Source organism: Lagenorhynchus albirostris, chromosome 2, assembly GCF_949774975.1.
Source record: "Lagenorhynchus albirostris chromosome 2, mLagAlb1.1, whole genome shotgun sequence".
Taxonomy (NCBI): Eukaryota; Metazoa; Chordata; class Mammalia; order Artiodactyla; family Delphinidae; genus Lagenorhynchus; species Lagenorhynchus albirostris.
Genome location: NC_083096.1, coordinates 165,807,059 through 165,868,172, shown reverse-complemented (window position 1 = coordinate 165,868,172; position 61,114 = coordinate 165,807,059). Strand labels below are relative to the sequence as shown.

General features: G+C 49.7%; 3 protein-coding genes across 6 annotated transcripts; 2 read left to right on the top strand and 1 right to left on the bottom strand.

The window, feature by feature from the left end:
* The first annotated feature begins 948 nt into the window (after nucleotides 1-948).
* Nucleotides 949-33,053, top strand: CEP85 (centrosomal protein 85). 3 transcript variants are annotated; one of them, XM_060140979.1, is made up of 14 exons: nucleotides 949-1,068; nucleotides 7,366-7,439; nucleotides 11,030-11,182; nucleotides 17,060-17,751; nucleotides 18,577-18,710; nucleotides 19,122-19,239; nucleotides 20,317-20,502; nucleotides 24,048-24,200; nucleotides 24,424-24,578; nucleotides 25,717-25,831; nucleotides 26,762-26,812; nucleotides 29,460-29,567; nucleotides 30,720-30,945; nucleotides 31,336-33,053. In XM_060140979.1, the coding sequence occupies exons 2-14, from the start codon at nucleotides 7,385-7,387 to the stop codon at nucleotides 31,494-31,496; spliced, it is 2,307 nt and encodes a 768-aa protein (XP_059996962.1). In that variant the 5' UTR covers nucleotides 949-1,068; nucleotides 7,366-7,384; the 3' UTR covers nucleotides 31,497-33,053. The 3 variants fall into 3 exon arrangements, with proteins under 3 accessions (XP_059996962.1, XP_059996963.1, XP_059996964.1); XM_060140980.1 differs by lacking the exon at nucleotides 11,030-11,182; XM_060140981.1 differs by lacking the exons at nucleotides 949-1,068; nucleotides 7,366-7,439; nucleotides 11,030-11,182 and adding an exon at nucleotides 16,527-16,747.
* Nucleotides 33,054-34,189: 1,136 nt separating this feature from the next.
* Nucleotides 34,190-35,732, top strand: SH3BGRL3 (SH3 domain binding glutamate rich protein like 3). The gene is made up of 3 exons (XM_060140984.1): nucleotides 34,190-34,432; nucleotides 35,011-35,178; nucleotides 35,292-35,732. The coding sequence occupies exons 1-3, from the start codon at nucleotides 34,265-34,267 to the stop codon at nucleotides 35,355-35,357; spliced, it is 402 nt and encodes a 133-aa protein (XP_059996967.1). The 5' UTR covers nucleotides 34,190-34,264; the 3' UTR covers nucleotides 35,358-35,732.
* Nucleotides 35,733-36,390: 658 nt separating this feature from the next.
* On the bottom strand, nucleotides 36,391-58,462 carry UBXN11 (UBX domain protein 11). 2 transcript variants are annotated; one of them, XM_060140982.1, is made up of 15 exons: nucleotides 58,340-58,462; nucleotides 54,303-54,408; nucleotides 53,529-53,557; nucleotides 52,857-52,955; nucleotides 50,315-50,415; nucleotides 49,813-49,867; nucleotides 49,270-49,346; nucleotides 47,250-47,358; nucleotides 39,838-40,052; nucleotides 39,476-39,553; nucleotides 38,399-38,516; nucleotides 38,171-38,274; nucleotides 36,857-36,906; nucleotides 36,642-36,782; nucleotides 36,391-36,561 (listed from the first exon to the last, which is right to left on the bottom strand). In XM_060140982.1, exons 2-15 carry the CDS (start codon nucleotides 54,371-54,373, stop codon nucleotides 36,405-36,407), a joined length of 1,404 nt encoding a protein of 467 aa, XP_059996965.1. In that variant the 5' UTR covers nucleotides 54,374-54,408; nucleotides 58,340-58,462; the 3' UTR covers nucleotides 36,391-36,404. The 2 variants fall into 2 exon arrangements, with proteins under 2 accessions (XP_059996965.1, XP_059996966.1); XM_060140983.1 differs by lacking the exons at nucleotides 53,529-53,557; nucleotides 54,303-54,408; nucleotides 58,340-58,462 and adding an exon at nucleotides 52,377-52,476 and having other exon boundaries at nucleotides 52,857-52,946.
* Nucleotides 58,463-61,114: the final 2,652 nt, after the last annotated feature.

Genomic DNA, 61,114 nt, shown 5'->3' with positions numbered 1-61,114 from the left:
AATTAACTCTTTATGTCTGGTTCTTCAAAGTTAAGAAATCACACAACTTTCGTTTTTCTTTTGTTGAGTTATAATTGGCATACAGCACTGTATAAGCTTAAAGTGTACAGCATAATGACGACTTATACATCATGAAATGATTATCACATTAAGTTTAGTGAACATCCATCATCTCATACAGATGCAAAAGTAAAGAAATAAAAAAGAATATATTTTCCTTGTGATAACTCAGAATTTACTCTTTCATATATAAAATACAGCACCGTTAATTATATTTATCATGTTGTATCACACAACTTTTTAATGCCTCTCTCCCTCCCAAGTCGAGTTTCCAGATACCTGGAATTTTACTATACTTTGGCTGATGGCTTTGTTCCTCCTTTTAAACAATTTCAGTCTGATTTTTCAAGTATGTATTAATGCAAATAAACTTAGTTCCTTTTCCTAGGGAGCGAGTTTGAGCAGGGAGGCAAGATTGATCCCTTACCCTTCAACCTGTGTCCTGATCACAGATTGACCACTGACTCTAATCCAGACCAAGCCCTGACCCTGATAAGACAGTGACTCTGGCCACACCCTAACTCCTGGTCACAACGTCACCCCCTGCTTCAAGTGGGAGTACTATAGATGGTGAGGAATGGGAGGAGGGTGGGCAGGTTAGGAGGGATCCCGGAATGAGTTGCGCTGGCTGCCAGCTTCTCGATCTGCACAGGCCAAGCAGGCCACTTCAGGCCGGGGTGAACAGGGCTCCGCCCAGAGGCGAGACCCGCCAAGGGGTAGAGGCAACGGCAGAGAGCGGCGGCGGGCTCATGCGCAGAGAGATCCGTCGGTTCTCTGCGCCGAGGGCGGCGTGCAGGGGCGGGACACCCGCGCGGCCCGACTTCTGATTGGTCGTAGGAGGGAAGAAAGGGGCGGGACCAGGGCTGTGCGCGCTCTGAGGCGCGCGGCCTGGCGGGTGTGTAACGGCCGTTAGGGGAGCTGAGGCGCTGAACCGTCGTCCGCAGCCGACGTGGTCGCAGTGGTTGGTGTCCCTGAGTGAGGGATTTCGCTGCCCGCTTTCAAGCTCACGTAAGTCCTCCTCCCTCGGGGGCCCCCGTCGGACTGACAGACCCTGTCCCCTGCCTAGAGAGCCTTGGCGGAGCCTCAGACACTCTCGACCGTCCTCCGTGGTGGGGAGGGCCGCGGGAGAGCGAAGAGCATGCGCAGAGCGACTGAGCCGTTCGCCTTGGGTCTCTGACGCCCCGGCTTTCTGCAATAATGCCCCCCGCTCGCCTCCTTGGGTCTCAGTGGCCTCCCGTCCTCATCGCCTCGCTCTCTCCCCGTCACTCACTTCGCAGCAGTTGCGGGACCTTTGCGATGGACGGGCCCAGTGCCGGTCGCCAGGGCACGGCGGGAGGGAAGTTCTTGCCCTTCAGGAGCTCGCAGCCCCGGGAGAGGAGTAGACATCCCGCGGATGGTTGCTCGGCCAGCACTCAGTAGTGCAGGGTGGAGAAGTATGGGAACGCGGAACCCAACGCGCCGACGGAGTCTGAGGGGGCGGGGAGCCCTCCCCGAGGAAGTGAAGTTTGAGCCGAGATTTGGAGAAAGATAGAGGAGGAAGGTCGGGGGACAGAGAGCCCGTGTGAAGGCGCTAGGCTGGAGTTTCTCAGCCGGCGCGATTTTGCCCCCCACGGGATATTTGACAGTGTCTGGAGACATTTTCGGTTCTCACAACTCGGGGATTACTCCTGGCATCTGTTGGGTAGAAGTCAGGGGTGCTGCTATACAGCCTGCAGTGTACAGGACAACCGCACATCAAAGACTTACCCGACTTCCAATGTCGTTAGTACCGAGCATGAGGCACCCTGCTATAGACAGGGAGGAGCTGGTTCTCTGGATGAACAGAAAGTGTGTTAGAGCTTATGTATGCAATAGAAGCTGTTCAGAACTTACTTCATCACATTAAACCGGGAGGATCGGAGCCCTGTTTGTCTTTTACACCAGTCTTCTTCCACGATATGGCACAGAGCCAGGCAAGCAGGCACTCAGTAAATTTTGGTTGATGAATTGAGTACTGTGTGCTAGGAAGGGAGGAGTAGTGATACAAGGACGATTAAGAGAACCATGTTTCATTACTTGCCCTTAGGCCTTGTCTGTTTTATTATGTGGTGGTGTTCAGGACCTGTTCTTTGTAAAGGCAGTATCTTGGCAAGGATTTGGCTTCTCTTTCTTTAGGTTTGGTTTAATGAATGATCGAGGTGATGAAAATAGTGTGATGGTGTGAGGTTCTTAGTGTGTCTGTGTCAGCTGTCTGTGTTTCCCTTCAAATCCTCTCCTGTCTTGATGTGGTTCTGTCAACAGCTGCCAAGTGTGTTCCACACCATTAAGATTATAATTCTTCAAGGGGAGAACTAATAACAGCCAAAATCTAATTCTCGGGTAGCAGCTTGGGAAATAGAGCCTGGGTGGTGACCAGGGACAGAGTGAAGAAATTACATGCGCTGCCCCTGCTCCTAACTGCTTTAGGGCTTGCAGCTCTGGCTATGTCTGAGGCATAGAAACTCCAACTTGTGGTGCCTTGGTAACTTCCTTTATTTCTTTTTGTCAGACAGAATACTGACTAGACTTCTGTAGCATTAGAGCACAGTCCTGGCTTTGAAACCTCTTCCTAACTGTACAATCTTCACCTTTCTAATCCTTTATTTTCTCATCCATAAAATGAGGTAATAGTAGTAACTACCTCATAGGTTTGATACGAGCATTCAACATAACACATGATACTTTAGAGCCTTTAGCACAATGCTTGATGGGTAGTAAGGACAGGCATACCTCAGAGATATTGTGGATAGGATTCCAGACCACTGTAATAAAGTGAGACACAAATTTTTTTGGTTTCCCAGTGCATATGTAAGTTATGTTTACACTATATTGTAGTTTGTTAAGTATACAATAGCATTATGTCTTTTAAAAATCTACGTACCTTAATTAAAAAATACTTTATTAAAAAAATACTTTATTGCTAAAAATTGCTAACCATCATCTGAGCCTTCAGTGATTCGTAATCTTTTTGCTAGTTTGCTAGTGGAGGATTCTGCCTCGATGCTGACGGCTGCTGACTGAATGGGGTGGTGGCCTCTGAAGGCTGGGGTGGCTGTGGCAATGTCTTCAAACAAGACAGCAGTGAAGTGTGCTGCATTGATTGACTTTTCTTTTTTTTTTTTTTTTTTTTTGCGGCACGCAGGCCTCTCACCGCCGTGGCCTCCCCTGTTGCGGAGCACAGGCTCCGGCCGCGCAGGCCCAGCGGCCATGGCTCACGGGCCCAGCCGCTCCGCGGCATGTGGGATCTTCCTGGACCAGGGCATGAACCCATGTCCCCTGCATCGGCAGGCGGACTGCCAACCACTGCGCCACCAGGGAAGCCCTGATTGACTTTTCTTTTCACAGACGATTTTTCTATAACATGCAATGCTGTTTGATACTATTTTCCCCACAGTGGAACTTCTTTCAAAATTGGAGTCAGTCTTCTCAAACCCTGCTGCTGCTTTATCAACAGAGTTACTTAATATTCTAAATCCTCTGTTGTCATTTTGACAGTCTTGACAGCATCTTCACTGGAAGTAATACCATCTCAAGAAACCACTTCCCTTGCTCATCCATAAGAAGCAACTCCTCATCTGTTAAAACTTGTATCATGAGATTGCAGCATTCAGTCACATCTTCAGGCTCCACTTCTAATTTTAGTCCTCTTGCTATTTCCACCACATCTGCAGTTACAGTAGTAACCTCAAAGATCACAGATAACCATGACAGATGTAATAATGTTGAAAAAGCTTGGAATACTGCGAGAATTACCAAAACGTGACACAGAGACGAAGCGACCAAATGCTGTAGGAAAAAATGGCACCCATAGACTTGCTTAACACAGGGTTGCTGCACATCTTCAGTTTGTAAAAAATGCAATCTGTGAAGCTCAGTAAAGTGAAGTTCAATAAAAAGATGTATGCTTGGACTTAATACATGTTAAATTTGTTGAATGCATAGTTCTGTAGTTTAAACAGCTTTGAAAATGGAAACTATCAATGTTGGGTGCTTTTCTTCTGTCTGCCTCCATTCATTCTTACCTTTCTTGGCTGTATAATTGGTTATTTGTGTTACTGCTATTTATTTATTTTTAATTAATTTATTTATGTGGCTGCATCGGGTATTAGTTGGGGCATGCAGGATCTTCGTTGTGGCCTGTGGGGTATTTTGTTGTGACTTGGGCTCTCTAGTTGTGGCACGTGGGCTTAGTTGCCCCGCGGCATGTGGAATCTTAGTTCCCCCACCCAGGGATCAAACCTGCATCCCCTGCATTGCAAGGCGGATTGTTAACCACTGGACCTCCAGGGAAGTCCCTGTGTTACTTCTTATACATTCATTTCTCTCACTTTTATCTCCAGAAGTCTCTCTCCTTCAAATGGTCCTAAAAATTTCCACCAGTAGGCCATCTACTTCTGAACTTAAGGAGGAAGAAGTTTAAAATTATTTATTCTGTACTGTTTTACTCCTTGGAGTTCTTTTTTTTTAAATTAAGGTATAATTCACATACCATAAAATTCAATTTTATGTATGTCCAATTCAGAGGTTTTAGTATATTCACAAGCCATCATCACTATCTAATCTCAGAACATTTTGATCACCCTAGTAAGAAACCCCATACCATTAGCAATTGCTCCCCATTTCCCCCTCTCCCTGCCCTCCTCTTAGTCCCTGAGAACCACTAATCTGCTGTCACTATGAATATGCCAATTCTGGACATTTCATATAAATGGAATTATACAACATGTAGCCTTTGGTGTTTGTCCTCCTTCACTTACTATAATGTTTTCAGTAGCAGGTATCAGTGCTTCATTCCTTTTTGTTGCCTAAGTACTTCGTTCCTTTTTGTTGCCTAATAATATTCCATTGTGTGGATGTACCACATTTTATTTATCCATCAGCTAATGGACATTTGAGTTCTTTCTATTTTTTGGCTATTATAAATAATGCTACTATGAAGATTCATGTACAAGATTTTGTGTTGACATATGTTTTTATTTCTCTTGAATATATACCCAGGAGTGGAACTAGAGTCATAGGATAACTCCATCTTTAACTGAGAGTTCTTTTGTCATCCCATTTTCAACCCCTCTGAACTTGGAAAGGTCTCAGAATCCAATGGGCCTACCATTTTGTTATATTTTAAAGAAAGGGGGACTTCCCTGGTAGTCCAGTGGTTAAGACTCCGCGCTCCCAATGCAGGGGGCATAGGTTCGATCCCTGGTGGGGGAACTAAGATCCCACATGCTGCACGGTGTAGCCAGACCAAAATAAAATAAAAGATCCTTAATTTAATCACATCTGGAGGAAAAAACCCTTTAGAAAAAACAGAAAGGGATTAAAAAAAGCATTTTGATATTGACGATTCGGTATGACTAGCAGGTAGGGCATCCTTCTGCGTCACGAGTAAAACACTGAATAATACTAGCCATAAATGGAATTTTTTTTTTTTTTTTTTTTGCGGTACGCGGGCCTCTCACTGTTGTGGCCTCTCCTGTTGCGGAGCAGAGGCTCCGGACGCGCAGGCTCAGCGGCCATAGCTCAGGGGCCTAGCCCCTCCGCGGCATGTGGGATCTTTCCGGACCGGGGCACGAACCCGTGTCCCCTGCATCGGCAGGCGGACTCTCAACCACTGCGCCACCAGGGAAGCCCCTGGAATCTTTTTTTAACTGAACAAAGTTTCTCTTACCCAGTATGTAGAGACCTGGGATTTCAGGGGATGGTACAATTTCTGTTGTAGATACAGTGAATTAGTGAGGGTTTGTGTTGTTGTTACTAAGAGGAGACTATAGAGGTCAGTAAAGCACATCAGAGAAATAGTACCATATAGCTTTTTTTTCCGCCCCCCCCCCCCAAAGTTAAATTTCACCTCTCAGAATTGTGTTCTGTTGACAGGGTTTATCCCAAACTCTTCTGGGGCTCTTATAAACTCAGAGTTTCTAAATTCGTACTTTATCTTCTGAGGACTGTACTGTGTCACTTTTTATTAACATAAACTGTTAATATGCCAAGTATAACAAAAACATTAATTAAGCACTTAATATGTGTCAGGCACCATTGTAAGTTAATTATAAATGAATTAGAATGAATTAGGTCCTGGCTTTATCCTCATTTTTATATGAAGGAACTGAGGCACAAAGATATTAAGAAATTTGCCCAAGGTTACACAGCTAATACGTTGCTCGTGTCGGGCTTCAAACACGAACTGTCTGATCAAGAGTCGATACTCTGGGGACTTCCCTGGTGGCACAGTGGTTAAGAATCCTCCTGCCAACGCAGGGGACACGGGCTCAAGCCCTGGTCCGGGAAGATCCCACATGCCGCGGAGGAACTAAGCCCTTGTGCCACAACTACTGAGCCTGCGCTCTACAGCCCGCGAGCCACAACTTCTGAGACCGCATGCCACAGCTACTGCAGCCTGCATGCCTACAGCCTGTGCTCCACAACAAAGAGAAGCCACCACAATGAGAAGACTACACACTGCAACAAAGAGTAGCCCCTGCTCGCCGCAACTAGAGAAAGCCCGCGCACGGCAATGAAGACCCAAAGCAGCCAATAAATAAATAAATAAATTTATAATAAAAAAAAAGTCAATACTCTGAACCACTTCTCTTACTTTGTACTGCCTCTCAGTTACTGTGCATTTACAAGATATTATTAATATTTGCTATTATTAGTTACAGTTAATTAAAGCTTTTGTTTACATAGATAGTAATCAGACTTATGCTGAATTCTCAGAACCTACCATTAGAATAAATATAAATGTTTTAAGGAATGAGGTAATGGGAAGAAAACCTCATATTCCCAGCTGAGTATTGAGGTTCTGCTTATGACCAAAAAATCTATCTTTGTACATCATATGACTAACTTTCAATACTGGAAGGAATCGGGGAATTCATTTTACGTTAATCATAATTGAAGTTATAATACTTCACTGTTGGTTTGGTTATTTAGTTTTTTTCCCACCTCACTCTTCCATCCTGTTCCCATGGGTAAGTAGATCCATGGCAATGTTTGTTAATTAAAAGTAACATTATTTTAAATTTTTGCAACGATTGGATGGGCTCTAGACCTAATAGGATCAGTATTGGGAATCTCTGTTTGGTTCTAGGTTTTTTCTTCTTGCTTCAGGAGAAGTAGAGTGGAATATTGGGAGTTGCTTTGCCTTAAAAAAACATCCTCAGGAGTAAAACATGTGGAAGAATACTTGAATACTCTGTGTGTTTTTGACAGTTTCAGCTGAATTAGAACAAGTTACAGGGAATTAAAAGATAGTGGCAAGATCTGACTGGTTCCTTCATTCTACAGCTGGCTCAAATAACTGTTGATGGCCATGCAGGAGAAATACCCAAGTGAGCGGTTCTCTCATGCCACATCACCAGGTGAGTAGTCAAAGTTTTCTGGGTTAAATTATGACCTTTGCTCTATTATTTTATAACAGAAATTTCCTTAAAAGGAAATACTGAACAAACAAGCATTCACTGAAAGGCTGGCGCTTAAAGAACAAAAATGACATGGGGCTACATTGAATAGAAAAACAGGTCTCTCTGAGAGAACAACTATTTATCTCTGGTCCTGTGTAGCTTCCAACAAGACCACGTGATTGACTGGGAGAGGAGGACACATAAAGGATTGGAACAAAGTGACTTTGGAAGATAGTTCCATTTGAAATCAGAAAAACACAGCATAAATTACTGTGTTCTATGTTGTCTTTGTAGTCCTGTGGGTGGGTCAGTCATCTGTTAGCCCACAAAGATTGGAATTCTTCTTGGATGCCAACAGTCTCACTTGTGTTGTCACTAGAGACTCAGGAATTCATCTCTAGAATGGATTTACAGGGTTTTGAAAGCTCAGTAGATATCCTAAGTTGATATGTTAAAAGTTTGTGTATGTATTTAATATATATATTAAAACATGTAAATATATATATATACTCAATAGACAATATTAAGTAGATATGGTATATTCAAATAGGAAGTAGCATTTTAGAAAAATAACTTTCGAATTTGGGGGGATTTATGAAGAAAGAGTACATTTGATGGAACTAATGGTATGTTTTCTTTAACTTGAAAAATCCCACAGTGCCTTATAGCAGACATTTGGTAGATATGTTCTCCTAGGCATACTGCCTTGCATATAATAGGCACTTGTAAAAGCATTTGTTGAATCAATTCAAGGTTCATTCAGCAAATATTTATTGAACATTGCTATGTGCCACGCACTGTCTTAGGATTGAATTATACAATTTCTTATGACACTTATGTGTATAGTGCACCTTCTTGGAATGTAGAAATTCCTAACAAAGCTCACTGCTTTTCTGATGGCTTTGTTTTCAGTAGTCTCTCATTTCCTACTTTTTTTTTTTGCGGTACGCGGGCCTCTGACTGTTGTGGACTCTCCCATTGCGGAGCACAGGCTCCAGACGCGCAGGCTCAGCGGCCATGGCTCAGGGGCCGAGCCGCTCCACGGCATGTGGGATCTTCCTGGACCGGGCACGAACTCGTGTCCTCTGCATCGGCAGGCGGACTCTCAACCACTGCACCACCAGGGAAGCCCAGCAGTCTCTCATTTGATTGATAATGGTCTTAATATTTGATAAGGATGCTGCTGATAGGACGTGATACCAGCTTTCAGACTTGAATTTGGAAATAATCATAGTCTCTATAACTACACCAAAACATATTTTTATTTTAGCAAATATCACTTTTAGAATTGATGTATGGGGTGGGTGAACAGAGAAGTGGTAGTGGTGAAGAAGATTAGTAGTAGTAACAGGGAGTGATTTCCAGTAGGAGGCCAGGAACATGGTAGTCGAGACCCTCCATTGATTTTCATTATTTCAAAAGACCTGACAAATTGTACACTGACTAGAGAGATAATGCCATATAGACTCACCAGGAGGTCAAATTTCTTTGCTTCTCGCTAGAATTATGTTAATTTAGTATAGTAACACTGGCTAATCTTATGCTGATCAGATGCTCTGATTTTTGGCTGTGTTTTCTATTAAAGATTGTTACAGGGACTTCCGTGGCAGTCCACCTGTTAAGACTCTGGGTTTCCAATGCTGGGGATGCGGGTTCGATCCCTGGTGGGGAAACTGTGATCCCACATGTCACGCAGCACAGCCAAAAAATTTAATAAAAAAAAGAAATTGTTACCAATTACTGTGTGTATATAGATTCTTTCAAATCAGGCAGTCCACTGAGACCCAAAGAATAAAAGGAGTTCTTGGGGAAAGTGAGGTTGTCTTCAGTAGAAAGCAGAAGTAAGGGTAGCAAAAAAAAGGAGCAACTGTAGAAGAAAGTAGGTTCAAAAGATGGGAGAAGGGCTTCCCTGGTGGCGCAGTGGTTGAGAGTCCGCCTGCCGATACAGGGGACGCGGGTTCGTGCCCTGGTCTGGGAAGATCCCACATGCCGCGGAGCGGCTGGGCCCGTGAGCCGTGGCCGCTGAGCCTGCGCATCCGGAGCCTGTGCTCCGCAATGGGAGAGGCCACAACAGTGAGAGGCTCGCGTACCACAAAAAAAAAAAAAAAAAAAAAGACGAGAGAAGCACTAAATTCAAATATCATTTGCTTCCCGCTAAATCATAGAGTCCGTAGAACCACATTTTCTGATTTCAGCTCAAACTCTGATGCTTTAAATGGATAAGTAGCTACCATTACCTGTTTGTTTGTTTACATGGATCATCAGATAAAGTTTAGAAAAATTACAGTGGTTTTTAAAAAATAATTTGAATTTAATTCTTTGCTAGTATATTAGTAAATCAAGTATTTATTGAACACTTCGTATCTACCAGCCCTCAAACAGCAAGCTGATAAAGTCAAATAAATCTCATCAGTCTTGTTTCATCTTACCTGCTCAGAAACTTTAGTAGTTTCTTTGCATTGCCCCCGCCCCACAAACTCTTCAGATTAACTTATAAGACTCATCTTGATCTGGATTTACCTTAACCACAAGGGTACCCTGATGCAGTCAAAGCAGTGGTTTTCAGCAGGGGACTGGATTGCCTGTTACCTTGCAGAGCATTTGGGAACATATGGGATGTTTTCAGGTTTTATAGTGATGGTGGGATGGAGTGAGGGCTGCTGCTGGCATTTAGTTGACGGGCAGGGACTAGGAATGCTTAACCATCCTGTAATATGTAGACTATACATTGAAGAATTGTCAGGCCCAGAATGCCAAAAGCACCTGTAGGAAATCCTGTAGGAAAGAATGTGGGTATTGGAATCAGAACAACCTGGGTTCGAATCTCAGCTCTGTCCTCTGCAAAATAGGGGTTATAATACTTTTCAGTGAGTAGGTAGATGAGATCATGTTTGTAAAGTGCTGTGGCTTCTAGATTGCAAAGAATGGAGCTGCTATTAACTATTACTGTCCCAGTACCCCTGGATTCTTGGTAGTTTTTATTTCTGTCTTTGAACATTCTCACCTCTTATGCTATTTCCATTTAAAATTAACTGAGCTTCCCTGGTGGCACAGTAGTTAAGAATCTGCCTGCCAATGCAGGGGACACGGGTTCGAGCCTTGGTCCAGGAAGATCTCATATGCCGCAGAGCAATTAAGGCTGTGCGCCATAACTACTGAGCCTGCGCTCTAGAGGCCACAAGCCACAACTACTGAGCCTGCCTGCCACAACTACGGAAGCCCGTGCACCTAGAGCCCGTGCTCTGCAACAAGAGAAGCCGCTGCAATGAGAAGCCCATGCACTGCAGTGAAGAGTAGTCCCTGCTCGCCGCAACTAGAGAAAAGCCTGTGCGCAGCAGCGAAGACTCAATGCAGCCATAAATAAATAAATTTATTAAAAAAAAAAAACTCCCTAAAATTAACTAATTCAGAGTAGCTGAAATAGGCACAGGAGAAAGAAAGGTGTGGGGTGCCACTATTCTCTAATAGGTTTAAGCGATTTTTAAAAAAGTCTTGTGGGGTTACCTGAGCAGGTTCACACTAAAGGTGGGAAATGCCACTTGTTTCAGGTTCCAATGTGATTCAGAGGGGTGGTTCCCTGGGGACTGAATGGCAGACCCCAGTTATCTCGGAGGCCTTTCGGAGCCGCTTCAGCCGCTGTTCAAGTATAGCCGACAGTGGGGACACAGCCATTGGCACATCATGCTCAGACATTGCGGAGGGTAAGTTTGGATTAATGATTTGATTACCAAAATGTGTTGTCAATTTCAAATTGTATTCCACGTACATTGTCATTTCCAGAGTATTCATAAGCCAATCCATTCAGTCAAGGAGTCTTCTTGATTCTTCTTATCCTATGCTCCTCACAGCCGGTCCTTTCCTCTCAACTTCTACTGTTTGTCCTGTCTGAAACAACTTTCTAATAGGTTTCTTGGCATCAGGTCTTTCCCTCTCCTACCAGATTAATCTTTCTAAAAGCCTGATTTCATAGTTTCCCTTTCCTGCAAATCCTCAGTTGTTTCTTTTACTTGGAGGATAAAGGTCAGAGTCCCAATTCTGTGATATGGCCCTATCCCATTCAAACATATTTCTCACTGTCACCAGGTATGTTGTCTTAACTATGCTACGTGCAGAACCTTTTTTTGTTGTTGTTACTTGAGCTCTTTCCTTCTTTAATCTGGGCCCCTTTATGCTGTTCTCATCTCCTCTTGCCCCTCCCAGCTATGCTTATCTTATCTTATGATTTAATGACACGTATGAAAAAGCTTTTCCAATTTCTTCCTCCCATTACTGATCTTCCTTTTTGCAATTTTATATCTTTATTTTTTTCTGTCACTTGTTTTTGCACTTAAGTATTAACTGTCAGGCTGTACTTTACAAGAGTATTTTGTTTCTTCATTTAGATGGTGGGTTCCTAGGAGGGCAGAAAACCTAATGATAATAATTAATTACTGTTTATCAAATACTTTATGATGCATACTGTGCTAAATTTTTTTCTACATTTTTTCATTAATACCTTTAAGAACTCTGAAATATTTTATTTCCAATCTACAAATGAGAGAGCTGAATTTCAAAATGATTAAATGAGCTGATGAAAGTCACAAAACTAATTACCTTGGTACTTGGTGCATCTGATAAGATGTCACACCCACTAGGATGGCTATAATCAAAAAGATAATAACAATCGTTGGTGAGAATGTAGAGAAACTGGAACCTTTGTACATTGCTGGTGAGAATGTAAAATGTTGTAGCTGCTTTGGAAAGCAGTTTGGCAGTTCCTTAAAAGGTTAAACATGGAGTTGCCTTATGACTCAGCAAATCTAGGTATATATACGCAAGAGAATTGATGAAAGCATACATCCACACAAAAACTTGTACACAGGGACTTACCTGGTGGCGCAGGGGTTAAGAATTCGCCTGCCAATACAAGGGACACGAGTTCGATCCCTGGTCCGGGAAGATCCCACATGCCGCGGAGCAACTAAGCCCGTGTGCCACAGTAACTGAGCCTGCGTGCCACAACTGCTGAAGCCCGCTTGCCTAGAGCCCATGCTCTGCAACAAGAGAAGCCACCACAATGAGAAGCATGTGCACTGCAACGAAGACCCAACATAGCCAAAAATAAATAAAATAAAATAAATAAATTTATAAAAAAAAAAAACTTGTACACAAATGTTCATAGCAGTGTTATTCTTCATAGCCAAAAATTGGAAACAACCTCATGTCTATCAGTTGACAAACAGATGAGTAAAATGTGGTATATCCATATGATAGAATATTATTCAGCCGTAAAAAGAAATGAAGTACCAATACCCCCCACAAACTGGATTAACTTTAAAAACATCTATGCTAAGTAAAAAAGCCAGGCGCGGAAGACCACATATTGTGTGAAATATCCATAATAGGCCAATCTGTAGGGAGATAGAAAATAGATTTAGTGGTTGCCTAAGGCTAGGGAAGTTAGAGTAAATGCAGCATGACTGCTAAAGGGTAAAAAGGTTTCTTTGGGGGGTGATGAAAATGTTCTAAAATTGATTGTAGTGATGGGTACATAATTCTGTGAATGTCCTAAAAACCATTGAATTGTATGTTTCAAGTGGGTGAAAGTTGTACAGTATGTGAACTGTATCTCAGTAAAGCATTTAAAAAAAAAGAAATGTTTGGAAAAAATAGAAGAATGAAAAGGAGAAAAACAAAACACATCAACTACATCTACTACTAGTACTGACTCCTGGACACCTGGCATTTAATTTTTTTTTTTTTTTTGCCACACCACGTGGCATGCGGGATCTTAGTTCCCCGACCAGGGATGGAACCCACGCCCCCTGCCGTGGAAGTGGGGAGTCTTAACCACTGGACTACCAGGGAAGTCCCTGGGATTTAATTTTAATAGTTTGACAGCTGTGTGTATATGGGCCCAGTGTCAATAAATATTGAGTTAATGGAATCATAGACTTTAAGGTAGACAGAACTTTAAAAATCACTTAATCCAGTTTTTTGCAGGTGAGTAGCAAAAATTCCCTGAGGGGTTAAGTAACTTGCCTGATGTCACACAGCTGGTTATCAGATTCAGATCTCCCACCTGTTGTTCTTTCCATCACTTGTGTAATCAAAAGTGTTAACTGTCAAGGTAGTTGTGACTTGTTAAGGTTTTGTCTACATGTGCAGTCATGGGACCTTTTTCATTCTGACTAAATAATAGGACTTACAAAAATCAAACAATGGTCTAGATTTTTCCCCCCATTGAATTGACTGGCTATATCTCATTCAGTCAAATTGTTACACAGATTGTGTGTGACTCGATGTGTGCTTTTTATTCCTTTGGGGAAATATATATATTAATTGCATAGTACATTCTTTTTTTTTTTTTTTTTTTTTTTTTTTGCGGTACGCGGGCCTCTCACTGCTGCGGAGCACAGGCTCCGGACGCGCAGGTTCAGCGGCCATGGCTCACGGGCCCAGCTGCTCCGCGGCATGTGGGATCCTCCCGGACCGGGACACGAACCCGCGTCCCCTGCATCGGCAGGTGGACTCTCAACCACTGCGCCACCAGGGAAGCCCATTAATTATCTATAGTAGTGTGTATATGTTAAAGCCAAACTCCTAATTTATCCCTTCCCCATCACACCTTTCCCTTTTGGTAACCATAAGTTTGTTTTCTAAGTCTGTGAGTCTGTTTTCTGTTTCGTAAATAAGTTCACTTGTAACATTTTTTTAGATTCCACATATAAGTGATATCACATGATATTTGTCTTTCTCTGTCTGACTTACTTCGCTTAGTATTATAATCTCTAGGTCCAACCATGTTGCTGCAAATGGCATTATTGCATTCTTTTTATGGGTGAGTAATAATCCATTGTGTATATGTACCACATCTTCTTTTGTCAGTGGACATTTAGGGTTTTTTTTTTTCTGGCTTCACTGTGCAGCTTGTGGGATCTTAGTTCCCTGACCAGGAATTGAACCCAGTCCATGGTAGTGAGAGTGCAAAGTCCTAGCCACTGGACCACCAGGGAATTCCCCATTTAGGCTTTTGATTCTACCCTTCTCTAAGGTGTTTTACCTTGAAGATTCTCAAGGGACAGGATAGAGGTGGGTACTGGAGAGCTCAGAAGGCTTTCAGTTTTTTGATAAAGACTGAAATTGTCACTGGCTTAATTCAGACTACCATACTTCATAAACCAGTAAGTGATGTAGGCAGAAGTGATCAAAATTTAGCAATAGCTAAGTCTACCCCTTACCAAGAAAGGGAGGTTGCTAGAAAGAACAAATTGCTTTAGGCGGGGATGGGGGTTGAGGGGCAGGGAGTGTGTTTGAGGAAAGGAGAGATTTAGAAATATATCCTTGAAGTGGCAAAAACCCAGTGATTTGGGGAATTGTAAACTTCTCATAAAAATCACGTATCCCATACACTAAATTTGGAAAGCCTTTGAAAATTGTAGATGATAGTGACCCTTTTGAAAATGTGTTGCTATTTCGTTTCAGAATGCTCTAAAACACAAACCAGACTTAGCAAGTGTGATGTAACTTGACATTTTATAGCACTTTCTGAGGATTACAGTTTCCTTAATATAAATAGATAAACCCAGTAGATAAGTGACAAATGCTGCCAAAGACCTCACTTCATCATCCGTAGGTGGACCACACTCACCAGAAAATTAGAAAAACCATATTCTCTTGGGCAGCTGGTACCTTTCTTCTTGGCTTTGTTTTTGCCATTACTGCTAGGCATTATGGGCTCAAAACAATTTGGTGAGTCTTTAGAGAGAGTGGGGCTGTGGATGGAGAATGGAAGGAGGTGTTGCTGAGTTCAGCATAGTAGCAGCCCTCACAACCACAGTCTTACTGTCCTTTGTTCCATAATTATATTTTGGGAGTGGGGACACTTGCTGAGAGTGGATATTATGGTGCCATTATGGAAGATTTCAAATAGAGACCTTACTAGTCTTAGAAGTCTTCATCACCACCAGTCTACCTTAACCCTGTTGACTAGTTCTGTATTTAAGTTTTGGGACATCAAAAACTGTGTCCTTTGACTCTGAAATGTCCTTTCTTGGTCCTGAGAAACTGATGCATGTCATCAAAAATTACTGGTTGTTTTGTTTCTTGTTTGTTCTTAGTATGGCATTTTATATATCCCACGATCATCTGAGTAGAGGAAATTAGAGACTATGCATATATTATAAGGGATAATTTGGCTTGCCTGTGGTTTTTTTTTTTTTTTTTTTTTTGCGGTACGCGGGCCTCTCCCGTCGCAGAGCACAGGCTCCGAACGCACAGGCTCAGCGGCCATGGCTCACGGGCCCACCCGCTCCGCGGCATGTGGGATCCTCCCGGACTGGGGCACGAATCTGTGTCCCCTGCATCGGCAGGCGGACTCTCAGCCACTGCGCCACCAGGGAAGCTCTTGCCTGTGTTTTTAAAGAGCTGCTTACAAACCCATATGAGAAGATGATAGCTGATCTATACTCATATAATTCTGGAAAAGGTTAGTGTCTGTCCTCATTAGCTGAGTGTGTTCTGTGTTGGTTGATGGAAAATGAAAAGAAACAAATCGGAGGTCTACTCTTCTCCGTGGTAGACATGCTTAGTTTGGAAAAGAATACTAGACATAGTTGAAAAAGGAAGACGTTTATATTCCTTGTCCCCCTCACTCAGTTTTCTGCCTGCTGAAGGTAACGTGTGTGTTTCCTCATATTCCTGTATTGTTCTTCGCTTGCAGCCCACTGTCCTGTGTTAATTCTGTGACCTTGTAGTCCTCTTCAGAGTAGCACTTGAAAGTTGGAAATATGTAGAAATATGAACCTTCTACAGCAGGGCCAATCAGCGAGTTGTCTCCCAAGACTAGGCAGGAGCTAAAGGAAACATAAGTCCAGTCTGAAGGAAAGTGAAAAATCACAGTTGTATACAAACAAGTGGGTAAATAAAAGGCAAAATATAAAAAAGAGGATTTCACTGTTTACCACTTGAGAGTGCTCACTGTGCTAGAATGAAACCTGAGAGTTACTAAGAATAACTTCACATATCCCGGCAGTCAGGTCTGGTGTGTGGGAGAGAGAACAGAATCCTGATTCAGATGCTGTGCTCCCTGCCCTAGATACAAAGCAGCACTATCCAGTTCGCCTTATTTTTTGGATAGTTCAGATTCATTGCTCACCTTCACAGGGGAGCTTTTGGAGATCACAGAGGATTCTGGCAGCCCTTGGAAAAGACATTTTTATTAGATTGGATTATAGCTTAGAGTTACTCAGCTCTTAGAGGAGTAGGATCTAATCCATTTCCCTTAAGTAAGTGATTTTTTTTTAAGTTCCATTTTCAGCTTTGTTGACTGGCAGGATTTTTTATTCAAATACAAAGGACAGAGTATAAGTTAAAAGTGAAGCCAGTGTTGCCTTTTGTTGGTTTGCCTTGTGAATGGCATTTGAGGTCCTAGAACACACATCTCCTGTTTAGGCTGCTGTGTTTTTTGCCTGATACTTGTGATGACAGTGCCCTTTCTGCGTGGTCTTAGGACAAGCAGAGAATGTCTGGCATAGCAGCCAAAGTCAAGAAAGCTTGCTGCCTCTATTTTGACTTACGGAAGACTGTTCTCTCCGCAGATTTTTGCAGCTCGAGTAGCAGTCCTTCTTTCCAGCCCATCAAAAGCCACGTAACCATTCCAACAGCCCATGTGATGCCTTCTACTTTGGGGACCTCTCCTGCCAAGCCAAATTCTCCTGCCGGACCCTCTTCTTCCAAACTTCCTTTGTCAGGGTTGACTGAAAGTGTGGGGATGACAAGAAATGGAGACCTCGGTGCAATGAAACGTTCTCCAGGCCTATCTAGAGATTTCATGTATCTTTGTGGTGCTGCTGGAGAGAATGGAGTTGAGCAGTCCTGGTTTCCAGCAGTGGGCCATGAAAGAGAAGAAGAGGCAAGGAAGTTTGATATTCCCAATATGGAGTCTACTCTCAATCAGTCGGCAGTGATGGAGACACTTTATTCAGATCCCCACTACCGAGCCTCCTTCCACAACCCAAGAACCGACACAAACAAGGAGTTATACAGAGTGTTGCCTGAGACCAAGAAGGCACCAGGCAGTGGGGCGGTATGTGAGCGGAATGGACCACACCCTAGTGGCAGCGGGGTTCTTCCTTTGGGACTCCAGCCTGCTCCTGGGCTCTCCAAGCCTCTACCTTCTCAGGTGTGGCAACTGAATCCTGACCCTTGGCATCCCCGTGAGCGATCTTGTGAGCTCAGCACTTGTCAGCAGCAGCTGGATTTGATCCGTTTACAGATGGAACAAATGCAGGTAGAGACCCTTCTTCCCTTGGATTTTGCAGTTTCTGTGCTGATCATAGAACTGTATAGGTTTTGTCCTATAAGTTTTGACTCCAAAGAAAGCATTTGTAAAAAGGAGGAAAGATGTTTGTAGATAGGAAATGAAGTCTTGTGAATGTCATCAAATCTGTTGGTGGTCTAATTAAACACCAGATAGTTTCTCCAAAGCAGAGGGTTATAAAGGGAAACCCAGAGTTAGGACACCAACACTGACTGTGTGTGTATGTATTTATGTACCAGTCAGTAGGCTAGGTACTTTAACGTACAGAATCTTATTTAATCCTTATAGCACTCTGATGAGGTAAATGTAGAAATTTACCAGTTTCTTAGAATAAGTAATGTGTCCAGGGTCACAGAGCTGGTGAGTGGCAGAGTTCTAGGGTTCAAAAACTATCTTTGAATCCCAGGTTCTTTCCACTATAACACTTTTGGGTTTAAAAAAAAAAAAAAAGTCCTTGTGCTGCTTAAGAATGGGAAGAAAGGAAGCAGGACACATTCTCCTTTCCTGGTTGGTGAGGACATCTTAGCTCCTGTTTAGCTTCTGTTGCCAGATAATGAAAGACAACTGACCTTTTCTTAGAAACTGGAGCCTTTCTGAGCAGGGAGTGTCCAGCTGGCAGAAGTCTCCCTAGCAGGTTCTTTCCAGTCATACATCAGAGCTAAAATTATTTCATAAACAGTGGGCCTTCTCAGACTGAGCCAAAGTAAGCCTTGACTGCAGACCCAGCTGTAGTTCAGGTGTTTTCAGGTGCCTATAGGTCAAGATTAAGCTGCTCTGGGCCTGCTTGTCTTTCAGCTTCAGAATGGAGCCATCTGCCACCATCCTGCTGCTTTTTCTCCTTCATTGCCCACATTAGACCCAGCACAGTGGATCAGCATCTTGAACAGTAATGAAAACCTTCTGAAGGAAAAGGAGCTCCTTATTGACAAGTAAGGGGGCAAGGGGTGTCATAGGGCTAGCCTCTGCTGTCCCAGCCCCCACTAAGGAGGTCTTCCCAAGGGCAGTGCATCTTCCTCTGTTTAGGACCCTGCCTTGCCTCATGGTAGAGCTAGGTCAGTAAGCAGCCTAGTCCAGTATGTGAGTAATGTGATAGGCCAGTTGCATATCTCTGCAGGGGCTGTGGGGAGTGCCTAAAGGAGGCAGCCGACTCTTCGCAGCTGATCTTTCTTCATTTCCCCTGTCAGTTTTCTCATTTGCTCTTCCTCCTTCAGGAAACAACACTGACCAGAATCCAAGGTCTTTGCTTACAAAGTGTGGTTTGTACCTAAGGAAAGTGGGGGCTCATATTGCAAGTCATTTGTGTCAGGACCCTGGACCTCATTCTATTCCGGCTTTTGCAGGCAGAGGAAACATATCTCTCAGCTGGAGCAGAAAGTGCGAGAGAGCGAACTACAAGTCCACAGTGCTCTTTTGGGCCGCCCTGCCCCCTTTGGGGATGTCTGCTTGCTGAGGCTGCAGGTAAACCTTGGCAGCCAGGATGGCATTCTGCTTGTCATAACCCAGTATCTTCCCTGTGCTTGGCACTGTTAGGCATCCAGGAGATAGAAAATGAACCAAGTGATATAAGGTGTCCCTGCCCTCAAAGAGTAAACATCTTAATTATAAAGTATCTCCTGTTCTGCCCTTGTGGGGGCAGAAAAGGCTTGAGGGTAGATCAAGTGGAAGTCCAGGTGCCTTGGTATCAGGACATACTTGGGAGAAAAGGAAGGCAGAGCAAGGTACGTAGTAAGACCCTAGAACTGAGTGATGCTTTGAGAAGTCTTAATATACCAGCCCTGGCCAAATGGAGGGGGAAGCAGAGGTAATGCAGGATTTAGAGCCATTCCCACTTTTATTCTTCCATGTCTAGGAGCAACTGAAGGAAACCATGCTCTCACTTAGGTCAGTAGCCCTAAAAGAAGTTGGCCAAGCTTCTTCTGTAATTTGGGCTTTTGAGTGATGTCTGTTAGACAGATTATAGTACTGTACTGGCTTTGCCACCTAGTGGGCCTGTTAAGATAGTGTTCCATCTTGTAGAATCAGAATGTTAGTGTGAGAAGGGCCGTTAGATAAAATCTAGTTCGGTACTCTAATTTACTGATGAGAAAATTGAGGCCCGAGAAGGAGGAAGAATTTGCCTGAAGTCATACAGAGAATGAGTGGAGGAGAACCAGGCCTTGAGCCCAGGTCTTCTGATACAGTGTCCTGTATTCCTTTGTTATACTACAACTCATCAAGTATTGCTTTAAGCCAGTGGTTCTGAAATTTGAGTATGCATCTGAATCACCTGGAGGGCTTGTTAAAACACAGATTATTGAGACCCATCCCCAGAGTTTCTGATTCACTGGGCCTGGGAGTTGGGCTTAAGAATTTGCATTTCTAACAAATTCCCAGGTGATGCTGAAGCTGTTAGTTCTAGGACCACACTTTGAGAAGCACTGCTTAAAGAAATTCTTAGAGAAAGGTGATATTTGACCACAAAGTATACTAGGTATAAGTAACGTGTATGGGACTGTCAGGGTAATGAACAGTTATATATTGAGAATCTCTCTGCAGGAATTGCAGCGAGAGAACACTTTCTTACGTGCACAGTTTGCACAGAAGACAGAAGCCTTGAGCAAAGAAAAGATGGAGCTTGAAAAGAAACTCTCTGCTTCAGAAGTTGAAGTCCAGCTCATCAGAGAGTCACTCAAAGTGGCATTGCAGAAGCATTCAGAGGAGGGGAAGAAACAGGAAGAAAGGGTGAGCTAAGGAGCTGATAGCTTTCTAATTCACAAAGGAGTTGGCAGTCAGCCCTCTCCTGCCAGACCCTAAGCTGTTTCTGGCCCCTATTCTTGGAACCTGGAGGAGCCAACTGGGTGAAACCCCCTACATTGACTTCTTATGCAGGATTGATCTGTTAGAAATGGAACCCCTCCTTTCTGCTTCATCTGCACAAAACTACCACAGAGAGGGAAAGCCGTATAATCCCTCACTGTCCCAGGTTGTGATGGGCTACCAGCTGGCCTGGGTGGAAAATCAGCCTGGGCAGTCATACGAGATTGTGCTGTGGCAAGATGTACCTGTGGTACATCATTCAGCCTGGTTTCTCCTCACTCTACCTAAAAAGTAGGTGAAGAATCCCATATATGCAGATATTTTGGGAGTTTTAACATTTTTGCCAGTGCTCTTAGAATTGCTTAGGGTGAGATTGGTTATCATAGAAGGAGCTAAATCTTTTGGTTCTGTTCACAGGTTGCACTAATGCAGACATTCTTGGGGGACCAGTTTAATAATGTTTAGTTCTGGACCACTTGCATCAAAGTCAGCTAAAGCAGTGTTTTGTAAACTTTAATGTGCTTAAGAATCATTTGGAGATCATGATAAAAATACAGATACGGATTCAGTAGTTGTGGGAGGGAAGGGGGCCCTGAGATCCTGCATTTCTAATAAGCTCCCAGGTGATGTTGGTGCCATTGGTACAGCATAGACTTAGAGGCTTGTTAAAAAAGAAACTTTTAATCAAAATAATACATGTATCTAAGTTAAATAACCAACATGTTATCAAATATCAACATATTTATAGTAAAAATTAGTGGTTCTGTGCCCAGCCCCACTCCACAGAATTATCTGTCCTCAACTCTTTTCTTTCTTTCTCCTGATATATACCTCTATATTTCTGAATAGTATTCTTTTTTTTTTTTTTTTTTTTTTTGAAGTATGCGGGCCTCTCACTGCCTCTCACTGTGGCCTCTCCCGTTGCGGCACGCAGGCTCAGCGGCCATGGCTCACAGGCCCAGCCGCTCCACGGCATGTGGGATCTTCTTGGACCGGGGCACGAACCCGTGTCCCCTGCATCGGCAGGAGGACTCTCAACCACTGTGCCACCAGGGAAGCCCTGAATAGTATTCTTTTATTGAATTTTTTGCTGTTTTTGTTTCATGAATGCAATATCTTTTCTCTGATGATATTGATTATACCTTTTGGGATATCTGCATCTGCTCATAGTGTTGTTTCTTGTTTCCTTCAGGTCTTTTTATTTTGGTGTCTTTCATGTTAGAGGCTTGGTGATCCTTGAATGAAAGAGTGCTCATATTTAAGAATGTAGTATTCTAGGGACTTCCCTGGCGGTCCAGTGCTTAAGACTCCACGCTTCCACTACAGGGGGTACAGGTTCAATCCCTGGTTGGGGAACTAAGATCTCACATGCCGTGCGCTGCAGCCAGAAAAGAAAAAAACAAAAAAAACCCCACAATGTATCAGTAGTATTTTAAAGCTGCGTGGAAGCTCTGGGTTCATGGTAGTTGCCCGGTGGGCTTCCCTGTGGGATGCTCGCTCGCTCGCTCTCTCTCTCTCTCTCTCTCTCTCTCCCCCTCTCAATTCACAGTTGGTTATCAGCATTTTTAATAAGCTTCCCAGGTGATTCTGATGCATATTAAAATGTGAGAATCTGGAGAATCACATGGAGCTTAAAGATTGTACCTGGGGTAAAGGTTTTGACTGATTTTCAGGGATCCCTCTTAGTACTGTGTTATCTTTGGATTAAATTAGGCCTGTGCCTCTTTGGCATCAGTAGATCTGCCTTACCTTTTCTCTGCTTTCTCTTACTTCCTCCAGCTTCCTTTTTCATGAGCCAAAGAAAAAGCCATAATAGTGAAGAAAAAGTTTCCATTCAACAAATCTTTTTTTTTAAATTTATTTGTTTAATTTATTAATTTTTGGCTGTGTTGGGTCTTCATTGCTGCGTGCGGGCTTTCTCTAGTTGCGGTGAAAGGGGGGCTACTCTTCGTTGCAGTACACAGGCTTCTCATTGCAGTGGCTTCTTTTGTTGCAGAGCATGGGCTCTAGGCGTGTGGGCTTCAGTAGTTGTGGCATGCGGGCTCAGTAGTTGTGGCATATGGGCTTAGTTGCTCCACGGCATGTGAGATCTTCCCAGACCAGGGCTCGAACCCGTGTCCCCTGCATTGGCAGGCGGATTCTTAACTACTGCGCCACGAGGGAAGCCCCATTCAACAAATCTTAATTGATTGCCTGCTCAGTGCCAAGCATTGTGCTGTGTGTTGGGGATATGATAGTAAGCAAAATGGACACAGCCCCTCCTCTCAAGGAGTTTAGAGTCTCATTAGCCCTTCCAGATGATTGCTTAGCTTTATATCCTATGTGGTGCTTAGGGAATAATGCGTTACCTATCTCAACAGAACAGACCGGCTGTATGTCTACTGTATATACAGTTATATTTACTTTTGCAATTCAGTTCTGATGCAGACCACTTAGAGTTAGCATCAGATTCCACAGGTTTAAGGGCATGGTCCCCCAAAAGACTATGCTTATTTGTTACTTCCGATGCCAGCTGCAAGTTTTGGGTTCCCTAGACTGCCTATATACTTCTGACCAACTGGCTATAAATCCAGGGGTTCCCATGACCCCTTCAGGTTCAGTAATTCACCAGAGCAACTCAGAACTCAGGATTACTTAGGATTACAGTTTTATTATAAAAATACAAATCAGGACAAGCCAAATAAAGAGACAAATAGGATGAGGTCTGGGAAGGTCCTCAAAGCAGGGCTTCTATACCTTTTCTCCCTTGGAATCAGAGCATGTCATCCTCCTAGCACATCCATGTGTTCACCAACCAGGAAGCTCCACTGAGCTTCGGTGTCCAGAATTTTTAATTGGGGTTTTATTATGTAGGCATGATTGAACTCAATCTCCTGTCTTTGTCCCCTCTTCACAGGGAGTTGGGCTCAACTCCATCGGTCTTTATAGTGACCAGTCTGCATTCTGGGTCATCTCATTAGCATAAATGCATTTATGGTGGGCTCTGGTCCACTAAGAAAAACAAAGATACTCCTTTTCTATTATTTGGGATATTCTAAGAGTTTAGAAGTTACCTCCCAGGAAGCTGGACAAAGACCAGACAAATTTTTTTTGGCTGCACTGTGCAGCATGTGGAATTTTCCCAACCAGGGATCCAGGGATTGAACCCAAGCCCCCTGCAGTGGAAGTACGGAGTCTTAACCACTGGCCTATCAGGGAAGTCCCAGATTCCTTATTATACCGTAGAGCTACCAATTTTTGAAAACTGCCAAAGGAGCCCCCCTTCCTTGCCCTTGATTAGAAAGTTCTTGTGTGTTAACTCTGCATTTTATGCCCTAATCTCAAATGGCAAAATTTTATCAGCTTCCTGCATTCATTGTAGTGGAAAACATTTATAGCCCTAAGGGCAAAGACATCACTTCAAAAAAAGTTGATGTTCAGGGTTGTAGAGGAGTCAATGAAGACAGATTCTCGACATTTCTTCCCAATAGGTCAAGGGTCGTGATAAACATATCAATAATTTGAAAAAGAAATGTCAGAAGGAATCAGAGCAGAACCGGGAGAAGCAGCAGCGTATTGAGACCTTGGAACGCTACCTGGCTGACCTGCCCACCTTGGAAGACCATCAGAAGCAGAGCCAGCAGGTAGCAGCAATGTCTGGGCATACCTGGGGCAAGAAGGGAGTGGCCAAGCAGGGGGGCTTTCTCAGCCTCTGCTGCATGCAGTTACCTTGTGGCTTTCTGAAAGGAAGATCCTAAAGGAGTCATGTCCACACACTCATATCACAACTGAACTGCAAATTTTTTGAGATACCCAGACAGAGTCTTCCTTGGCCTGTTGACCTAAGCATGGAATCCTGTCTTTCAGCTTAAGGATTCTGAGTTGAAGAGCACAGAGCTGCAGGAGAGAGTGACTGAGCTGGAGAGTTTGCTGGAGGAGACCCAGGCAGCCTGCAGAGAGAAGGAGGTTCAACTGGAAAGCCTGAGACAGAGGGAAGCAGAATTCTCCTCCACTAGACATAGGTAAATACCCCTGTGGGGTTGAGGAAAGGAGTGGAGAGCTATATTCTGGTCCTGGCTACCCCACTCATTACCTGTGTGACTTTGGGCAAATCACTTCACTTCTCTGAGCTTCATTTTCTTTGGATTGTAAGTAATAGGAAAGCTGTTTATGGATAAGGACTATGTCTTTGAGATGGAACGTGGGGGGTATAGTGGTGCAGTGGGGTGGGATTTGTCACTGTATCCTTTGGAAGGCTCCAATCCAGTACCTGGCATAATAATACTAGATAATAATCCTTGAATATGTATGTGTTGAATGAACGGGAGCACTTCATAAACTGGAAAATGAGTATCTCTATATTTGCAAAAGTAGATCCTGGTGCTGAGGACTGGAGGTTATCCACATTTTGAATCTTGCAAGGCAAAGCCTACCAGGAGCATCTGTTTCTTCTCCTCAGCCCTAGGGATTGCTCTCGATTGCCACAGCAGGTTCTGAGAACAAAACAGGATGCCATAATGTACTCTCAGGGTGTCTTGGGAGCCTCCTCCATGTTAATAGAAGTTTCTGAAAATGTAGTGGCTGTGTTTCAGCAGCCTCTTGGACCAAATCCAGCTGCTAATGGGATGGATTGGATTTCTCATCCCATATTCAACCACAGTGACCCTGTTGTTTATTTCAGCAGATGGGCCATGATGAAAGTGATTGTGGGGATCCATGGGAGGAGACCACTGGTTGGAGTCAGAAGCGAGGTTAGGGGACATAGCTGGGTCTGCCCCAGACTGTATGTGCAAAGAAAAAAGATTTTTTTGGTATTTTCTAAAATTTCTGCATTGTATACGTGTGACTTTTATAATTTAAATACATGTGATGAATGTTTACTTTTAAATATCAAAACAAAGAATAAAAAAACCTTGGGCAGGTAGAGAATTGGTAGCACATTGTATAGATGCTGACCTCTAGGGAATGGAACTAGCATAGACTGAGCAAGCAGCTTCTGTGTGGCACTCCCTACGTTATACAGACCTAAGACATTATCCCCACCTATGGCTTGGAAGGGTGTAAATGTCTTGCCCCAAAACATACAGTAAATAGCGGAATCAGGAATCAAAGCCACATCCCTCTAACTTCAGAGTTCTTTAAGAGGCCACTGTTTTTCAGCCTGCAAGATAAGCAGTGTGTGGAGGCGGCCAGTGGAGAAGATACAGCTCAATGGGGAGAAGGTCCCCAAGTGGAAATGGAGTCCTGGCAGAAGGAATGTGATTCCCTTCGAAAGGTGACTGAGGGTGTCTAGGCTGTAACGGGGTAGGCTTAGGAAAGAAAAGATTGGGTATTGGTAGGGAACCATGAATTTATGACCCTGAACCCTCTAGGATCTGCTGCCCAGAGTTTTTCTCTCCTTCTGAGAAGTCATCCCTGCATAATAAATTTGCATTTTAGATATTCATCCTTATGACTAGCAAGCAACATTAGGGAAGGACATGCCTCTGAACATCCAAATTTATATGCTCCAAAATGGTACACTGAAGCTTGGTGCACTTCATTCATGGCTCAGGCCCTATTCAGAACCTCTTGCATTGGGCAAAGTTCTACCCAGTGAGGGGGCTCTAATTCAGCAGAGAAGAAGGAGCTCGGGGCCTAGCAGTGAGACTGGTTGAAGGTCAGCAAAAAAGAAGACCCAGAAATGGTTCAGAGAGTACCTGAGGTCTTAAAGGACAGGAAACTAGGCCTGTTCAGGTTCTCTCCTCGAACAGTCAGTGTGACCAAAGCTATAAGTAATGATAACTGTCATAGCCCTGGATAGGACAAGCTTCATTAAACTGAGTTTTCAGTCATGTCCTTTACCAAAGAACCAGAATATACACTGGCTGTATATGAAGTTGATTCTACTGGCCTACAATCATCAGGGTGAGGGTGTCTCTCTCCACCCGACTTCCCCATGGTGGTCATAGGTCCACACTACATTCCTCTTTGTTTAAATCTCTTTGTGACTAGAGCACAGGAGTGTGAAGCTAGTTAGCCAGGATAGGGAGTCTGGGTTATTTTTCTGTAGGTAGAGCTAACTTGTCTTCACTCTGTTCTCACTATTGACTGGCTGTAGCCAATTGGGCTAAGAGCCAGACCACAGATCCTAGTACAGCCTCTTGCCCTCTGACCTCACTATCAGCATGTGCTTACAGCCTTCCTTGATAACTTTGCCTTTCAGATTGTGGAGAAGCAACAGCAGAAGATTGATCAGTTGCGTTCACAAGTACAGGTGAGCTGGAGTCCTTGGGGCATGGTGGGCAGGACTTAATGATGGAATTTCTAGAATTCAACCAACACTATTCTCTGCCATGCAATTTACTCGGTGTTAGGAGCACAAGAATGAGACCCAGTCAGTTCTTTTAGCCTACATTCTTGTTGGGAAGGGGTTTTAGCACAGTACTGTTAGAGCATCCATGTTATCCTGGGGGAGCATAGAAGAGTCAGTGGAAGTAGGGAGGTCAAGGAAGGGTTTCTGGAGATCATGAGCCTTCTTTTTTTTTTTAATTAATTAATTAATTTTTGGTTGCATTGGGTCTTTGTTGCTGCACACGGGCTTTCTCTACTTGGGGTGAGCGGGGGCTACTCTTCATTGCAGTGTGCAGGCTTCTCATTGCAGTGACTTCTCTTGTTGCGGAGCACAGGCTCTAGGCACGCGGGCTTCAGTAGTTGCAGCACACGGGCTTAGTAATTGTGGTACGTGGGCACAGTCGTTGTGGCTCGTGGGCTCTGGAGCGCAGGCTCAGTAGTTGTGGCGCACGGACTTAGTTGCTCAGCGGCATGTGGGATCTTCCTGGCCCAGGGCTTGAACCCATGTCCCCTGCATTGGCAGGTGGATTCTTAACCACTGCGCCACCAGGGAAGCCCTCATGAGCCTTCTTGAAGGAGGAGGAAGGGTTAGCCAGTCGATGAGGAGGCACAGGATAGGATGGTATTTCCTGATAGAAGGAACAGCATGGGTAGGAACATGAAGGCATGAAACAGCAGGGTTTGCACATGGAGCTGCAAGCAGTTTGATATTGTTGAAGTAAAGTGGTAAATGGAGAACTGGGCTATGGGAGGGCTGGGACTGTTCAACCAAGTTAGCTTTTATTCTTTAGGTAGGTGATGGGAATCTACTATAGTATTTAATTGGGGCGTGATGTGGTCAGGTTTGCAACTCAGGCTTGAGGGTGGAAGAATATTGGCACATGGAGAGTTACAAGGCTGGAGGCCAGTGGACTGTAGCAGAAATCCTAGTGAGAGATGATGAAGGATGATGCATAAGGCAGCATTGCAAGAAGGAGTTGTGAGGGGACAAATTTAAATGAATTTTAGGAGGTAAAATAGAGAGGAATCAGTGACTGATAGAATGTAGGAGGTTGAAGAATAAGGAAAAATCAAAGACAACTCCTGGTTTCTATTTTGGGCCAGAGTAGGAGTGTCCTTAATTGGGTTCTCCAAGAAATCCTAGGTACAGATTCTCTTTGGACTCTAATAGAGGTTTTCACACCAAACAGGAGAGATGCACGTCCACTGAGGAAGAACTGAAAGCTGCAGTCCTACCCTTGCCATTATGTGGGTCTATTTAGTTCACATATTTCAAGTCCTGTAAGGAGATAGTCAAGCCTAGTGAGTGTTTACATCCATTTATTATTATGATGATGATGATTAGCTGCGCTGCTCGGCTTGCGGGGTCTTAGTTCCCTGATCAGGGATTGAACCCAGGCCCTCGGCAGGGAAAGTGAAGAGTCCTAACCACTGGACTGCTGGGGAATTCCCTACATCCATTTAAAATCCCAGGATTTTAGTAGTTTTTAGTGGATCTCAAAGTATGTTTCTTGGAACTCTGAGGTTCCACAGCATTTAAAATAGTATATTTACCCATGATGAGACTTTGGTGGAATTAGGTGGATTCAAAATGGTCACCTTGGGTGTTTCATAGTGGTGAGACGTTTTCCTTGGCTGCTAAATTTTTTATTAATACAAAATGGAAAAGTTCAGAAATATTATTTATACTTTATTTGTTCAAGTCAGTTTCAAAACTGGGGGGAAATTGGAATGAACCAGAATGAGAGGCAGAAGATAACAAATATAAATACCTCCCTCTCTTGACCCTGACTACCCCTACACATAAACGCACGCACGCACGCATTATAACTAGATTAAGTGCCCGAGAGAGTGCTCTCTCTACCCCTTCTCATCTCTGTCAAAAACATTTAATATACAGTATTGTCAAGGGCATTTGGCTGTGAGCTCCTCAAAGACAGGGATTGTTTGGTATTCTTTTTAGTATCCCCAGTGCCTGTCAACAGTAATTGCTCGATAAATAATTGAACTCAACTCAATGGACGTTCCTTGCCCTCAAGAAAGTTATGGTCTAGTGGAGGGAGGAATCATGTGCACAGCCAACAAATGTACTCATGAGCCATGATGGAGGTATGAGTAGCAGGGCAATATTAGGATTAATTGGATCTAATTTGCAGATTAAGGAAGGTTCTGGCAGAGCAGAGGGGCATTCTGGGCAAAGGGGAAAGAGGAGTGAGCAACAGTATTGGAACTGTAACCTTTGGGGATGAAGGCCAGTTAGTCGTTCAGTGTGACTGGAGTAGAGGCTGTGTGGAGGGTAGAAAGAGATAAGGATAGAAAAGTAAGTAAGGGCCAGACTGGCCTAGAATGCCCTGCTGAGGAGCTGGCCTCTATTGCTACATGGTCAAGGGCTAGAGAAGGGTTTTGATGCGAAGTCACAGATCAGGGCTGTTGTAAAATAATCTCTTAGCAGCAGTGTGTGGGCAGGGTGCAGCTTTACTATGTATATAGTCCAGACCAGAGGCGATATGGTCTGAAGTAGACTTGTTACCCCTGACATGTTCTCCCACCCTCCTTGCCATGGGATGCAGAGCCTAGAGCAGGAAGTGGCTCAAGAAGAAGGAACAAGCCAGGCCCTGAAAGAGGAGGCCCAAAGGAGGGAGACAGCCCTGCAGCAGCTGCGCACAGCTGTGAAAGAGGTGAGCAGCAACAGCTAGGCCTCTTGGTACTGTCTTTACAAACCTGGTTTCTCTGTATCCTCCCGATCCCTTCTCCCACAGGAGCCCCCACGTTTGGGAGGTCCCTGCTAAGCTTTTTTGGCAGAGGAGTAAGAAGGGACATTGCATCATCCTTTATATTAGAGGTCCTAAGCCTTTGAGTGGCCATAATTACCCAGGAATGCTTTTTGGATATGGACGATCACTCTCTCTTATTTTGTATTCCCACAGCCACAGGTTTGTGGGGTTGGGGATGAAGGGATCAAGAAGATTGAAGGTTTGGTGATCCTCATGGAGTAAACAGAGTTGTCGGCAGGGGGCGGCCAAGGTCACTGCCCAAGTGCTGAGGAAGGAGTCTCCCAGAACTAGGATTGTCACATGGCCCAGTGTGGGTGAAGGGTGGACTGGAGGAGAAAGTCTATTCAGTGTCTTTAAAACAGAATAGAGGTAGGAAGGGAAGGAGTGTGCATTAAGCTGTTCTGGGAAAGGGAGGGAAAGAGACACAGATGGACGTGAATAGCTGGTCTCTGTAGTGAAGCCTGACTCCACTGAGGTGAAGGATTGAAAAGGCAGGACACGTTTCAGCACTATGTCCTCCAGGTCCCCAGCTGCTTCAGCCCTGCCTCGTCCCTACCCACCCAGTGGCCACTAGCTGTCTTGTTGTCTTTCTTGCCTGCTTTATTCCTCTGACACACTCTGATCTGGCTGGCTGGTGGCCACTTTTGTCAGGGTGGCAGGGAGAGATTGAAACCAGTGTCTCCTCAGATTTCACAGTTCACGTTAAACCTTCTCTGATAGCCTGGCTAACAGAGTTGGCTGAGGGACTGGCTTCAGATAGAGTTCCGAGGGGCGGGAGTATCTTCTCTGGTTCCTGAACAGAAACCTGGAGGCTGCTGACTCAGTCTGCTGGGGTGCAGTTTCCCCTCCAATGCTGCAGCCCTGTGGGCCCAACCTACCTGCAGGAGAAACTAGGCCTGATATTGAGGGGGAAGAGGGGAGTGCAAGGAGGGGGGACATCGCCTTTGACTCATAGCTTCCCCTCCACGCACATATATACATATATCCACACTCATGCACAGATACTCTGCTTTTCCCTGGGCCTGGGTTAATGTGCTCGCCTCTCTGTCTGCTCAGCTTTCAGTACAGAACCAGGACCTCATTGAGAAGAATCTGACGCTCCAAGAACACCTGCGCCAGGCCCAATCAGGGTCCCCATCTTCATCAGACACGGCCCAGCTGGCATTTGAGCTGCATCAGGAGTTGGCCCGTTGCCTTCAAGATCTGCAGGCTGTCTGTAGCATTGTGACCCAGAGGGCCCAGGGACATGACCCCAGTCTCTCCCTGCTCCTGGGCATTCACTGTGAGTCCTCAGGCCAGTCTGGGACCCAGGAGAGAGTGGCTTTCATTCTCCTCTCACCCCTATCTACCTTTCCCATCATTACTGGTAATTTGTGAACTGGGCTCCGTAGACCTGGTCACCACCCTCTGGGAGTTATGTGTTTTGCAAAGTAGACGTTCAGTAAATCTGTTTTGGAAACAGGCATCCTTATGGGGTACCTGGGTGAAGGACAAACACAAACGTGGCCCTTAGGCAGCAAGATTTCAGCCCGTTATTCCTAGGTGCTTTTTAAAAAGTGCCATGTTCCAAGACCACAGGCCTTATGGCACTGCATATCCATACTGCGCTTTCCACAGGAAAGTGTCTCCTGAGTGATTTACTAATAATCTCTCGAAATGCTCTCCTCCCCAGCTACACAGCACGCAGGGACTCAGCTAGATTTTCAGAAGCCGGATGTGATCAGGAGGAAACTAGAAGAGGTTCAACAGCTACGCCGTGACATCGAGGACTTAAGGACCACCATGTCAGACAGATACGCCCAGGACATGGGAGAAAACTGTGTCACACAGTGAGGAATGCTGGGGGTGGGACAGGCTGTATTCCCCAAGGGAGAATCTGGTCTGCTGAGAGCCCGGTCCAGCAGGTCCTGCCCTGACAATCTCTTGCCTCCTGTCTGCTGCTATTCCCAGAGAGAAGGATGGAGGGGAGGTATGAGCTGCACCTGGGGCCAAGGGCTGATTAGAGAATTTTGTTTGCCCTGCCCCACTCTGGCTTTGCCTTGTTGGATTGCATTTGTCCTGTCATCCTCATTTACCCTTTGAGGGTGAGTTAATAATTAACTTTTGCAGGTAGACTGGGAAGTCCTCACAGACTGTTCCCAGTTGCCGGCTGACGTCAAAGGCAAGCAGGCCTCTTACCTCCTTTCTCCATCCTTTGGGATGGCTCCACATTCATTCCCACTCCATACCTTGGTCGTGCTGATGCCCAGAGTTCCTTAGAGGGGCCAGGAAAGGCTGAGTACCAGTAACAATGGCCATTTGAGAATTCTCAGGCCCCATGTGCCAGCCTTCCTGGGACCTGAGCAGGCTCTGGGTTTTCCTAGGCCCAGTCCCACTGCTTCTTCCTCAGGGCTCTTGTTCTCATAGATGCCTCAGGGTGATCTATTCCTTAGCAAAGTACTAACTAGAATTGGGAGCCCAGGGATTATAACCAGGGCTTCTTCATCTGTGCTACCATGCCCGTTTACAGGAGACCCCACTCTAGTTGCCCTGTGCCCTTGGGGCCCTGGTCGTGTGGTTAGCACAGCCCTTTCTCCTTTGTTCTCAGGCTGGCCAGGTAGCCCCCTTGAGTGCAAACTCACTCCTCTATGGTTCTGGGTTTGGGCAGGATTTTCCCCCAGGATACCGCAGGGCAACTTTCAAGCTGCTCACCCCCTTCCCCCCGGGGCTGGGGCCAGTGCCTGGCCTTCTGATTTGTGCCTCTCTTGTGTTTGGGATTGGGGGTCCTTTCCCTTTCCTGCTCTGGGCTCCTTGAGAGTTCAGAGTACCCAGTACAGGTCAGCTTTAAGGTACAACTTTCAGTGTTTTTCGTTGTTTCTCCGGGGCCTTTGGACCCTCTGCTTTCTGGTTTCTCTTGCCTCCTCGTTGAGGGAGCATCTGGTAGTTTTTTGTATCTGGTTGTTGGGCCAGCCCCGGGCCTCCTCTAGATCTGGAGCCAGGCCAAGCCAGGCTGTGTGTGGGGAAGGGGGAGCACTGAGTAGTTCAGGAGTCCAGAGCCAGCCATTGGGAGATTCTTGCTAAGCTTCGGGCTGGCAGGGCAGCATCCTGGACCTCACTCCTGGCCTGAATGAGACTCCTTCATAAGTGTTTTTACTAGTTTGTGTTTTATTTATGGAGTGACTTATCCCTTCCATTCAGAGCAGCCCCACCCAGCCATCCCCTCAGCCTCTGGGCTCCTGCCTCCTAAAGGCAGAGCTGCCTGGTTGGTCTCCACCCTGTATTGGCAGCCCAGCCACCATGCTCACGGGTATTTTTCCTCATAAAGTTTATAAGCAGTTATTTATATGAATCCTTGTTATGTCAACTGGTTTGTATTGCCTATTTTGATTACAAAATAAAAATTTAACAGACTCCTCGGTTTCCCATTGCTTTCCATCACCATCAGCTCGTACTCCACCCCTCACTTTGGCTTGTTGGAGCCAAAGCCTGGGTGTTTAGCCAAGTTCTCCAAACAGCAGCAAGGAGGGAACTTTGGCAGGTCCAGCCTCAAGTCTATTTCTACCACTTCTGCTCCTCTGTCTTTCTGTGGGGACAGATAAGATCTCTTCCCACAGCACTTTCTGTTGGGTGAAGCTGCCCTGAGTCACAGAGCAAGTTTGTCATTGAGTTTCAGTAATCCTCTGAGGAGGAAGTCTTTGCCTGTGGGTTGCTGTAAGGAAGTGGCTTCCCCAGGGCAAGGCAGGACTCTGTGTTTGCCTCCAGGAGCTAGGGTTGTCTTCCTGGGCTGTTCTCAGAGCCCTGGACCTGGGAGGACTAATGAGGGGTGTCATGTCCAACCCCAGACAGATGGCTGGGGGGTCCAATGTTGGGCTGGTTGCTTCCTCTGCACCCTGTGCCATCTTCTGCGAGGAGTTGGGGTGGGGCTGGGGCCACCCCAAGACCAGCAGTGTATCTTTAACAAGGGCCCAGACTTTCAGGAGTCCTGACACCAACCTCTACCTCCACCCAGTCCAGAACTAGAAACCTCTTTCATACCTTGGCCTCCATCTGGCTCTGTGAGGGTGTGGCCCCGTCTCCTGCCACCACCCTCACTTGTCTAAACCTGCCGATCTGAGCGGAGATGAACTCTGGGGAAATCTCTAATCAGAGGCCCTCCGTGCTGTGGTGTGCCGCGGGGTTAGCTACGTGTGGGTGGCCCCTGGGGCAGTGTGTGCGTGTTGGGGTCGGGGGGCATCCCGTGAAGCGAAGCTCCCTAGCGGGGGAACTTTAGGTTTGAAAACAGCCCAAGACTTCAAAGCCCGGAGCGGAGCAGCGCTGTCGTGGCACCGGGGGTGGGTAGTTAGTTGGGTGCAGCAAACCCGCGCGAGGCTGAAGGGGAGGCCTCTGCCAAACCCTCACCCACGCCCTCCCCGGCCCTTCCTGCCGTCAGCTCGCTCCCCAGCCTCACACTGTCAGCCCCAGCTCGGAGGGCTGAAAAGGGCGGCCCTGCGTGGGACAGGGGTCCTCGGTGCGCCCGGTCCCCAAGGGGGGGCGGGAGGGGGCCCGGCGCTGCGTGGGGCGGGGTCGCGCAGGCCCCGCCCCGGCCGCGCGCCTGTCCGTGCCGCCCATTGGTCCCGAGAGCTATGACTCGCGGGCTGAGCAGGAAGGAAACCGCTCCCGAGCGCGGCGGCCTCGTCTCCAGGCCGTGCAGCTGCTGCCACCGCTACCCCGTCTGCCTGTCGGCCCGTCGGCCCATCCGCAGCATGAGCGGCCTGCGCATTTACAGCACGTCGGTCACCGGCTCCCGCGAAGTGAGTGCGCGCCCTGGGGTAGAGCGCTGGTGGTGGTCCTGTTGCTCTGGACCCGGCGCCTGGGACCCGCCCCCAGGGCGGGGGCGGCGAGGTGCTGGACACGGCCTCCTGAGTTGGGTGGGGGCAGGCTCCGCGGCCCCATCCTGAACACCACCTTCGGGCATCCTGGGTCCTCTGCACACCCACTACCAGGCTGAGCCTTGACCATGTCCTTATCTTGCCCTTCCTCTCCTCCACTGTGTGTGTGTGTACCTGGGGGCGGAGGTGGCGCCTTACCCGTCTCCACCCAGGCCTGCCCTGCTTTCTCTTTGCCGAGCTCCTGGCTCTCCCCACCCTTAATTTATCTCATTTATGTTCACTCTGACTCCCCTCCTCATGGTTGGTGGTCCCTCTCTCCTTCCACACCACCACAATCCTGACTCCTCCTCCCAACTCCTAGTGGCCAGAACCCTCCCCTAGGGCGTGGAGCGCGACAGGGGGACAAAAGCTCCTGGCCACACTCCCTTTTTTTCTGCCCAGGGTTCCCCCCATAAACCCTCTAGTCTGCTCACTAACCCCTGCCCGCCCTTTGCCCCCAGATCAAGTCCCAGCAGAGCGAGGTGACCCGCATCCTGGATGGGAAGCGCATCCAGTACCAGCTAGTGGACATCTCCCAAGACAACGCCCTGCGGGATGAGATGCGAGCCCTGGCGGGCAACCCCAAGGCCACCCCACCCCAGATTGTCAACGGGGACCAGTACTGTGGGGTATGGGCCTGGGGGTTGGGGATGGAGGGAGTGTTGTAGGAGGATACCAGCCAGAGTCAGACCTGAGACAAAGCACCAGTACTCAGGTGACCACCTCTTGTCCCCTCCCCCAGGACTATGAGCTCTTCGTGGAGGCTGTGGAGCAAAACACACTGCAGGAGTTCCTGAAACTGGCCTGAGCCGAGTCAGCCCCCTGGACTCCGTCACCACGTTCCCCCCAGCCATCACCCATGAAGGACCTTGTGACAACTCCGTTATTCCTAACCTTCCGACCTTGGAGCCCCTCCCCCCAACCCAAGACCTACCGCCTCCCCTCTCAAACTGTAGCTCCCTCTTTATTCAAAGGTAACATTCCTTACCCACTAGTCTCAGAAATTGTCTTAAGCAACAGCCCAAGTGCTGGTTGTCCTCAGCCTGGCCCTGAGGCTGCCACCCTGCCTGGCACTGGCTGATAGGCACCTTTCTTGGTTCCATTAGCCAGGGCTCTGCCAAAGGCCCCGCAATCCCCATCCGGGAGCACCGCAGAAACAATTAAATGTTCCATTCCATTGGCATCGTGTCTTTGTCTGGTGTGGCGTGGAAATCCTGGGTCCCTGCTCTGAGCAAGTCTGGTAGATGTGATTGTGCTGAGGCTGTGCTCCCGTGTGGCACTTCTGTGTGCGATTGACAGTGCGTGTGTTTGGCTATATGTCCAGCACACACATACCTGTGTGGACGAACGGTTTCTAGAGAGTGTGGGTGGGTCACCCTCCAGTGCACATGCACGTGATGGTGTCCATTACCTTGGTGTATACTGCACGTTTGCATGCCAGTCAGTAACGCGGCTGTGCCTCATGGCCACCTGCCTGTGTCCCAACAGCTCGGCTAGGTGTGGGTGTGTCATGGAAGTGGGTGCCCAGATGCAGTTCTGTCAGCGCTGGGGCAGTGGCTTTGATGCATAGTGTTGAAGTGTCCCCACGTGCTTGTGGCCCTGCGCGTGTCTGTGCGCAGGGATCTGCACACTGGCACAAGAGGCGCTGGGCTGGGGCGGGCCCTCTCTCCCCTGGAGCAGCTTAGCCCTTCTGGGCAGAAAGAGGAACCTAGAGGACAAAGACCCAGCGGCCAGGCCCGCCAGCTGGGGCTCGAGTTACAGAGGGGCGGCGCCGCCCCCTCCTCGGCGGAGCTAGTGCTGCTGGGCTGCCCTGCCAAGAGAGCCTCCCAGAGCAGCCGGCGTTGGGGTGGGCGCTTTATTCGGGGCCGGGGGCGGGCAGCGGAGCCCGGCGCGCCCGAAGCAGCAGCGTGGCGTTGGGCACCAGGCCTGCGGCCTGCAGCGTAAGAGCGTCATTGTGGTAGACTGTGGGCGGGAACGTACTGAAGATCTCGAAGGTGGTGGCCTCCACGGCCCTGGGGACAGGGAAGAACGAATCAGGCCGGGTCGTGGGGCCAGAGCCCCGCTGCGGCCGCCAGCTGAGCCCCGCGCCCACCTGGCCTGTGCAAGCAGGGTGCGCACATCACCGACTGTGTCCTCCGGCCGCATCAGCAGCAGGAAGGCCTGCTCGCCATTCTCAGACTTGATGCGCAGCGTGGAGAGCGCGGGCACGGGTGACTCCGGAGACTCCTGGCTCCTGTGGACCCAGAGGCTGTCAATACCCCCTGGTAGCCCAGTCCCAGGGTCCTCACCTCTCCACTCTGCCCTCACCTCTCACGCTCAGCAGCCAAGGCAGGCGTCTCCACCACAATCTCCTGGATCTGGACACGCAATGGGCAGCAGTTCTCGAAGGCATCGATGGAGTGGACAGAGCCCTAGGCCCTGCCGGTCACACTCTCCCCCCAACCCCTACAGGGGACTTCTCCTGACCAGGGATGGATGAGACCAGTGAGCCAAAGCGGGAGGGGGTATTCTGTGTAAATGGGGGCCCAAGGAGAGGAAATAGAAGGGAAGCTTTGGGAGGTAGCCCCATCGTTCCCTTCCCTCATTCTAGTGGGGGAGACTGAACCCCACACAGTGACCAGGCTGGGTGCCTAACCTAGGAAGGCTTCCCCAGGGAAGGCTTTCCTGGGGAAATGACACCTGAGCTGTGACTGAAGGATGAAGAGGAGTCCTTAGAAATGGGATGGGGGGCAAGGATATTCCAGAGAGCATAGGTCAGGGAAGACTTCTGAGAAGAGGTGATATATTTGAGAAAGTGTCAGCATTCATGTGGCTGAAGCTGGGAACCAGGTTGGACTGGAAAAAAGAAAAGGTTAGAGGTGGGAAGAGGACCAGAAAGGAATGACAGGCCTTACCTAAGAACCACTGGAGGGTTTCAACAGGGAAGAGCCAGGATCCAATTTGCATTTTTAAAAGAGCACAGAGGCTGCTGGGGGAGGATGGCTGGCAGGGCGGGAGTGGAAGTGGGAGGCCAGTGAGGGGCCACTGCAGTTGTCTGGGAGACACTCTGGGGCCTAGGCTAGGATGGTGGGCGGGGGGAAAGGAGAGAAGAGATGGATTCGGGAGCAGTTCTGGGGATAGACAGATCTGACAGGACTTGGCCACTTGTGGTGAAGGCAGAGTCCTGGGAAAGGGGTTTGGTATCTTTCACAGGTAGAGACGAGGGAGGAGTAGCAGGATAGTGAGTGAGGAGAGAGGATGATGAGACCTGTGAAGGCCAGGAAGGTGTATTTCGGTCTGGACCTCAAGAGGGTGGCCTGAACTTGGGCTCACCTCCAACCTAGACTCCCCTGACTTTCCCACTCTTACAGCCACACTCCTGCGTTGGCCAGTTGCTCTCTGGTCCCAGCTCAGAGAGACCAGGAGACAGTCTTGAGAGCTCACCAGCTCCATCGTTTCCAGGAGACAGGGGAACAGCTCTGAGGAACTCATCTCTCCATCCAGGCCATCCTCAGGGGCCCTAAAGCCTGAGCCTCCAGGTAAGCCGCTGCTCCGGTAGGCTGGGCCAGGGTTGATGGTAAAGCCGCCCCCCCCGCCCCCCTACCCCGCCAATAAGGCTGGGGGAGCCAGGGCTGGCCTCACCTTCAGGGTGTCCCGGATGGGGCCTCGAATGTCAATCACCTCGCCTTGTCGGATCACTAATTTGGGCAGCCTGTTCAGAAACTTCTCGGCGGTCATCCTGGAGCCTGCAGAGAGGGCATTGGGAGCCTTGGCCGGGGCAGAGGCTGTGTGTGATGGTGGAGGAGGCTACCTGGAGCTTGTCCTGCACAGTGCCCCCACCACCTGGCTCAGCCTCAGGGCCGAGCTCACCTCGGTGCTCCATCTTGTCCAAGGGCTTTCGAATCCTCTGCCAGCCTACCACTCGGCCCTCGCCTGGGAACGGGTCCAGCCCATTCTCTGGGTAGACCTGATTGCGCAGGTCACTCACCTGTCACGAAGGAAGGGAAACAGCGGCTGGCACAGCTCTTCAGCCCTGAGCTCCATGCCCACCCCTACGTGCCCAAACAGAGGCCCCAGGAATAGGCCCAAGGGATGGTCTGATGCAATCCCCATTTGACAGATGAGGAAACCGAGGCCCTGGGAAAGAGCAGGAGAGCTGCAGTTCATGCTGCTCCCACCCACCCGAGCCCTGCTCTCCCTGCAAGCTCCCCTCATCACTCCAGCTGCAGCCACAGTACTGACATCCTCCTCACAGAATCCCTCTCGGGAGCAGACCAGGAGGGGAGGGATGAGGATGTTAGGAGAGGGCACAGCCCTGCTTGGCATGAACTACCTCAAACACCCCTGGTCGTGACTCACGCTATTTTCCAAGCCATGGTGGCACACACCCCCTCACACGCTCTCACTGTGGAACTAACGCACCACCCTCTGGGACACAGCTTCATGTGCTCCCATCACAGCACCCTCATCTCACTGCCGACTGCCCCCACAGCAGGGGGCCGGCTCCATCTCAAGTCCTTTAGTCCCAACGTTTGCCCCCCAATGGCACTACCTTCCACCCCAACCAGGAGGCTCCAGGAGCCTCTGGGGGGAGCCAGGACAGTTTTGCGTGGACTCCTCACGTTCCCCAGGCTGTCCAGGTGTCCTGAATGCTGGGGAGGAGGGGCAGTGGTGCCACGCAGCTGAGGGCTCTGCTTTCAGGATGCCAGAAGGGGGCGCTGCCTGCTGTTCAGCTACATGCCTTCCCCACTGCTGATGCGGCAAGTATGGCTACGGCAGCCTTCCCGCTCCCTTCCCAGCCCCGTTTCAGGCTCACCCTCCTTCTGGAGGTCATCAGACTGGGGTCTCTGAGGTGGGGCAGTGCCCCTAGGTGATGCCTGAGGAAGCATTCCCACCCCCTCCAAAATCCCCACACTGGGAGTGAGTGGTTTGAGGAGAGCCCATCACCTTAAAGGGGACCCCGTCAGGGTACAGCCGCTGGAGCTCTGACGGGAAGAAGCCATCCAATATGTCTCGGAGGCAGCGCTGCAGGGGGAGAGGTAGGGTGAGGCCTGGCTGGACCTGTGCAGTGCCCTACACCCTGCTTCCTGTCTAGATGGCAGGCTCTGGGCCCCGGGATCGTGGGGCCAATTACTCTCTGGATCAGGCTCTGGAAACAGAGTCCCAGGACATGGTTGGGGGGTGGTGGTTCTGGAGGTTCTGCATGAGCCTGGGTGCTGGGGGTGAGCTGGGCCCATCATCTCCAACTAATGGGCCACCACAGTGGCTTGAGGGTGCACAGGCCTGTCTCCCCTCCCCGTCACTCCTACCTGTGTGGAGGGATCGTGGAAGGGCCGGAAGGGCCCATCGAACATCACGATGCCATTCCGGTAAAGCTTCAGTGGGATGGGCTCAAGGACACAGTGTGGCACTCTGCTGGGCATTGGTGTCAGCTGGGTGTCACTGTCTACCGCCAGCTCACTGAGATCCTTCAGGCTAGCCAGCAGCCTGTCAAAGTCTACCTCGGCGGGTACCAGTGAGTCTCCTGGCAAAGAGGATTGACACCCATGAGCCTCTCTTCATGGCTGCTGTGTGCTCCAGATCCCTGGCTTCCACAGCCCCCTCCTATGCTGGGCAGGGGCCTTAGCATCTCTTTAAGTGACCACCTGGGGAGGAGGAAGGACAGCTAACACTAGATAATAATAATAGCTGTCTTTTAGTGAGCATTTACTTTGTGCTAGGGGTTTAACATCTATTATCCCATTTCTTCATACCAACCCTATGCTGTAGGGACTATAAACATCCCATTTTCCATATTAGGAAACTAAGGGTTAGAGGTTAATGGCTGGCCTAGGGACACACACAGTAAGTGGCAAGAGCGGGATCAGATCCCAGATCAGATGTGCCAGGCACTGTGTTAGCAGCTGAAAGGCACAGTGCAGAGTTCCCAGTGGTCTGGGCTCAAATTCCAGCTCCTCCACTTCTACCTGTGTGACTTTGGTCACGTCATTTAACGCTCCGCACCACAGCATTCTCTTCTAGAAGGTGACGATGATAGGACCAGGATGGCTGTGAGGGTCCAAGATGACCACGTAAGAATTCCAACAAGCATCTGTCTTAGTTATTGTTGCCAGCTCTACCGTGCACAAATGGACCTCAGGCCAACCCAGAGGCCACGCAGCAGGGGTTATTTATCTCCATTTTATACATGAGGAAACAGGCCCACAGAGATGAAAAATGATTTGCCTCAGGCCACTTGGCAAGTTAGAAGAGGGGATTGACCCTGGAGTCTGTTCTTTCCACCCATCTGCACCATCAGGAGACAGAGGTGAGGGTCGGGACACCTGCTGGACAGGACATGGGAGACCTTGGGTTGCACATGTATTTGGCCTCCTCTTCTGACAAATGTGTTGTCCATAGAGCTGTTCATAAGGTTCACGGGGTGCAGGTGGGGTGATGAGGCAGCCAAGACAGATGCCAGAGCAGAAAGGATACAGGGCAGGTGGGGTGCTGCTGGGGGACAGGCCAGGAGCTTGTTCTCAGTCCTGAAGGGATCTTGCCCCGAACTAAGTCATCTACTAGGGTGTAACCCTATAAAACACTGGTGACTTTCTGGGCCTTCTTGGAAGCTGTTTTTCACCAGGACAGCCAGGCTGAGGCAGGATGTGGGTCAGGACTCTGGGGACCCAATTCCTTTCCCCACAGTGGTGCAGTGGCTGTACCGGGGAAGTACAGATGTGGGCGGCCCTGTTTCCTGTTGCCTTTGTGGCTGCTGAAACGGTAGGCCCCAGCTGGCCTTCCCTTCTCCCCATATCTCCTACTGCTGCAGGGGCTGCACCTGCGCCCCCCTCTTCCTGGGGTCCCCTGGAGTCCCTGAGAGTCCCAAGAAAAACTCACAGAACATCCTGGATATCCCTGATATGAGCCAGAACAATATCGAGACACTATTTTCCTTTAACAGCTAACTAAGTACTTTCAGAACACCCAGGTAAACCTGAAAACAACAGCAGAAAAGCTCATCACTGTCAACATCTGCCCCCATCCCTATATTCTTACAGATGGGAAAGTGAGGCCTAGAAAGTCACATGACTCGGCCAAGGCAGGCCACACAGCACGGCCAACAGGACGACTCAGAGGCGTGCGGACTGCTAATCCAGCTGCCTCCTGGGGACTGGGCTTTTTCAGGGAGCTGAGGTGTCGACAGGGGAAGGGGCAGGTGGAAACCCAGGGGAGGATGCCAAGAAGCAATGAAAGAGAAAAGGAAAGTTGGCGGAGAAAATCAGCCCGGAAGGCTCTCAGCCAGGGCTCGGGGGTGGAGAAGTGAAAGCAGGGTGGGCCTGGCAGGTATCAGATGCAGCAGAATGGAGGTGACACAAGGGGCCCGGGAGAAGGAACCGCCGCTCTGGACAAACCAGGGCTAAGAGAATAAGGCAGGAAGAGCCTGGCATCGCCACCTCACAGCCAGGAGTGCTCAGCAGAAGCCTGGCCCCGTGCAGCCACGTCACATGGGATGAGGCAGGTCAGAGGTCAAGTGAGGCATTTCCTCTCTGAGCCGCAGCTTTCTTTTCCAGGGAATGGGTAGATAACAGAAATCTTCATCCTGCCCGCAAGATCCAGGGGTGAACTGACTGTGATGATGACTCAGCATTTACTATGCCAAGCACCAAGAGGCAGGTCTTCTTCTCCCATTTTACAGATGAGGAAACTGGGCCTTGTAAGGTGACATGCCCCGGGTCACGCAGCTTGCAGGGCCCAGGTGACTCTAAGCCTCTGTCCTCAGTGACCACGCAGGCTTGCCTCTCAGTGTTGGTTCTTCAGATACTGCTCACTGGGGTTCCTTTCCAAGGAGGAGTACAGTGCAGGGAGATCATCTCTGAGGCCTCATCCAACTTTTGAGAGCCCATGATTTTATTTAAAAGGGGAGTGAACAGGCATGGAGATCAAGTCCAAGCTCCTTGGCCCAACTCCCAAGACCCTCAGAGCCCTGGCTCCCCAGCCTGCCCTCAACAAGCTCCCCCACTCACACTCTGAAGCCATACAGCCCGGGCTACCACTTCCAAGCTGTGTGACCCCGGGCACATGGGCCAACATCTCTGGGCCTCAGCTTCCTCTTCTATAAAATGAAGACAATAACAGCCCCACTTTACAGGGTTGCTGTGAGGCCCACAGGAAGTGCCTGGCAGACAGAGCTGTTGTTGTCACTAACACCCCACCCTCTTGATCATCACAGGGCTCAGGTGCCCTCTCACCACCTCCGTGGAGAAGCCTTGCCCGGAGCCCATGCCCCTGAGCCTGGGCCTCTGTTCCTCCTGGGTTTCTGGAGCCCTTGGGCCCACTCCTGGCCCTCATCACAGGCTGCTGTCATTTTGTTCGCCTATTGGTCTTTCCAGCTACACCGGTCACTCCTTGAACACAGGCAAGAGCAGCCAGCCCTGGGCCTGGCCCACAGTGGGTGCTCATGACGCACTGGATCCGTCCCTCCCCCCCACCACCCCACCATCCAGCAAGCACGTCCGCAGCGCCCGTGCCCTGCCAGGCTCTGAGCAGCATGGCCACGCCCATGCCCAGAGTCCTGCCCTCCTCAGGCTCATACTTGAATGAAGGAGACAGGGTGACAAAGAGTGACAGTGGCATGTGTTAAGTGCCACTGTGGGGTTGCAGGGCCCAGAGGAGGGCCAGACCCTGCCCCTAGCGCAGCTGAGTGGTGAGCCTGCCCTGGGCTGGCCCCTCGCACCCTCACCGGGAGGACAACCTGCTGCCGTGAAATCCCGGCAGTGTCCGACGTGCCCCAGCTGGCCCGTCCCAGCACCGCAGGCGAAGCCTGTTGAAAGGAAACAGGCCTGCTATTTCCACCCACCTGCACGCCGGGCCCTGCTCTGGGGACTTCACCTACATTCACTCTGCTCTTCAGAGGAGCCGGCGGGGAGAAAACGGGCTCCGAGAGTCTGGTCACCGCCAGGGCCACAGCCAGCCCGTAACTCGGCAGGAGCTGACTTCTCTGGCCCTTGCTTTCATCATCACGCTGCTTTTCCCTACCTCATCCTGTACAGAGGATCGTCCCAGCGGGCTCTGACCATCCAGGCCAAGGGCACCCAGGCAATGCCTGCGAATCGCCTGCATGTGCACGTGCCCTGGCCTTCGGGTCGCGCCCTGTGCTGGCTCTCTGGAGCACAGCAGGGGCAGAGCAGTAAATGGACATGGTCGTCATTCACCGACCGCATGTCCGCCTGAGAGAACACTCCACGTACTCCACACTGTGGTATTCAGTGCTCTCAGCTCAGGGCCTGGGGGTCAATCGTACCATCTCCTCACCTCACAGATGAGGATGTGGACTCGGAGGTGAGGCAGGTTCCCCACACAGGGTACGATCTGACCCAGGCCCCCCTCTTCAGCCAGAGCCTTTAAGGCTTTCACTGCAACGCAGAGCCCCTAACTACGCGCCCGGGGCAGCTGCAGGGCGGCACGGCGCCTGGCGCCGAGCAGGCACTCCACGCACATGTGCTAGAGCAGGTGGGGTTTGAGCTGAGCTCCACAGAAGGGGAGAAAAGGGGGCAAGGCACCTGGGGGACACAGCACAGGACCGAGCTAGTGGGAGGGTGGGTGGCAGGAGTCCAGCCTGCCTGGGGTCTAGGCCAGGCCAGTTCCAGGGGCCCAAGGGCAGCCCAGGGACAGCCCATGGAGGAGTCAGCCTGGCTTCCTGAGCAGGGGAGGGAAGAGGCTCCCACACAGATGCCGGAGCCTGGGCTTGGGGAAAAGGGTTGGGGAGGTGGGCGCTGGGAGTGGGAAGGGGAGATGTAGAGAGAGGGCAGGGACTTGATGAGGGGTGGGGGGGGTGAGGAGCTCAGAGGTGAAGGGTGGGGGGAGCTCAGAGTTGGCTGGAGCTCTCAGCCCTGAGGCTCAACACCTGACCCGAAGGTGGTAGGACCAGAGCCGGAACTGTCCCTTTCATGTCTCCGCATACCCTGAAGCACCTGGCACGGCATCCTGTTTGCTACTCAACATACTGGTGGGAAGGGGTGAATGATCTGGCCTGAGGCCAAGCCCTTGCAAGGCTTCCTCTCCCCTGAGCCCCTTCATGGGCCCAACTGACCCTCCTCCCTAAGAGTCTCAGGCTCTAGAATGTTTGAATCAGCCCCAGTCTGCCTAATACAGATGCCCCAGCTCACCAACCCACCGGCCTGCTGCCCCAGGGCCTGTGGGGAGTGGTACCCAACAGAGGGAGATCCAGAGAAACAAGCCAGAGCATCAGGGTCAGCCAGAGGCTGGCTTCATGGACCCAAGGGCCCTTGGGGCAGGGGCAGGTTGGCACGTGGGGACAAGGCCATAGGGAGAGAAAGGGAAAAAGCCAGGAAAGGGGGGCGGGCAGTCCCAGGAGGAAAAGCTGCTAGAAATGAAAAACATGTTGTTCATCTGTCAGAAGAGCTAAACTGAGCCCCCTCCATGTTGAAGAATCAAAAGGCAAAAGAAGAAAAAGACACAAATCAGGAACTTGTGGCCAGGCTTTAGAACAAGGGGCTTGAGAACAGTCGTACTCTGAGCAAAAACAAACGACACAGAGCAGTTGGGGGCTGCTCTCTTTTTGGGAGGAGAGGGTGGAATCCACAGAACCAGGTCCAGAAACCAGCTGTCTGGTCTCACCCCTTCCCCAAAGGAGCAGGGAGGGCCCCACTGGCCAGAAGGAAGTCTGCCCTCCAACTAGTCAGCAAGGCCACATGAGGCCTGAGCCCAGCTCACCACACAGGGGCAGTGTGTGTGTGTGTGTGTGAGTGCGTGCGTGCGTGCATGTGTCCGTAGTGCTGGCAGGCCTCTGGCCCTGGACCCCAGGAAGGGACATCCTTACAGCTTCTGGCAGTTGCCTAGCAGGGTCTCGCCTCTCACCCAGGAAGAACTTCCCATAGCACTCAGCCCAGGGTTCAGCTCCTGGAATGGCCCAGGTGCCATACAGCTCCCAGCTTTGCCGTGTCCTAAATGGGACATCTTCCCTGACAGCTGTGCTCCCCAGGGTCATCCCAGGTTCCTCCCACCGCCCCCCCAATGTTTGAGCAATCGCCAAGGCCATGGATTCCCCTCCTAAATCTCTCTGCTCTGCCCCTTCTCACCAGCCCCACCAGTATCACCCTTATGCTGGGCATCATCTCATCTTTGGCCTGGATGATTGTAACCATCTCCCAGTGGGCTCCCAGCCTTAAGTCTTGCCCCCTTCACTCAACAGACTGCTTAAGTGCCTCAGTTTCCCCATCTGTAAAATGGAATAACCCCTGGCCTGTGCCAAGGCTACTTGTGAAAATGCTTTAAAAGTGGCAAATATGGTGCAAATGGGAAGTGATGTTTTTGAAACAAGGGTGAGGGGGTTTTCCCCTGAGATTTAGGGGGAGCTAGCCAATGTGCAGCAGGTGGGACTCTCATGTTTCCAGTCTGGGTTTTTACCCAGCAGGAAACTTATGAAATTAAGAAAGTACAGTTGTCTTCCAAACAGTCCCCTGGGAGCCAAGCTCATGTTCCCATGAGACTGCCACTGCCTTCTGACCGTGGAAAACAATGAGAGCTCCCACTTGCGGGGCTGATGACATGCGAGGTGAGTGCTAGGTGTTGCGTCCAACCCACTGACTCGTAGTAACTCCATGGGAAAGAATACATTGATGAGGAACTACTGATCTACTGATGAGGAACTGAAGGCTCAGAGAACGGAACTCGAGTACCCAAGTCACACCTGGGTTAGGCGGTGGTGATGAGGACCCAGGTGTGACCAACAGAGCCTGGAGAACTACCTTCCAGGCAATGACCTCCATTCTTTGAAGGGAATGGACCCAGCTTTCAGAAGTGGCCAATTCTCGGACTTCCCTGGTGGCGCAGTGGTTAAGAATCTGCCTGCCAATGCAGAGGACATGGGTTCGATCCCTGGTCTGGGAAGATCCCACGTGCCGCAGAGCAACTAAGCCCATGTGCCACAACTGAGCCTGTGCTCTAAAATCTGCGAGCCACAACTACTGAGCCCGCGAGCCACTACTGAAGCCCGCCCGCCACAGAGCCCGTGCTCTGCAACAAGAGAAGCCACCACAATCAGAAGCCCACGCACCGCATCGAAGAGTAGCCCCCACTCGCCGCAACGCAACTAGAGAAAGCCCGCACACAGCAACGAAGACCCAATGCAGCCAAAAAAAAAAAGTATATATATATATATATATATATATATATATATATATATATATATATATATAAAGGAAGTAGCCAGTTCTATGGCCCCAAATCTCTGGAGTGCATCCCTCGGGATATTAGCAGTTGAGTTAAAAATAAAACGTGGTGGAGGCCCAGAGATGCAGGCAGATTTCAATAGTTTGCTACAAATGAACCTGGAAAGGGAGTCCACAGAGGGGACCAAGCCCCTGGCCTGAGGGCCAGCTTCCAAAGCAGGGGGATTGCTTCTAAAGGCCACAGCTTTTAAATGGGTGACATTTTGTAAACTATGGTGCCTGAGACAAATGAGGTCTTGTTACGTTTTGTATCCCTGGGTCCCTGGAGCCTTAGAAAGATGAGCAGGCAGAGTCTAGGGTTAGGTGGTCAGGGATGGAGGCTGAGGCCTTTCCCTCCTGCTCCCGTGTCAGTGGCAAGCTGTGGGAGGCCTTGGGGCACCTTGTGCTGGGAGAAGGGGCATGAATGAGCTGGCCTCTGGACAGCTGTGGGCCATCGGGAGCTGTAGGGGAATTCCCTTTGCAGGAGGGTCCAGGGTGGACCCCGACTTTACCTGGCTTCCAGAACTTCTTGGCTGTCATCCAGTCCCTCTCGCCATCCTCCGAGTCCTCCTCATGCATGGGCTCACCCACCCACTGCAGGCCGTAGTCACCGAGGAACCGCTGTGGGGAGAGAAGAGGGAGATGTCGGGGGCACTGTCAGCTCAGTCCCTACCAGGGGAAAAGGCGGCATCAGCCCAGCCCCCAGCCTCAGGCCTCCGCTCCCAGCCCACTGGATGGGGCGATGGGCCCGGGGGTCTTGGCCACTTCCTGGCTGTGGCCTTGGGAAGCCACCTCACCTCCCAGAGCCTCAGGCTTCTCCTTGTAAAATGAAGCTAGTGAGGACTCACTAAGGTAATTCACGTCATGTCCTTAGCACAGGGCCTGGCACAAGTAGGAACTCGCCTAAGCCAGCCATTATGGCGGCAGGGAGCCATGTGGGTCTGGCCCGAGTGGGAGGAGAGGAAGGGACACCTGCTCTGCAGGTCTGAGAGGACATGTCCCCCCACATGTCCCACACGTGGCCTCTCTAGGGCTGGCCGCCCAGCGCCTTTGCCACAGGAAAACTTCTGAGTTGTCTATGCTTCCTGTTGCTGCTTCCTCACCTCCACTCCTTCCCTCAACCCACTCCAGCCCGGCTTCCATCTCCACAACTGACTGCAACGGCTAACAAGCAGCCACCGCAACCTGCCTGCTGCCTAACCCAGCGGGCACACTTCTGCCTTCATCTCTTGCAACATATGTTCTTCTTTTCCAGTTTCAAATTTCTAGCCATCTACACTTAGATGTCCAACAGGCACCTCAAAATGAACTTGGCCCAAACAGTCATGCCTCCCTGCTCCCACCTCCCATGGCGGGGAGTGGCCCACGTCCCAGCTAGTCTCTAATGTGTTACCCTTTTAAATATTTCACCATATTCCGTACTTGTGTGTCTTCCTGTGTACTTGTTTATGTGTGTCCCCTCTAGACTGTCAGTGCCATGAGGGCAGGGACCCTCTCTGCATCCCAGTGTCTGGCAGGGTGCCGGGCGCACAGGAGGTACTTTGTCTGAGTTTGCTAAATTAACGAAGCAATAAACGTGTGAACAACGTGACCGTGGGAGCCCCAATGCCCTCTGCCCTGAGGGGGCAGCCCTGACTCCTGTGGCAGCTGCTCAGAGAAGCCCCACGGGCTGCCGGCAGTCCTAGCAGCCGCTCAGGGAGCAGCTGTTTACCCACAGCCCTGGGGTATGCACAGGCCTGGGTGGGAAGGGCCCTCAGCTGCAGCTGCTGCTTGGGGGTTTGCGTCTGTGGTCTTAAATTAGGTTGGGGCTTTGGAAAGCAACTCGGTGTGGAGAGGGAGAGGCTAGAACCCCAGGAGGCTAGAACCCCTGGTGGGGCCGGTGAGGCAGTGGGGGCCCTGAGGATGTATGCATGCCTAGGACCCTCCCTTGAGCCTGGGGTCCCTCCAGCTCAAGCCTTGCTGTGTGAACGATGGCAACAAGGGTGACACTGGGTGAGTGAGATGCCACGTCCAGAGGCAGGGAATGGCCATGACCAACGCAGTAAACACGCACAGCCAGGCCCCTGCCAGGTCCTGGGCGCGCAGCAACGAGCAGGAGAAAAGTGCTCCCTCCCTCGTTCCCTCGTGGGGTCCACGGTCCCCAGAGGAAGAGAGAGTGGAGCACCTGCCCTGGTCACAGGTGAAGGGGGTCCCCTGGGAAAGGGCTCCCACCTTGACTTGAGACTGAGGATCAGTGAAAACTCGCCAGGGGAAGGTAGAAAAAGAAATTTCAGGTGGAAGGAACAACACGGACCAAGGTCCTGAGGTGGGAAAGAGCTTGATGTGGTCAAAGAAGCAGAGGCAGGTCCCCGTGGCTGGAGGGGAGAGTAGTTCAAGCCGACACTGAGGAAGGGGGAGGGGCTAGCCCAAGCCTGAAATGGGATGGGGGGTGCCCCGGGCCCCTGTGTGGGATGTGCGGTGAGGAGACCCCAGAGAGGTGGGCTCTGACCCAGTCCCTGGGGGCAGACAGCCCTGGGCCGGCACCTCCCTCACCTCCATCTCCCCGACCTGCCGCTGCAGCTGCGCGCACGTGGTCTCCAGCTCCTCCTGCCGCTGCAGGGTCACCGTGCCTTCAGGAAAAGACGGGGAGGCGTTCCTGTGCCCCCCGCATGGAGGCTGCCAGGCCACTTCTGGCCATGACAAGAGCTTTGGCCTGAGGGTCATCTGGAGAAGCTGCTCCACAAGAACTCGAGGGATCCCCGGAGAAGCACCTCTTGGCCTCTCGCCCTGACCTTGAGAGGGGAGGCCCTGACTCTCGGGAGGCCACCAGCCCACCGAGCAAGGCTCCTGACGGGGCTGCCTTTCCTCCAGGCTTTGGCTGGCAGGCCCTGTGCTCAGGGCTGGGCTAGGGCTGCGCTCGGGGGACTCAGTCCCACACAGAAGGGCACTGCCCTGGGTGTCACTGCTCCTCTCTGGGCTCCATTGCCCAGACTCCACCACAGGACTCAGCTTGATGCTCTCGAAGCCCTGATACCCAGAGGTCGCCGGCCCAGGGGGTACAAAGGGGGGCTGACCAGCCCACAGAGGGCCTCTTACCCTGGTGCTCCTGGAGGGTCTCCACCAGCTCCTCTAAGGCCCGTATCTTCTGATCCTGCAGCAACGAGACAGGAGGGGAGCAGACCTGGTGGTTCCCAGAGCCCAAGGGAGCCCCTTCCAGATGGGAAGACCCGGCTTAAAGCCCCTGCCCGGCTCTGGCACTGCTCCGGTGCTCAGATGGCCCTTGTGGTCCCACTGAGGTGGGGGCAGGGGGTGGGCACCCCCAAGTGCCCAGCACTCAGCAGCCACCGCTGCCACCCAATCTGAGGTCTACGGGCCTTGCTCAGGTGTGGAGAAGACCCCTGGCCTCTCTGCTCAGGTCACAGGGACCCAGGTCAGTCCCGGGCCAGACCTGGCCCTCGAGTTGGGCGGTTTGCTCAGGGAGATGGTTCTAGAACGCATCCACCATGGTCTATTGCAATAGTAGCCTCACTGGCCTCCCCAGCCCAGGCCCTTCCACCCCTCAGACCAGACCCTGGCCCTCTCCCCCCTGGGGCCCCACCTTGGAGAGCATCTCATCCGCCTGGGCCTTCACCTGCCGCTCCAGATCCTGCACTTTCCTCGCCATGGTGGCCATCAACTCCGAGTCGTGGTACACAGGGACTGCCAACCAGACAAAGTCCTAGAGCCTGGGCCTTGAGCTGAGGCTGAGGTATGGGGGTCCAGGGGAGGGGAGAGGGAGGGGGGTCCAGGGGAGAGGAGAGGTAGCGGGCTCCCCAGCAGCAGAAATAAGGGTGGTAACAACTGCTGCCACCGAGATAATGGGGACAGTTCTACACTTTTCATATGTCAGCTTTTCTGAGGAAATGAACTGTTTGGGGAAACTGAGGCACAGAGATTCTGTAATGCACCGAAGATGTATATACGAGGGAGTGGTACAACATACGGGTTACATCACCTTGAAACGCTGTCAAAAAGTTCACCCTTAGAGCAACTATACTCCAATAAATATTAAAAAAAAAAATGTTCACTCTCAGTTGAATCACTCCTCTAATCTCGCCCCTAATTCACAGGAAATACGGTGGATAGAGGAGCAAGTTAAACAGCACCGGACAAATCACTATGGGGGACATCCTGCGGGACAAGTAGCCCAGACGCTTCAAAAAAGTGTCATTTTTTTAAAGAGGCAGGGATTCTGCTCTAAAGAAGTATAACAATCAAATGCAGTGCATGACCCTCAATCAGAACCTAAATCGTGGCGGGGGGGGAAGCTATGAGAGATATTTTGAAACACTGGGATGTTAGAGAGGGTTACTGGATTGTTCATATTCTTAGCTGAGATCACAGCATCGTGGTTATGTACTTCCTTACTCCTAGAAGATGCAAAGGGAAGTATTTAGAGCTGAAATGTCATGATATCTGCAACTGATTTCTAAATGGCTCATCCAAAAAATACACTTGTGTTCATAACATATGTGTACATGGATAGAAAGCAAATATGGCAAGATGTCACTAACTGTTGAACCTAGGCTGAGGACGTATGGGTGTTTGCTGTACTATTATTTCAACTTTTCTGTTTGCTGACAAATTTTCAAATTAAAACATTTGTGAAAGAAAACAAGAGAGACACATGGGAAGAAACAGGCCCCCTTCTTCCCCTGGATGTTGTCTCTCTCTGTGTGAAGCCGGAAGTGTAGCTGTAACCACATGACCATGTGGAGCTGACAGGCCCAAGGATGGTTCAGTGCAAAGCTGGAGAAACCTGAACTTCTGACAATGTCTTTGAGCTGTTGTCTCCCTAGGACTTCTTAGTATGTGGGATAATAAAGCCCCCTGATGTTCCTTGGTTGAATCAGGGTTTTCGTTGACTTTAGTCAAAAGCTTCTTAACTGATATATAGACATTTGGGAACTGTCAGCACACGGATGACGGCACATGTTTGAGGCAGAGTGGAGAGAGAGAGGAGATCCCAGGCAGGAGGAACATCACATGGAAAAGCTGGAGCTGGCAGGGAGCCGAGAGGGAAGAGCCTAGGAGGCAGGAGGATGGCAGGGAGGCCGTGTTATGGAGGCCAAGAGCCCGGGGTGTCCTGAGAAGAGGGATCAGGGAACTGTGTGGAATGTTTCCCTGCAGAGAAGTGAGACGGGACAGGCAAGCCCTTGACTGTGAGCTTGGCAGGGGCAACCCCTGGCTGAGAGCGGGCTGAGGGGTGGTGGCGGGGGAGAGGCAGAGAGACCTGGGGAACAGCCAGTTTCTGTGGTTGCTGTTGAAAGCATCCCCCCTGGGGTGATGGAGATCCTGGCTTTGTGACCGAATGGCTGTGGGGCCGGGCTCTTCCGGTCTCCTTTTCCACCTCAACCCCTCCCTACCTGTACAGGGGAGGGGGCATTCGGTGGAGGATCAGAGACAGAAACGGAGACAGAGAGACAGGAAGCTGCTTACCCAAGATATCACAGCTAGTGGAAAACTCTCACCTCATCCCCAGCTCCCCCAGACTCCCAGCTCAGACCCTGCCCCTGCCCAGTGCACCACACAGCTCACCCTGCCAGCCCATGAGTCCCCTGTGCGCAGGACTGCTCAGTCCTACCTCCTCTGGGAAGCCGCCCCAGTGAGCCCCATCCTACTTTGCGCACCTCCACGATTGCAGTGTTGCCACAGCCCTTGGCGGATGGTGTGCGTCAGGCTAGGGGGACTGTCTAGGGGACTTGGGCCTTGTCCAGAGCCCTGCGGAAGGAGGAAGCAGATGCCCGGAGGCTGAGCTTCCCCCTCAGGCCCTTCATTCCTCTTGGACCCTGAATCCTAGAGCCACTGACATCACTCTTGATGGGGATTCCAGCCAGGTGTACTCCAGAGGTGCCAGCCACAGCCCGCCCTGGGGCTTTGCCAGACCTCCTGAGCTAACGGCCGGACCTGCGTGTGGCTTCACGCCAAGCCAGGCTCTGAACAGGTCTGGGGTGCAGGCCCAGGGCCACAGTCAGCCAGGAGTAGAAGCAGCTCCTCTGACCCAGCAGGTGGGAGAAGGTGCCATGCCTCTCGGGGCCTCCCTTTCCCCGGGGCCTCTCCTGCTGCCAGGGACACAGACCCCTTCGGGCCTCTGCACTCACCTTGCCTACTCACAGGGGCACCTATGCCACCATAGCAGGAAGGAACAGAGATCCTTTCTTCTGAGCCGTGCGCGTCATTCAGCACGTCCACCTCATCTTCTGCAGACAGGGATGCCCAGGTCACTGCTCTGGGGCTGAAGCCCAGGCGAAATGGGGGCCCTGGGCCCTGGTCAAGATGAAGCAGCCTGTTCTCTGTCCCCCAGCATATGAGGATAGAAAACTTGGGACGCTGGAGAGCAAGGATCCAACCAGAACAGGCCTCTTCTTGGAGTTCTCCCAACCCGGCTCCCTGGGGGGACCTGGGTGGCCAATGCCAGCACCACGGTGGGGGCTAAAGGAGGGCTGGGATGCAAAGGTCTGAGCCTGCGGGAGGCAGGGCAGCAACGTGAGGACTGGGCTTCAGGGAGAAAAGGCTGTAATGGGCTGCAGGTGGCTGTCGGAGAAGGAGGGCTGGGGTCTGCCCCCCTCATGGCCCACCCCACGGTGAGTGGAGGGGTTCAAATGTTAGTGATGACATCTCCACTAAGGGTGTGGGGTGTCCAAATCCGAGAGCTGCAGATAGCACTGCAGTTGGCCAGCCACTCTGGCTGACGGGAGCTCATCACGCTCTTTCTCTCCATCTGCCCAACTGCAAGGACATGAGGAGGACACGAGGGCAGAGCCCACACTTACCATTTCCGTACATTTTTATATCTCGCCTCCTGGGAATGGGGCAGGAAGGAGAAGGAAGACAGACAAGTTAGGACCCCCTGGATTGCCCTCGGGGGAGGCTCTGGCACCAGGTCCCCCATCAATCCTAAAGAAGGTGTCTCCTGAGGACATCCACCCCCAAATCCCATCCCAGCCCAGGGGTGAGCCAAGGGGCAGGCTTCAGGGTGTCCGACTCCTCCCAACAAAGAAGGATGGTGAAGAGCTGAAGGGCAGAGCCTTGGAGAGAAGATTACAAGAGTCCCCAAGCCCAGGAGCCCAGCCCCAGCTCTGCTCTGAAATGGCTGCAGGACCCCAGGCCTGTCACTTAACCTCTCTGGACTTCCTTGGCCATGATGCAAATGACTCAAAGTGGGCTTCAGAAGAGCAAGGAGAGAGGTAAAAAAATGCTTTGAAAAGATGAAACTGATAGATGAACAAACAGGATTCTCTTCACTGAGAGCCCAGCATGTGGCCGAGCCTGGAACAGGTGGGCCAGCAGTGTTTGAAGAACTAATTCATGACCAGTGAATAAACAGACGGATGCCGCCACCTCGCTAAATGGCACAGCCCAGTGTGTGCTTAGACACATGGAGAGCCTCCCAGAAGAAGGTTCGAGAAAGATAAGGTGATCAGAGAGAGATACATAACTTCTTATCGTTTTCCTCAGGACACTAGGAGTCAATCTCCTAGTCCACGGGAGGAGCCGGGAGGAGGCAGGGGCATGGACACAAAGATCCCACGAGGCCAGCTCCTTACCCCGGATTCACAGGCTCCGAATGCAGAGGTACTCGCCGGGTCTTGCCAAGGGAGGCCAAAGGTGAGCTCATAATTCTACTTCTAGTCTCTAGCTGTCAGGAACTCCCTGAGAAGAAAGAAGTCAGCCCTTGGGGACAGTCACTCAGGACCAGGGAGCGGCCTGAAACTTCCTCTGCCCTGGCTACTTTTCCCAGGAGGGAGCACTGTCCAGGGAGTGGCACCCCTCACTTCCTCCTACTGCCTCTGCAGAAGTTTCTGGAGGCGGCCTGGCCTCAGGATCCCTATGCTTGATGTCCACCTGCTCCGCTGGATATCCAGCTCTCTGCTCTGCTCTTGGAGGTCTCTGGCCTAGCAGTGCTTGGGAAAGGGCGATGGGGGTAGGATGGGGTGCAGAGGTGGGCCGGAAGCCTGGGACTCCCCCAGACTTCAAGCCTGGCACAAGACTACCCAGCAGGCCTGGGGCTTCTGTCTATCTACCAAGGAGCTGGTCATCATGCCCAGGTGTCCCCTCCCCTCCTACCAGAACCAGGGGCCACCTCCAACTTCTCAGAGCCAGAGAGGGGCAACCCCAAGGCAGGATTCTACCAAGACACCACCTGCATGGCAGGGAGGTCAAGAGCCCAGACCCTGGATAGGTTCTGCCATTCCAGTATAGCCTGTGCCTCAGTTTCCTTTAGCGTGAAGTGGGGATGGTAATAGTACCAGCCAGGTAGGGGTAACACACGTAAAGCACCTAGCCCAGTGAAACGCTCGAAGGAATTACTCAAAAATGTGAATTGTGGCTACCGCTGTTATTGGCACACGGAAGGCCCTCATAAATGCTGATTTCCCTTCCTTTCCTCTTCCTTCTGGAAAGATGAATGAACATCAGGGATGCAATTAACGGTCACTATTCAGTGAACTAAATATCACGTGGCTAATGTCTAGAAATTGAAGAATCAAACGACCTCCATCAGGGCCTGAATCAAGTCTTCCGTTCCACTTTGGAGATGTGTGGCACTGGCCTCCACCAGCCCCTGAATCTGCCCAGCAAGGGGACCTGCATCACCAGGAGGCAGCTCCCTTGGTCTTAATTCTGGAGTTTGGGACTCATGCCCCGCCCCTTTCTCAGAGGTGCCCTCCAAGGACAAGGTCCAGAGTTTCCTGATCTCCATCATCCGGCATCCAGCCTCCCAAACCTGCCCCCAGCCTGCCTGGTTCCTGCCGTCTTGTCCGGGCATCCTCAGGGTATGTGTGGCCAAGTGTGACGGCCCCTGTGGCTCCCTTCACCAGTCTCCACACACTGCCAGAGGAATCTTCTTAAACCCAAAGCTGACATGTCACTTCCCTGCTCAATACTCCCAGTGGCTCCTTCTCACCCACAGAAAAAAAAATCATGGATGATCTGGTCGCTGCCTGTGTCTCTGGACCTCACCCATCATCACCCACGGTCCCCCCGCATCCCACCCTCCACTTGAGCCACTCTGAACTGTCGGCCCTGAAATGCACCAGGGCTTTCTTTGCACACATGGCTCCTCAGGCCTGGAACCCGATCCCCCAAAATGGTCTCCCTACTCCTACCCACACCCTTCCCTTGGCTGGCTAACTCCTTTTCTTTTTCTTTTTTCTTTTTTTTGCTTTTATTTAGTTATATTTTAACTTTTTACTTTAAAATTATTATAGATTCACAGGAAATTAGGACAATAGTAGAGAGGTCTGGTGTATCCTTCACAGTTTTCCCCAATAGTCACATTTTACATGACTATTGTACACAGTATCAAAATCAGGAAATTGACATTGTATAATCTGTGTGTGTCATTCTATGCCATTTCATCCCCTGTACAGACTCTGTGTAACCACCACTGCAATCAATATATGTACAGAGGACTTCCCTGGTGGTGCAGTGGTTAAGAATCTGCCTGTCAATACAGGGGACACAGGTTCAAGCCCTGGTCCGGGAAGATCCCACATTCTGTGAAACAAATAAGCCCATGCGCCACAACTACTGAGCCTGTGCTCTAGAGCCCGTGAGCCACAACTACTGAGCCCACGTGCCACAACTACTGAAGCCTGCGTGCCTAGAGCCCATGCTCCGCAACAAAGAGAAGCCACGGCAATGAGAAGCCCACGTGCCGCAACAAAGAGTAGCCCCCACTCGCCGCAACTAGAGAAAGCCCGCACACAGCAACAAAGACCCAACGCAGCCAAAAATAAATAAATTTATATTAAAAAACGATATGTACAGAACTATTCCATCACCACAAAGATCTCCCTTGTGCTACTCCTTTAGCATCACACTCATCCTCTTCCTCACCACTGTCCCTAACCCCTGGCAACCACTACTCTGTTTCCCATCTCTATAATTTTCTTACTTCAAGAATGTTATATAAATGGAATCAAATAGCATGTGACCTTTTTTAAAAAAAAATACAGCTTTATTGAAGTATAATTCACACACTTAACTCTTTTAAAGTATACAATTCACTGGTTCTTAGTATATTCATAAATTCAGAGTTATGAAACCACCATCACAATCAGTTTTGGAACATTTTCATCACACTAAAAAGCCCCAGGCACTGTGCCTTTAGTAGTGAAAACTACCCTGCATGAACTCCCACCAGACCTGATTATCCCTCCTTTCTCCAAATTCTCATCACCATAATGACCCCTCAAAAGAAACTGGTCAAAAAGACAGAAATTAATAAGCATTGGCAAGGATGAGGGGAAACTGGAACCTTTGTTGGAATGTAAAATGGTGCAGCTGCTGTAGAAAACAGTCTAGCAGTACCTCTAAAGGTTAAACAGAGTTATCTTATGGCCTCCATGCCTAGTTATATACCCAAGAGAAATGAAAACTTACATCCACACAAAAGTTTGTATATCTGTTCATAAGCAGCATTACTCGTAATAGCCAAAAAATGTAAACAACCCAAGTGTTCATCAACCAGTGAATGGATAAAGGAATGTGGTATATCCTTACAATGGAATATTATTTGGCAACAAAAAAGGAATGAAATACATACTACAATGTGAATGGACCTTGAAAACATTATGCCAAGGGAAAGAAGTCAGTCACAAAAGACCACCAATTGTTATGATTCCATTTATATGAAATGTCCAGAATGGTCAAATCCATAGAGACAAAGTAGGTTAGTGGTTGCCTAGGGTAGGAGGTGCTAAAGGGAGACGGGGAGGGTGTGGGTGGACTGCTAAAGGGTATAGCGTTTCCTTTTGGGCTGATGAAAATATTCTAAAACTGATTGTGGTGAGGGCTGCACAACTCTATGAATACTAAAAACAATTGAAATTTACATTTTAAAGGGGTGAAGTATATAGTATATGAATTTTATCTCAATAAAGCTATCACAGGAAAGAAAAGGACCTGGTCTCCAAACCAAAACCAACATCTTCCCTCAAAATAAGCTCCTCCCACTTCCCCCTTCTTAATGGGACCCCATCATCCAAACACAAAAATTTTCCCTCCTTCTTTCCCTCTTAATCCCATCAGTTACTAAATCCTGCAGGTTAAACTCTGCAGGTCTCTCACACATAGCTCCTCCTCTACATGACCATTGTTGGCCATCCTAGTGGGACTCTCACTGCCCTTCTTTGGGGCTGTCACAATGGCCCCAAACCGACTTCCCCATTCCAGTCTCACTCCAGGCCAATCCAACACACTGTCTCCAGATCCATTTTCCCATGGAAAATGGGACGTCCGTGAGGACGACGATTGTATCTTCCTATCAGCCTGGGGACTCCTGAGCGCAGGGCTGTGTGTCCTCCCTCAGACCGGGGACCCTGAGGACAAAGCCACGTCTACTCCCTTCACTTTGGGGTCCTCCTGGGAGGACTGTATCTTCCGCCTCAAGCCGGAGGCGGCTAAAAGTTAGGCTGTCTGCCCCTTCAGACTCAAGTTTTGAGAGGAAAGTTCTGTCTTATGCCTCTACATCTTTGGGAGTCAGATTTATCCCCCCACAGGTCCCAGTGCTCTCCAGCGCCGACAAGGACCAGCAGGCTGTACACCTTCTACCCCTAAATCCCCAGCTGGAAGCGCTCACCACGTGACTTCTACCACCAGTCCCGCCCTAGGAGCCGCGTCACCGCCCCCCTGCCTCCACGCGTAGCCATGGTAGGCGGGTGCCCGAATCTGCTCCCAGGGCGCGGGGGGGGGTCTGCTGGGGGAGCCGGGCCGCGGGTCTCGCATGTCCTCGAGGTTCTCGGGGTGAGGGCCCCAGCCTGTGTGTGTGGCTCCATGGGCAGAAAGGTCTAGGGCCGTGACTCACCACGCAGGGTTGCAGAGCCGCCCGCGGCGCCGCCATCTTGTTGTTACACGGTTTCCCAGGCGACCAGGACCCGTGCGCTTCTCATTGGCTAATTCGAGGGGTGTACCTGAGCAACCAGCAGGCAGCGGAGGCGGGTACAGCCGTCTGTGCTCGAATTCTATTGGCCCACAGAGTCTCAATTCATCACTGGATACTGCAAGTCCCAGAATCCACCGCTCTGAGCGGACTCGGGGTCTGGAGAAATGGAGGGCCCGTACATGTCAACCCAAGGCACAGAAAGCGGAGAACCTGGGATAAGATTCACGAAGCTGCTGGAAGCCTCTGGACCTGAATGTGTAATCCCGACAATGCCAATCCTCCCAATGATTTTGGGAGAAATTACATTTATCCTTCTGAGCCTGTTTTTTCATCTGATCAGTACAGTACTAAGGAGGCAGTTCTTTTAAGCATGAATGGAAATGATGCAAGTACTTAATAAATGTTTCTTAAATCTGAATTTCTCTGCTAACTTCTTGACCAAACGGCGCCCTGAAAGGACGCTCATATTCTATTTCCTTTGTGTGAAAATTTGGGTGAGACTCCCCCTGCCTTTGGATAAGACACTTTGTGTGATTTTGGGTGAAACATTTCCCCTCCTGAGCCTCACATGAAAAAATAAGGTGTTGGATTAAAGCAACTAGAGAGGGCTTCCCTGGTGGCGCAGTGGTTGAGAGTCCGCCTGCCGATGCAGGGGACACGGGTTCATGCCCCGGTCTGGGAAGATCCCACATATCGCGGAACGGCTGGGCCCGTGAGCCATGGCCGCTGAGCCTGTGCGTTCCGAGCCTCTGCTCCGCAACGGGAGAAGCCACAACAGTGAGAGGCCCGCGTACAAAAAAAAAAACAAAACAAAACTAGAGATAGTTTAGTTAAGAGCATGGACTTAGGCCTCTGAAGTCGTGGATCCTGACTTGTACGTCCTTGGGCAAGTTCTTCACCTTAATTTCTTCTTCTGTAAAATGGGGATAATACCCACCCCCACAGAGTTGCCATGAGAATTAAATGAGATAATGCATACAGAGTACCTGTCACAATACCCATACAGAATAAGTTTTCAAAACATTTCCTGCTTTTAACTAGCATTATCATTATCTCAGTCTTCCAGCTGTGATCTGGGTGTCTATGATTTCTGGCACCCACTTCCTTATGCCTTGGCTTAACCACCAAAGCACTTTCTCTGCGTGTCTCAAACTGCATTTACTAATATTTTCCATTTGACCTTCTCCTCTGCATTTAGGGGAGGGCAGGCTCCTTGAGGCATTCTTTACGCACCAATTGAAGACTGAAGGAAGCTACCAATTAATGAGTGTCTTGCAAGTGCCAGATGCCAAAATTATGAGCTTTACAGATGAGAAAACTGAAGCTCAGAGAAGTAAAGTGACTTACTCAAGACTATGCAGGTAGAAAGCAGAAAAGTGGATTCAAACCCAGAACTGTCTGCCTCCAGAATCTGTGCTCTTTCCAGAAGCTCCCACTTTAGTAAAACAGGCAGGCAAAGGTAAGCCAAGGTGCAGGTGGTACAGGTCTATGGCCAAGCGAAGGGTTCAGGTGGAAAGTGTGACTGGAAGTTGGAGGTGGGAGAGCTCTCTTGCCACTAAGCTGCTCCCAGAAAGTTCTCAGAGGCTTGAGATAGATGAGAAAGTTCGAGGTCATGCTGGGGCCAAGTGTTTTGGGGGGTTGGAGCCATAGTCAGGGGACTAGCAACCTTTTACTGTCACCTTGCTCATGTTCCTTCTGCTCTTAAAGATAAGCATGGACTTGAGGCTATGGGGAGGGGGAAGGGTAAATGGTGACAAAGCGATAAAGAGGCATGGACATATATACACTACCAAACGTAAGGTAGATAGCTAGTGGGAAGCAGCCGCATAGCACAGGGAGATCAGCTCGGTGCTTTGTGACCGCCTGGAGGGGTGGGATAGGGAGGGTGGGAGGGAGGGAGACGCAAGCGGGAAGAGATATGGGAATATATGTATATATATAACTGATTCATTTTGTTGTGAAGCTGAAACTAACATACCATTGTAAAGCAATTATACTCCAATAAAGATGTTAAAAAAAAAAACAAAAAACGAATGTAAAAAAAAGATAAGCAAGGACCAACAGCAATGGGAGGCAGGGGGCTCTGGCCTCATGGGTCCTGGTGTGCCCGCTGCCTCCCACCTCAGCAAGACTGGGGAGTGAACTGGCATTTACCCAAGCATCAGAGTTTACAACATACCTCCCTCCTACCCAGGGCCGGAAGCGTGGCCTGAGACTCTGCAGTAGGCAGACATTCAGCAAATATCTCGTTCCTGTGAGGGAGGTGGGAGCCCTCTAACCTGGCGGGCAGTTTATTATTATTATATGTATATATATATATATATATATTTTATTTGGGCTGCGTTGGGTCTTCATTGCTGAGCACAGGCTTTCTCTAGTTGTGGCAAACGGGGGCTACTCTTCGTTGCGGTATGTGGGCTTCTCATTGCAGTGGCTTCTCTTGCTGTGGAGCACGGGATCTAGGTGCCTGGG

What these genes read in the sequence shown, in the direction of transcription:
- SH3BGRL3 (XM_060140984.1), top strand. Translation starts at nt 34,265, where the DNA reads ATGACTCGCGGGCTGAGCAGGAAGGAAACCGCTCCCGAGCGCGGCGGC. An exon ending in CGGTCACCGGCTCCCGCGAA is followed by an intron (nt 34,433 to 35,010) that starts GTGAGTGCGCGC and finishes CTTTGCCCCCAG; the next exon opens with ATCAAGTCCCAGCAGAGCGA. An exon ending in ACGGGGACCAGTACTGTGGG is followed by an intron (nt 35,179 to 35,291) that starts GTATGGGCCTGG and finishes CCCCTCCCCCAG; the next exon opens with GACTATGAGCTCTTCGTGGA.
- CEP85 (XM_060140979.1), top strand. Translation starts at nt 7,385, where the DNA reads ATGGCCATGCAGGAGAAATACCCAAGTGAGCGGTTCTCTCATGCCACA. An exon ending in GGAAGAAACAGGAAGAAAGG is followed by an intron (nt 20,503 to 24,047) that starts GTGAGCTAAGGA and finishes TCTTCCCAATAG; the next exon opens with GTCAAGGGTCGTGATAAACA. An exon ending in AATGTGATTCCCTTCGAAAG is followed by an intron (nt 25,832 to 26,761) that starts GTGACTGAGGGT and finishes TTTGCCTTTCAG; the next exon opens with ATTGTGGAGAAGCAACAGCA.
- UBXN11 (XM_060140982.1), bottom strand. Translation starts at nt 54,373, where the DNA reads ATGAGCTCACCTTTGGCCTCCCTTGGCAAGACCCGGCGAGTACCTCTG. An exon ending in TCGGAGCCTGTGAATCCGGG is followed by an intron (nt 53,558 to 54,302) that starts GTAAGGAGCTGG and finishes CCCCATTCCCAG; the next exon opens with GAGGCGAGATATAAAAATGT. An exon ending in ACCCTGCTTGCACAGGCCAG is followed by an intron (nt 36,562 to 36,641) that starts GTGGGCGCGGGG and finishes CCCTGTCCCCAG; the next exon opens with GGCCGTGGAGGCCACCACCT.